The sequence below is a fragment of the Lutra lutra genome, chromosome 11 (genome assembly GCF_902655055.1).
Source record: "Lutra lutra chromosome 11, mLutLut1.2, whole genome shotgun sequence".
Classification (NCBI taxonomy): domain Eukaryota; kingdom Metazoa; phylum Chordata; class Mammalia; order Carnivora; family Mustelidae; genus Lutra; species Lutra lutra.
In genome coordinates this window covers 40,495,542-40,566,237 of record NC_062288.1, presented here as the reverse complement: position 1 = coordinate 40,566,237, position 70,696 = coordinate 40,495,542, and the positions used below count along the sequence as shown (strand labels likewise).

The 70,696-nt window shown below is 46.0% G+C and overlaps 2 protein-coding genes and 1 long non-coding RNA gene across 5 annotated transcripts; 2 read left to right on the top strand and 1 right to left on the bottom strand.

The window, feature by feature from the left end:
• Nucleotides 1-13,989: 13,989 nt before the first annotated feature.
• Nucleotides 13,990-18,346, top strand: DLX5 (distal-less homeobox 5). The gene is given in 4 exon segments (XM_047694920.1): nt 13,990-14,525; nt 16,392-16,576; nt 17,649-17,844; nt 17,847-18,346. Coding segments are annotated over 4 exon segments (867 nt in total). The 5' UTR covers nt 13,990-14,170; the 3' UTR covers nt 17,978-18,346.
• Nucleotides 18,347-26,842: 8,496 nt separating this feature from the next.
• Nucleotides 26,843-68,711, top strand: LOC125080355 (uncharacterized). 2 transcript variants are annotated; one of them, XR_007121341.1, is made up of 3 exons: nt 26,843-27,007; nt 67,288-67,361; nt 67,679-68,711. It is a non-coding gene; the product is annotated as an uncharacterized LOC125080355 (long non-coding RNA). The 2 variants fall into 2 exon arrangements; XR_007121340.1 differs by lacking the exon at nt 26,843-27,007 and adding an exon at nt 34,565-34,686.
• DLX6 (distal-less homeobox 6) lies at nt 27,896-33,019 on the bottom strand. Of its 2 annotated transcripts, XM_047694084.1 has the most exons (4): nt 32,428-33,019; nt 30,971-31,164; nt 28,843-29,090; nt 27,896-28,423 (listed from the first exon to the last, which is right to left on the bottom strand). In XM_047694084.1, the coding sequence occupies exons 1-4, from the start codon at nt 32,852-32,854 to the stop codon at nt 28,294-28,296; spliced, it is 999 nt and encodes a 332-aa protein (XP_047550040.1). In that variant the 5' UTR covers nt 32,855-33,019; the 3' UTR covers nt 27,896-28,293. The 2 variants fall into 2 exon arrangements, with proteins under 2 accessions (XP_047550040.1, XP_047550041.1); XM_047694085.1 differs by lacking the exon at nt 27,896-28,423 and having other exon boundaries at nt 28,735-29,090.
• Nucleotides 68,712-70,696: the final 1,985 nt, after the last annotated feature.

Genomic DNA, 70,696 nt, shown 5'->3' with positions numbered 1-70,696 from the left:
GCCTCAACATAGGGTAGAACGGTCAAAGATGTAGAGGTGAAAAGGTTTATGGTATAACAGGGTGCGAGGAGGAAATCAGCTGGACTGAAGAAATGGGATTGTTTCGGGAGCTTGAGGAGATGGAGGTACATGGGAACAATGGGGTGTGAGCTAGACTCGAGCATTTCATGCCACAATGTGGGGTTCAGACTAGACCTCATAGGAAATGGCTATTATCGGGGAACCAGAATGGGGTGGGGGTTGATGGAATAGAACACAGAGAGCGTGTAAGTAGGAAGACCCACTAGAGGCTATTGCCATAGGAGGGTCTGAGATGAGGAGGGCCCAGAATAAAATTAGAGATCCTGGAAGGAAGAGGGAAAAGTAAACTCAAAGGTACAAGGAAAAAGTGAAGTTGTGGATAAGACATAAAAGAAGCAAAATTCCTGACCTCAGAAGTACATTTGATTAAAAATACGAATTTGCCACAAAATAGATTTTAACTGTAAATAGATCAGTATACATGGGCATAAATGTATAATCCCAGGAGTTAGGACTTTATTCGATTAAAGTGAAAATATATATTCTTTTCCTTTGGTTTCTTCCTTTTATAGGCGGGTAGAGACAGATTTGGTAAAACAGTACTAGCCAAAGTTAGACAAACTGGTTCTGATCCATCTCCAGGCTCCATCTGCTGACACTGCTCCCTTTCACTGCTGAATCACTGCAGAGAGTGTCCAAGGAAAATAATAATCCCTGAGATTCTGGAATGTTGCCCTATCCTGGCAGTGCAGACCTAGCAAGAGAAAGGCCAAGAGTGAAGAAATGTCCCCTGAGAAGTCTTGCTCCCAAGCCGCTGGAGTTTCTGCCCTAGTTCCCAGGCTAGTCAAGGTCTCTCAAGTTAAGAGCGATTGTTCTTCTTTACTGAGAGCCTACTATGCCCAAGCACGGAGCCAGGAGATTTATATCTGGCATCTCATTTCTTTTTAAGATTTTATTTATTCATTTGAGACAGAGAGTGCACGAACAGTGGGAGAGACAGAGGGAGAGGGAGAAGCAGGCTCCCCGCTGAGCAGGGAGCATGACGTGGGGCTTGATCCCAGGACCCCGGGATCATGACCTGAGCTGAAGGCAGAGGCTTAACCATCTGAATGATCCAGATGCCCCTGACATTTCATTATATCATCACGACAATCTTTTACATTAATCACTTTCTTCATAACTACACAAATGAGAAAATGAGGCTCAGAAAGTGTATAAAATTTTTGACTAATTCATATAACCAATGTATACCACCACCTTAAAACTGCAAATGAGGGTGAATTATGGGACTTGGGAAAAGATAACTGGCCCAACGTCTCCTACCCAGATAACATATAAATTCTGATATCTGGGATGTCACTGGTAAGGCATTATCATTATTATTTTATAAAAAAATATGAAGGAACTATTGATAATTTTCCATTATCAAGATTTCTATGGCCCTGGGACGCCTGGGTGGCTCAGTTGGTTAAGCAGCTGCCTTCGGCTCAGGTCATGATCCCAGCGTCCTGGGATCGAGTCCCACATTGGTCTCCTTGCTTGGCGGGGAGCCTGCTTCTCCCTCTGCCTCTGCCTGCCATTCTGTCTGCCTGTGCTTTGCTCTCTCTCCCTCTCTCTCTGACAAATAAATTAAAAAAAAAAAAAAAGATTTCTATGGCCCTAAAGTTGCTTCTATCACATATAAGAAAAATTACTTAATTTTTAATCACATGATATCCTGATTAGTGATGAAAACCTAAGTGATTGTTCTCAGACCAAATCAATGCCATCTTGTTAAATGAAACTTTTAAATAAGCCCAGATTATATATTGACCAATATTCACCAAAACCTAGAAGAGCTGATGCTCATTAATTGCCATGATAATTATGTAAATGAAAGAGAGGAAAAGTGTAATTCCTAAATGAAATGAAATTTTCTTACATGCCTAGCCTTTCAGACAGTGACTAGTTACCATACATCTTTATGTCCCACTTTTTTACACTTAAAAAAGCCAAAGAAGTTGAGAAAAGTTCAGCCACTGCCTGGTCCTGTATAAACTGACGAATGAAAGTCAGTTTCTTTCATTATCCTACTTGGTAAAAAAAAAAAAAAAAAAAAAACAGAATAGTAAGTTTCACTGGATCCCAGGAGTGTTGGGCAGACTAATTAATCGCTATAAAATGCTTTCAAATGCAGAATACTATATCTGTATTGCTAACTTTTTTTTTTCAACGATCATGTTAATACCCTATTCATTTCACTGATAATTGTATAGTGCCCTCACCATAATGTAATGATGTGTGCCAGGCAAAAGTCAGGTGAGATGATCTAATGATGTCAAGATGAAATGCTGTCAGTGTAAGTCTATAAAGATAGTGTAACACTGTCAAAAATGAAAGGAAATCATGGCATTGTAAGTTCTACTACCATTAAAAGATGTTAGAAGGAAAGGGTTCCACAATCTGGGGCAATGTCTGTTATGACAGATGTGCTCAAGCAACTTAAAAGACAAACTGGCATTCCTCATCTAATTTTCTTTATCCAAAGAGTTTTTATTAAGATTCTCTGTTAATTTCCTACATGAATATCTTCAAGCCCAGAATAGGACTCCGATTCTCAAAAGCAATTTGTGTCTGAAACATCCATTGTTCTTTGGGGCTATGGTCCAACATTAATTGCACCAGATCACTATAATTTGCAAGGGCAGGGAGGGCATTTTAAAAGTTTTGTGGAAGGTAACAGTTCTCCAAGTTTCATTTCTTGAAGAGACCTTGGCAGTGAGAGAAATGTCTTTGTTATACATGGCACAACTCACAGAAAAAAAGGAGTATGGCCCCTGGATAAACGGTCAGTTTGGGTATGGCATTTACCCTCTCTATAGACCAGATTTTGAAAAGCCTGAAGAAGGTCCAAGCTGAAAAGAAAACAAAACCTTTCAGTATACTTTTGTGCATTGGGGAGCCTTGGGTTTCAGTTCTCTGAAGTTTTCTATTATGTGAGGGATTCAGATTAAGTGAATTTAAAAATATAGAGGCGTGATTTCTGCCAAAGCTATTAAACAGATAATAATCAAAATGAAATAAGGGATTTAGAGTCAACATGTAGGAAAAGTTAGACAAAGGACTGAACTCTGTTGTACTCAGGGATTCCACCAGTCTATGGAGTGAGTTAGAGTCTAACGAGTTTGTGTAAATTAGAAACAGATGCACTGGGCCCCTGGGTGGCTCAGTGGGTTAACTTGCTGTCTTCGGCTCGGGTCATGATCTCAGGGTCCTGGGATCAAGCCCTGCATCAGGCTCTCTGCTCAGCAGGGAGCCTGCTTCTCTCTCTCTCTCTCTCTCTGCCTCTCTGCCTACTTGTGGTCTCTGTCAAATAAATAAATAAAATCCTTAAAAAATAAATAAATAAGAAAGAAAGAAAGAAAGAAAGAAACTGAAAATTTTGCCAGAATCATCTATAGATGGATGCGTGAGATATCTTTGTGAATGTGGGGTGGGAGAAAGGAATGAACAGAGACAAATGGTGGAACTCTATCTCTGGCTCAGTTTTATGTGGGTTTGTCATTAGTTAGCTCCAGTCACCAATTGCTCACTGACATTTAACATCAATTATGGAATTAAGCTTTCTACTAGAGCAACTTACCCTGAATTTTCTGGCTCCAGTGTTAAAAATTCCCCCTCAGTCCCAGATATACCTCCTATCTCAACTCGATTTCCTAAGTTATAGGTGCTACTATCCAGCAACTGGATCCTAAAGAAAAGTCTGATCCATTAAAGGAAAGGAAATTGTTGACATAAACAAACCATTACAACTAAAAGACTTACTGCTTGTTTCTCTAGAGAAAGAATACAAAGGAAAGTAGAACAGCAACAGAAATGGTATTCCACTAGCTAAAGCCATGATTGCTTGTTTTTATTCTCCATAGAGTGAAGGATTTCTGGTTTTAGAGATTTCCCCATGCAATAAATGTATTAACCGCAGGATCATAAATAAAGGGAGGATAAATTTCTTATCCTCTCCGTCTTACATTCTTCAATACAAATGGGTTAATGAAGGTTGTTGTAGAGATGAAATAAAATAATACACGCAAAGCAGTTAGTACAGAGGTAATGTCTCATGGATGTTATTTTTTATATTAAACTAGTAGCAAATTTGCTTCAGACTATGACCACCTGTGTGTGTGTGTGTGTGTGTGTGCGTGTGTGCACATCTGTGTATACAGATAGCATTTTAAGCATGGGAAATTTTGGCTAGTCCTAGGTAATAGGGCAGTCTTATATGGTGTATGCCAAACACTCAATTAGGAAGTCAGATTCCTCCTGGCCTTACTTTCCTCTCAAGCCTACTATGCAGGTAAATATTAAATTATATGAGAATCCTCTAGTTGTTGTTGTTGTTGTTTTTAAGTTTAAAACCCAAAGCAAATTCAAGTATTATTATTATGAAAGTGGACTCTCTGGGCTTCAGTTTATTAATTTGTCAAATAGATAGTCAAGGAGTACCTTTCATTCAAAATCCATGGATTAATGCAGTGCCCGGGTGGCACAGTAGGTTAAAGCCTCTGCCTTCGGCTCAGGTCTCAATCCCAGGATCCTGGGATCAAGTCTCGAGCACGTCAGGCTCTCTGCTCAGTGGGGAGCCTGTTCCCCCCACCCCACCCCACCCCCACTTGTGATCTCTCTGTCAAATAAATAAATAAAATCTTAAAAAAAAAATCCATGGATTCAATAGTAGTTATTTATTCCTAAAGAGAAAAACAAATATAAGGTCCCTAACCTTCATTCCTGCTGGTGCTCTCTCCCTTTGGCCCAACCACCTGGAGCACAGACAGGTGACGGCTTGTCTTCCACAGGCATGGGAGGTGCCCACCAACCTACAGGGACCTACAGAAACTTAGGCAAACTCAATGCCCACAGTAAGAGTAAGGATTGCAAGGATGGTGGTAAGAGGAAAGAGGCCAGGCAGGGAGGGATGGCAGTCCCCGCCCCGTGCTAGTAATTCGATGCCTGGGTATTCCTAAGCATGGTGTGGCATGAAAGGGACACTTGCTTGGCAGCGTTCCCACCAGCCCTCAAAGGCTAGGTCCTTAACTCCCAACAGTAGTGGCTGGCAGGTAGTGCTACCACCTCGTGGCTCACAACTGACAATAAAGGGAGGGGTAGGAGTGCCAACATGGAATATGAGCACGCTCGAGTTAAATGAAAGGCAAATACATAAAAGTTGAAGACCACCCATAAGAACCTGACAGAGCCACTTCTTTAGGCTACTGTGAAATTAAAGTGAATTATATATGACATCCCTTTGGAAAAAAGCCATTTAAAGGTCCATCAAATTCACAAGACAAGCCAAATGTTCACCGCCATTAACACTAGGAAGAAGAATGGAGCCCAGCAATATATTGGAAAAACTTAGAGAACTTTTTTTCCCCTAAAGTGTGATATTTAGGGCCACATAGGATTTTAATGATCTTACTGAAAGAAAGTCAAAAGAAAAGAATAGTCATTAGCACCTTCTATCTCATATACTCCAATTTCTCTGGGAAGTATTTCCCAAAAGACAACCCTGGGTGGACAAGTGCTTTTTCCTAAATGCCACCCCAGCAATGATTCTATTTCAGAGAGAACAAGGAGGTTCTTAACGCCCAGCTGTTTTGATCTTTTTGCTTTCCATTCTCCCACCTATTTCTCTGCCAATCTTTTACACTGCTCTTTTAAGTTAGAGAAATTTTACCACCTGATTTTAATTACTGAATACTTTTTTCCTCCAGTTTCATGCCTAAATCATGGGCTTCTGATAAAGATACTCTCACTGAGGGCACCTGGCTGGCTCAGTCAGTCAGGCATCTGAAGGCTGATTTCGGCTCAGGTGATGATCTCAGGGTCCTGAGATGGATGCTTCTCTCCCTCTCTCTCTCTCTCCCTCCCTCTGCCCCTCCTCCTATACTCGATCTCTCTCAAACATATAAATAAAATCTCTAAAAAAACACTATCACTGTACAAAGATGATTGGTGCACTTCTTTTTCTCAATGCTAAAACTTTCTCCCTATCCTCTCCAAGTTTACTATGTAGGTTACATACCAGAGACCTAGCACAGTGATTCAATGACACAACCCTGAAAGTGTCTGCAATTCTTAAAAGGCAAGTGTGAAAAAGCTGTAAGACAGGACACCCCTGAAGCCGAGAGAGACTCAAATAACAAAGTGTAAAGAGAGAATCATATATCCATAGGATATCCTCATTTTTCCTACATATGAATGCAGCTACATTCACCTGTATCTGTCCTTTGTGTATTTAATTTGTTGATTTCCATCTTCACTTGGTTTTCCTAGGAGAGGATTTAATATTCTGTGTGCTGAATATTAGCTGGAGTCCAGAGTTTCATAAACAGAATGATCTTTGCCCTCTACAGTTCCAGGGATTCCTGGAACTTATAAGAAAAAAATCCAGCTATCTCTAAACCCCATTTATTTTATTTTTGCTGTTGAGGTATAATTGCCATATAACACTACATTAGTTTCAAGTGTACAACATAATGAACGGATATTTATATATATTGTGAAATGATCACAGTAAGTCTAGTTGACATCTGTCCTCATATATAGTTATAAAGGTTTCCTTCTTTTTATGAGAAGGTAGATATTAAACCTTCTCATGACATGACATGACATGAAGGTGGCTAAGACCTTCTTAGCGACCTTAAAATATGCAATACAACATGATTAACCACAGTCACCCTGCTAAATATCACATCCCCATGACTTACATATTTTATAACTGTAAGCTTGTACCTTTTGATCCCCTTCACCCACTTGGGCTGCCCCCATCCCATTTTAGACTCACCATAGTGTGTGCAGACACATAGTATGTTGCCCGTAAAAAGTTACCACAGCAACAAGAGTGTTCCCTGACTTCCTAAGGAACCAACTGAAATGCACACATCCATCGGTGTTAAAACTGTGAGCGTGCACTCAAACCATGAGTGCACATAGCCACGTACCCAAAACTAAGCCAGGACGGAGCAATAAATTATCTGATGGTACATGATCATATAATACTTGGCTAAATGCACCATCGGAGAGCCTGTTGAGACCGTGTGGAAACAGTGAAATAAAACTGAAGACTTAGGGTTGTGAAAGCAAAATTTGACTTCAGCGCCCATTGACCATAACTGAGGTTCTGGATGGCAGAGTAATGTCTCTTTCCTGCCCACAGTTTTAAAAGTGACTCCATTGCTGTGTCAGCTACACTTCGCTTGGAAAGCTATTGACTTTTCCTTTCTGTTGCCTCAATTTTCTTCTGCAGGAGCACAGAGGGATGCAAGTCCAGGTGGGCACCATGCTTTCGACTGATTACGCCAAGAAACACAGCAGGAAAACCTCTTATCTCAGGTTGGAGCTGCCTGTTTAAGAATCTTTTTCTTTATAAAAGGTATAAGGTAGGGGCGCCTGGGTGGCTCAGTGGGTTAAAGCCTCTGCCTTCGGCTCAGGTCATGATCTCAGGGTCCTGGGATCGAGCCCCACATCGGGCTCTCTGCTCAGCAGGGAGCCTGCTTCCCTTCCTCTCTCTGCCTGCCTCTCTGCCTACTTGTGATCTCTGTCTGTCAAATAAATAAAATCTTTAAAAAAAAAAAGGTATAAGGTAGTAAACACAGCTGTAGATAAAGATTTTTGCATTTTCTTGCTGTTTGTTTTAATCTATTAAAATAATATAATTAAGGGGCGCCTGGGTGGCTCAGTGGGTTAAGCCGCTGCCTTCGGCTCAGGTCATGATCTCAGGGTCCTGGGATCGAGTCCCACATCGGGCTCTCTGCTCAGCAGGAAGCCTGCTTCCCTCTCTCTCTCTCTGCCTGCCTCTCCGTCTACTTGTGATCTCTCTCTGTCAAATAAATAAATAAAATCTTTAAAAAAAAAATAAAATAAAAATAAAATAATATAATTAAGAGAGCACAAAAACGTCTGTAAAATTATACTATCTGCCCATGTGTGTGTATGTTATGCGCCAAGTTTTACCCAGCTCTTGGTGTTTGAATAATCTGAATGGATTTGACTTTAGAAGTGGTTTTTTACATCTTTGCCTATGGTGTTGTCAGATCATAAAAATACAGTGGTTTAGGATCAATGAACTTTAAAATTCTAAATTAATCTTGGAATTAGGATGTTATTAAAGATGACTTAATCTTCACTCTGGCTATTTCCTTGCCAGAGTTGGATCATTGCTCTGAATTCCTGTCTGCCGATTGCTTTTCTTTTAACTCCACTAGGGGTATTTTTTTTAATTGGAATATTTATATATCTTTAAGAAGAATAAAGGTTTTGTAAATAGTATCACAGCCAAACCTTCCTTTCAAGAAGATGAAATCTGAGTTTAGGATGAAGAATATGACTCAATTCAGTTTGCGAAGACATATAATAATATAATCCCATTTACTTCCTACTTAGATGAATTTGAAGTGTTTTCAGCTGTGGTATATTAAATTCGTCTCATAGAGAATAGATTTGAGTGGATACTTAAGGCCTTTTCCGAGCCAGTTATGTTTAAGTTAAATGAATAAACATATTTTAATGTCTTAATTATAAAAATAAAATGTGCAGAAGTCTATGATCTGCACTATCATTTGGAAATAAACTGGAGAAATCCTATTAGGATGGAATTAAGTGGAGAATAGTTTCCCCCTGTGGGGACTTTTAATTTATTCAGAATATTTCTCTAAGTGTTTGCTAGTGAATCCTTTGAGATTACTTTGGAAGAGACACCCTTGAACTCCAAACACATTTTGCTTGAGGACAAAGGGGTGCTGTAATTAATGTCAGCATGGGAGGAATCTGGCTTTCTACTTATCCTTTCCATCACCTCCCTTCCTGGGAGAGTTCACTGTCAATTTATAAAGGCTTCAGGGGTGCCTGGGTGGCTCAGTGGGTTAAAGCCTCTGCCTTCCGCTCAGGTCATGATCTCAGGTTCCTGGGATTGAGCCCCGCATGGGGCTCTCTGCTCAGTGGGGTGCCTGCTTCCTCCTCTCTCTCTGCCTGCCTCTCTGCCTACTTGTGATCTCTCTCTGTGTCAAATAAATAAATAAAAATATTTTATAAGGGCTTCAGAGCATTTTAGCTTGGGCCTGGTTAGTTCAGCCTCATGAATACATGGGAAGAACTTTAAACTTAAACTTTAAACTTGAAGTTTAAACCGAAGTTCTTTATTTAAAGTTCTTTAATTCCCAGGTGAGGAATTAAACAGTTTTGCTAACTCAGACGATGAACCACTTATGAATGTCTGCCCCAAGCCAGTGTGCCCAGCTCTCTGTTGGGAGACACAAAGGCCATTCAGCTGAGTTGCCAAAACCAATGACCAACAACTTGTGATATTTTTGAAAGCCTTCGCCATTTTTGAAACAATCGTTCCTGTCTTTTCACCTCATCCCAGTTCGTAGAAATGTATCTCTTCTAAACAAACATCAACCTAGTATTTCAGGGCTGTTACCTTAAGTTATGAGATGGACTTAGAACCCTACCTCAGAGAAAGCTCTGAAGCTCCATTGTAAATAAAATTAGTCAGATCCATCTCCATGAAATGTATGACATAACTAGCTTCGTTTGTGTTTGAGATTCCTTGGGATTGGAAAGTACTCTAGATGGATCATGATCAATAAGGACGTAATAACAGTGAACTGCTCTGGGAGCATTTTTCACTGGACAGATAAAGAAAAGTAATAAATAAAGCATTGCAAATACAAAGTAAAATAAACCTCAGCCTAATGGGACTTTTAAAAGACAGGTAGTCTGATAAAAATTCCCTAAAGTCAAAAAGCACTGTCTGATTCAAGTTTGCATGTATCGTGCTAGTATCATATTATGGGGTCCTTTATCTACCTGAATTATGTGCATCTGATTGGTGTGCACAGCATTTTAAACAAATGAAAAGATAGTTGCCATGTTAAAAAGACCTAAGTACACAAATTAAATATTTTTGGATGCAATGATTTGTCTGAGCTTGAGCCCAAATGAAAGGATGTTCTGCTTTTCACATGCCTACGAGTAAACAGATTTCCAGATGGGCCAGGGGGAGAAAACTGAGTTTAACATGGCTATTAAAATTATCTTTCCCACTCATTTCCAAGGCACTCCCGCAAACTCAATGGCACTATCTTTCCAGTTCAGTGAGTAGTGAGTGAGTGACTCTCCTGCAGCCTCTCCAGCCACTCATCTAGTTGGAGGGGGGCTTGCTTCTTCAGAAGCGTCCTGGAAATAAGGATCCCCCTCGACTCTTCCCCATCACTCTAGGTCAGCAGATTGAACACAGCCTGTTACTCCCCCCAAATCAGATTTTCATCCTGAATCCCCGGAAAAAATGGGGATCCAGTGAGAGGAGGGGAGGGAGAGTATGAATATATAAGGAGTCAAAGAAAGGAGAAAAAAGGGCGTAGGGTGGAAAGAAAGATCTGCTGGAAGCAGAAAGAAGGACAGCCACGTAGTCCTGTACTCGTGTACTCGAACCCCAAAGACCAGCGGCGTTGTCCAGCCAGTGACTGTGAGTTTCGGAAACGTTTGTTGTTAGCGCGCCTTTCCTTGCGGACACTGGGTGGCGCTCATGGTAAAGACTTGCGCTTCTCTTGGGGTCCTGCCCGCCCCCCCCCCCCCCCCCCCCCCCCCCCCGCCAACGCCCGCCCCTTCTCGCCCGGTGTAAATTTCGGCTACCGGGAGATGAAATTACTCACATTCTTCCTACGTGTCGCAGTGGGGAGAGCACTTCTGGATAATTTTGATGCCATGGGGCTGTTTCTCCACGACTGGGCCTGTCGGTGGGTTTTAAAAGAGGCAACAGCATCCGGCCCGCTGGCCTGAAAATAAAGTTCCAGGCCTTGGTGTTAGAACCAACCACAGTTAAGGCAAATGTTGCTACCCCGACCGAGAGCCGAGATTCCCAGAGCGTGCGCACCCAGAGCGTGGATCCGAAGCAGGGGGCTAGGCCCAGATGTCGTGTTCGTGCACAGAGCCACGATGACTATAGGACTATGAGGGTAAAAGAAATGGGACTAGATTGGGATCAGACTCCTTTCAACGTAGAGCTCCCGTTCCCTCCCGCTGCCTATAAGGAAAGGGTAGGGGGAAATTGGGTCCAGCTAGAAAAGAAGCAGAACAAAATCAAGAAAGTTTAGGCTCTGGGCCTTCAGAGGCACTCCAGATCTGAAGATCTCACACACCAGCAGCCTTTCTTTACACAAGTGACTTCAGTCTGGCCTGAGGACCAACACCACTTTAGGAACTGAAACAAAGACCTTAAACCCTTCCCTTCTTGTCTTGGATAAAATAGGAGATTTTTTTTTTTTTTTTAACAAGGAAAAAGTGAAATTGAACAAGGTCTAAACTAACTTAACATTGTAACACTGAGTTCACAAACAGATCCCTAACTTCTAAACTGTGTCCAAATTCGGCCGTTTCCAACCCCACGCTCGCTGAAATCTGCCTTCCCCCGCAAGGTCTAAGGACATAACCGCCGTGAGCATAGCTGTATTGACCTTATTTCCCTTCCTGTAGTAACTTTTAAATCTGTAACAAATAAAAAGCGGGAGATCTCGGGACCAGCTAAGGCAGCCCTGCTCCCTGCACCACTCGCCTTTTCTAGGAGGTGCTCTGAACCATCCCGGCATTGCTCTAAGGAAGCCGTTCATGTAATTAAATAGCTGGATGTGTGTAAGGTGACTTGATGGGAGCCAAGAGCTTCTCCAGAGCAGAGACTGGAAGCCCGATGGGGTTGGCACTGCTTTCCCAACACCCTGTAGTTTTTCACAATTTAAATCTCTGTGGTGAACAGTGGTGCCTAAATCGACAGCATGAGGCAAGGGTGAGCGGACAACCAAGGCTCTGTTTACCTGGGTGACTATCTCAGAGAAGTTCAGGGCTGTGCAGGCCTAAAGCAGGAGGCTTGGGCTGGGGTGGGGATGGGGGTAGAAGGAGAAGATGGGGGGGACTGGGTGGGGCCTCGTCACACACACCTCCCCTTCCCTGTGCACTCCTGCCCTGAAATTGTCCCCAAAGGGCAGTGCAACAACAGCTGTGGTTTTCCCTGTACCCAGCCCGCAGGGGCAGGCAGTTGGTGGAAGGGTGGTACTCCAATTTCCAGTTCTGAGGCTAGGCTGGCACCCTGCTTTGAGTTCCAGATCCCTAGCTCTCTCTCCCAGGCTGTTTTGGGTAGAGTAGCTCCATGGCCAAGGTAAGGCTAAACTAGCACTAGACGTAACTAATGTAGATACTTTTCTTTGTTGAGAGTGGGTGCTTGAGGGAATGAGAGGCCCCACCAGCCCACCCTAGTTGTTGGTTGGAAATCCCAGGTTCTGGGGCTCAGATTCCCTGGAGGTAGATGCTGGGAGTGCTCAAATCAGGACCCAGCTCCTGCAGATGCCTATTTGAGGGGAATGGGGGGGGGGAGTTTGATTTAAGTTAAATTTCTTTTTTTTTTTTTATTAAAGATTTTATTTATTTATTTGACAGAGAGATCACAAGCAGGTAGAGAGGCAGGCAGAGAGAGAGGAGGAAGCAGGCTCCCTGCTGAGCAGAGAGCCCGATGCGGGGCTCGATCCCAGGACTCTGAGATCATGACCTGAGCCGAAGGCAGCGGCTTAACCCACTGAGCCACCCAGGCGCCCCTTAAGTTAAATTTCTAACGTCCCAGCTGGATCACCACTATGGCAAGAGTGACGTGTCATGAAAAGGAAACCCTGAACCTCGAGTTCCAAGTGTTTGATTACTGAGCCTTTATTCCCTTTGCGTATGAGCTAAGGTGTATTTGCTGCAGGGAAAAAAGGGAAGGAGAATATAGAAACAGGGACTTGAGAAGTGGAAAGGCAGGCCTTCGGGTGCCACATCCATGGAAGCTAGGAGGGCACGATTCATGAGCTTCACACAACTTCCCCAAAGAGTTTTTGTCCCTGTCCACTATCTAGTCTTCTTAGGGTTTCCCCATTCCCACCCGGAGCAATGACAGATCGTAAGTGAACCCTTCACTTCTGCAGGAGTACCTGGCCACTGAACACAGTTTTGGACCCTGGAGTCCAACGGCATCCACACAGCCAAGAATCCTGAACAAAATATGGGGCTGCCAGCTCTTCTTGGGGACCAGCAACTTGGGCACCGTTAAGTTATTTGTGCTGGTGACAATGATATTTTTAAGTGATAGAAGAGGTTTAGGCTTGCAGGAGCTCTCTGCCATTAAAAGCTGGACAGGCAGCGTGAATTCTTGAGCATTCTTATCCAGCCCTTGTCTGAGAAGTACTCATCTCGTGCTAAAGAAGTGCTTGCTGCAAATTTGTGTCATTCCCCAAATCACAAATTTTCAATACGGGTAAGTTACAACTTGGCTCCCAGCACCCCACTAAGAATATTGTTCTCAGTTCCTTCTCGCTTTGGGTCCTACACCCCTGCTCCCTCCTCCCATTCCCTGATTTGATTCCTCATTTCAATATCAATGTTCAGCTCCACACACACAATTCCCCTCACCACCCCCACCCCCACCCCCACTCCCCCCCCCCCCCCCCCCGCAAGCCGCTGGGGGGGGGAAGGTGCAGAACAAGACCGATGCCCACCTCACCCCCCAAATATGTACATTTTCCAAAGCTGCTGATGGGAACACACTGTCTCCAGATATTACTGAGCTGGGTATTGGGGGTTCTGCGTTGTCTTTGGTATTCACTGAAAACAGACTGCCTGAGACCTCCTCCCCCAACAAGCAACAACTACACACATGCGTGCGCGCGCACGCGCGCGCACACACACACACTCACTCGCCCCCCTCCTTTTTTTTATTTTTCCTCTCTCTCTCTTTTTTAAGCAATGCTTTGTTGTGCTAAAACTAGTTGGACGAGTTAGGGTGTTGCTGCTGCTCCCGAAGCCCTGGCCAATGGAACCCGATCCACCCCGCTGTGCGTAAGCGCGCAATTAAGGATTTAACCAAGGCTGTGCTGCGCCTCAGCCATCAGTCAGCCTGCCGGAGACAGAGCCTCCACGACTCCCAGCCTCCTCCTCGCCGCCGCCGCCGCCTCCTCCTCCTTCTCTCCTCCTCCTCCTCTTCCTCCTCCTCCCTCGCTCCCACAGCCATGTCTGCTTAGACGAGAACAGCCCCACAGCCAACTCGGGCAGCAGCCGCCGCCACAGCAGCAAGGACAGCCGCCGCCGGTGAGCGATGACAGGAGTGTTTGACAGAAGGGTCCCCAGCATCCGATCCGGCGACTTCCAAGCTCCGTTCCAGACGTCCGCAGCCATGCACCATCCGTCTCAGGAATCGCCAACTTTGCCCGAGTCGTCGGCCACCGATTCCGACTACTACAGTCCCACGGGGGGAGCCCCACACGGCTACTGCTCTCCTACCTCGGCTTCCTATGGCAAAGCGCTCAACCCCTACCAATACCAGTACCATGGCGTGAATGGCTCGGCCGGCAGCTACCCCGCCAAAGCTTACGCCGACTACAGCTACGCCAGCCCCTACCACCAGTACGGCGGCGCCTACAACCGCGTCCCGAGCGCCGCCAGCCAGCCAGGTAAGGCGGGGGCGGGGGCAGATGCAGGGGGAGCCCGGATTCTGGAGGGGCGAGGTGGGGTGGGAGATTGGGGACCCGCGCCAACCACTACAGTGGGGGCGCACCCGGCAGAAAGGAGGGGGGCCTGGACTCTGCAACCGAGAGACGTTCTCTACGGCCAGCATTTTAGAGACTCTAGGAAGAATTCTCCCCTCGGGCACCTGGGGGGTGGGGGGCTCTTGAGTCTCTGGATTCCCTAGTTGCCTGGTCTAAAAGCCAACTAGTCTGAAAAGGGGGTAGGGATGGAAAGAAGAAAGACTCAGGCAGTCTGAGTGGCGTTTGCGTAATAAAGGGGAGGTTAGTTGGAATTTTTGGTGAGCGTGCTCCGCTGGTGCGAGTGGGAGTGGAAGGCTGCCTCAAAGACGCTGTCGGGATTAGTCTAAGAGCAGCCACGAGCCAGGGTGGTGTTCCTGTCCCGGGAGCCTAAGGCGGGGGTGGAGGGCTGGGGGGCTGGAGCCCACCCGAGAAAGAAGCCTCGGAGAGTCTTGTGGTTTATCCAGGGCATTTCCAGAAACAAACAGCCATTTAAGGGTGGAGGAGGGCTGCTGAGGGGTGCCCAAAATTTGTCTTCCTCTTCCCCACCTCCTCTCTTTTCGCCTTCCTTGAAACTTAGTTGGAGAGTTTAAGAGGGTAGTGAGCTTGGGCAGTGAGAGAGAGGCATGAGGTCTCCTTGGAGAGGTTTTGCTGGTCAGGTTTGATCTCTTCCCACTAGCACATTAATAATCCTGCTAATATTAGCATCCCCTTCTTTGGCAGAATAGAGACCACAGCCCTCATTCTCCACCCTTCCTCTCCCAGGAGCTCGCCACACGCGAGCGCGTGCACACACACACACACACACACACACCACTCTACCCCTTCCAGAGATGGGTAGTTTTGATAAGGTGGTACTTTTCAGAAAGGGGACTTATGGCCCCAGGGTATGTTTGTAAAGCCAGTGTTCAGAAAGTTCTTTTCCCTGCCTATATTCACAACTTGGAGAAATTCGTCCTGATCTGCCGCCCCTTTCCTACGAAAACTCCCTACCAATGAATCCTTTTCAATGTGTGACTCTTGCTAAATTTTAAAAGAGAACCTAGGGGGTGATATGTCTTCATTCCTTTCAGTGTCTCTGTATTTCGTGCGTAAGTGAAAGATTTTTTTTTTCTTTTGGCCAAGAACTTATTAAGTCTATTTGTAAAAGAAACCAGACACATCTGTGCCCTCGCAGATCTGCAGGGAGATTATGGGGGCTGCATAATCGGCCCTCTGTCTGCAGCGGCCTGGACCTCTTGCTGCTGAATTGAAGGAACATAGTTTGCTTGTGGGTCTTTGAACTTTGGAGACCTCGGTTAGCGTCTTCCCTGCCCCAGCGTCTGGTCTCTGCGGGCGCCCGAACAGACGCCGACAGTGGGGGCGGGAGGGGGGTGTCACGGCCCAGAGCCTCCCCCATTGAAGCCCCAGGAGGGGCCGGCCAAGCTCGCCCCAGAAACGGGGGTGAGCGCAGGGTGGGCGTAAAAACAAGCCAGGGTGAAGCAGGAACCGCTCGCTGCAAGGGCTAAATCCCAGACGCCAAGAAAGGAGCCGTGCTGTACAAAGAGCTTTGCACAAGCCCACAAGAACCTGAATGAACTGAGTAGGGAATTAATCAAACTACCTGGCTTTTGCATGACTTGGGGGAGGGGCGTATTTCTCTGGGTCTTGCTAAGCCAAGGAGGTGATATGGGGGAAGAGACTGAAGACTGTGTGAGTAAAACAAAACAAAACAAAACTCAAGGACTGTATTTGAGGGTTCTGCAAAAGAAACGTCTGCGGACAAACTCTAACCGGTCTATTTTGATTATTTAGAGAAAGAAGTGGCCGAGCCCGAGGTGAGGATGGTGAATGGCAAACCAAAGAAAGTTCGTAAACCCAGGACTATTTATTCCAGCTTTCAGCTGGCCGCGTTGCAGAGAAGGTTTCAGAAGACTCAGTACCTCGCCCTGCCCGAACGCGCCGAACTGGCCGCCTCGCTGGGACTGACGCAAACACAGGTAAATCCGGCAGCGGTGGGGCCCGAGCCCCGCCTCGGCTGCAAGGCTGGCTGGGCCGCGCGGTTCCATCCCGACCCGCGGCAACCGATTCCATAGCACCGCGAGAAACTCACAGACAGAAAGACGCGGACCCCGCGCCCTTACCTCCATGACTCCATGAGTCAGGCTGGGTGTTGCCGCCGTGCGAAGGTGGGGATGGGATGGAGACGCCGTTCATCCTCCCGCTTCGGGCTTCCAGGGGCGAGGGGCCAATTTCCTAGATTGGAAACAAGGGGAGGGCCATTTCGAGGACACTCTCGAAGCCTGGAGAAGTTGGTTCTCTGAACAATGCAGAGCCTTTCGGGGAGAGCAGGGCCCGGCGGCCTCGCGGTGGTCTCTGGCGCGAAGGTCGCCTCGGGCTGGAAGGTTGAAGGGTCACGCCCTGCTCCAGCGGAGCTCTAGGCCGTGGCAGCCTGAGGGTCGCAAAGTGGGGGGCGCTGTTGTGCGGGGAAATCATCCTGGGTCGTCCCATTCCCTTCACTCCCTCTTCAGACCTGATGGGGCCCATAACAAACAAACAAACAAAACAATAATAATGTTTGAATCTCCACCCAGAGCTGCAGGCGCCTTCTGACCTTTGGAAGCTGAGGAGGGAGTGGGGGGGAGTTGGGCGGGAGATTGGGACACTGCTCCTTTCCCCCACGCTGGCGCGAGCACAGCAAGCCCCAAGCCCTCGCGCGCGGCTCTCGGGCCATTGTTTTGGGGACGCTCGCTGCGTCGTGTTCCGTGCGCGCTGCGCAGGCCCACACGTGAGCGCACGCCGCCCGGGACACTTGCGCCCCCCCTCCCCCAGCCCAAACAGAAACTAAAGCCTCGGAGTCCTGCCCTCGCAGGGGCCGGTGAGCATCTGGCCGGTCAGGTTGTCCTCCGGGATCCCAGATCCAGGCTTGGCCTCAGGCCGGGCCCGCTGACCTTAGGCCGCAAACTGCGGGGAGAGGCCAGGTCCGTGCCACCTGGGGGCCCAAGATGCTTCCTCCAGGCGCGGGCGGCCTCTGAGTGACCCGGTAACGTGTGCCTTTGTTCCCCCACCCAGGTGAAAATCTGGTTTCAGAACAAAAGATCCAAGATCAAGAAGATCATGAAAAACGGGGAGATGCCCCCGGAGCACAGCCCCAGCTCCAGCGACCCTATGGCGTGTAACTCGCCGCAGTCTCCGGCGGTGTGGGAGCCCCAGGGCTCGTCCCGCTCGCTCAGCCACCACCCTCATGCCCACCCTCCGACCTCCAACCAGTCCCCGCATCCAGCTACCTGGAGAACTCGACTTCCTGGTACCCGAGCGCAGCCAGCTCAATCAATTCCCACCTGCCGCCGCCCGGCTCCTTACAGCACCCGCTGGCGCTGGCCTCCGGGACACTCTATTAGACAGGCGGCTTTCTCTTGCTCTCTTTTTTGGGACTGCTGTGTTTTGCTGTTTTAGAAAATCATAAAGAAAGGAATTCATTTGGGGAAGTTTGGAAAACGGAAACAAAAAAGATTCATGTGTAAAGCTTTTTTGCATGTAAGTTATTGCATTTCAGAGGACCCTCGTCCCCCCTTTTTTTACAGACGAACTTTTTTTGCGCAACTGTGGACACTATCAATGGTGCCTTGAAATCTATGACCTCAACTTTTCAAAAGACTTTTTTTCAATGTTATTTTAACCATGTAAATAAGTGTAGATAGAGGAATTAAACTGTATATTCTGGATAAATAAAATTATTTCGACCATGAAAGCCAAATGTTTCTAAAAAATACTCCTTTTGCCCTCCTTATACTGGGCTAGTGACGTTTTATGCAGGCAATTAAAGGAAGACATGCTCTGCAGAGATCCAATAAGGCAAAAAGGAAAACAGAAATTGGGGCTGCATGGAGGCAAAACTGTACCCGTGTGTCGGATGCTGTGCTTTATGTGTCTATATACATATGTGGCCTGTTTAGAGTACTGCCATAAAATATATATAGGGTTGGTTTTTTTTTTTTTTTTGGCCTAACCACAAAAACATTTAGATAATTTTAAGTTTAACCCAGATTGTTTCAGGTAGAAAGTAATGCTTGAATCTAAATCTGGTCCTCCCACCCTGTGTGTGAGTAAAAAAGCTGCAGAAATCCATCAATAACCACTCCAAATTCGAAACTCAAAGCAATTATCATGCACAACTCCCCCTCCCAACAATCTCTGCGTATTGGCAGAGCAATTAGACAAATTACACTCCCTTCAGATGGGCGCTTCCAGAGATGAGGAAAAGAAGAGGAAGAAGAGGAAGAAGAAAAAGAAGAAAATTTTCCTTCCTATTACATTTTTTAAAAAACCTGAAATGTTTGCAGCGTGGCAAATGGTAGTGTCTCAGACTCCTTGGTAAAGGATTATAAATTTTATTTGGGCTCTTTTCGGAGAAAGGGAAGGGTCACAGGACCTGAGAAGGATGATAAACATCAATCAGTAGGGCAAGCAGAGCATGATGGGTAGGGAGCATTCCTTCTCCTGCCAAGAGAAGGAATTGTGGGGTGAAGGACAGGAATGACAGCATCTGGGCTCGGTTTTGATTTCATCTTGTGTGAGATAATATTGTATATTTTCCCCCCTCCATCCTCTTTACCACTGTGGTTTTTTCAGAAAAGGGGTCTTTCTGCTTTGCTTTTACCTAAAACAGTGGCATAGTGGTCCCAAAGGATGGGAAATTGAATATTTGTAGGGATCTCTCCTTTGTGAAGCAGTGTTTGGGGCAGAGAGGAAGGACTTGCCGCAACCTTGGCCTATGTCTCATCCTTCTTGGGCCACTGTACATAGATATCAACACTGTGACCACGGCTACAGCCTGGTCAGGGTTTGCTCTCTGGCCTGGCTTGTGGGTATCTCTTTGATTGTCGTTTAGTGTGCCTGACTTTGTTTCCTTGGGACACCAAGGGAAATCCTATGTTGGAAATTACAAAATGCGTAGATATATTTTACAGCTAGGAAATCGGCAGCAATAAATGTGACAAGAGTCTTTTTAAGTGTGTGTGTTGGGGGGGGGGATTAGAGATTAGCACATAAAAAATTACCTCCTGTCATCTGAGGATTTCTGAGAAGGTTCTTCCAGGGTTGGGAAACTAGACCTGAAAAGGCACGCTGCGTGCCCGGAAGGGAATTTACCACTGTGTTCGCTCTTTCCCCTCTCTCCTTTCCCCTCCTCCCCATTTCCCCAATTCCCTCCCTTTCTAGCCTGCCCGTTTCGGTAAGGGCTAGGGCCTGGGGGTAGGAGTTCTCTGGTCCCAGGCGCCCCCGGCCAGGCCCCGGGGCAGCACGCGGCAGGGCTTGGGCTGTGGACTCCTCCTCCTCCCCCACCCCAAATCCCAAGCGGCCGCTTCTCTGGTAGCAGTTTTCCTCCTGTCGGTTCTCCTCCAGCCCCTCCTTTCTCCCAAGAAGTTCCGGAGGGCGAACTCGCTCCGGGACAGGCCGTGCGAACCCCCACTTTGTTTTCTGCACTAGCAGAGAATGGGAGGACGGCAGGGAAGAAGTGGAGGGATCTACTTTCTGCTCTTTTCTTCGCTTGTAAAGATTTAGGGAGTTTCCTTTACACCGAAGCGAGCGCTTCATATCCGGGGAATCCAGCTTTGAGAAAGCCTGCGCGGGCGGTTTGGGAGCTCCACCTTTCCCCTGCGCCCCCGGGTGCGCGTTTGGAGAGGCTGGCGGGGGCACACCCACTGCACACCTCTAACATTTCCCATCCACTGGCCGCCTGAGAGTGGCAGGAATGTGCTTAGAACATGCTCTTTACCTTTCTGCACAGGGAGAGGGCAGATATTTTTCCAGCCGTCCCTCTCATCTCCGCCCTCCCTTCCTGGCTTACGAAAAGGGGATCCCTTCTCTACCATCCCCAGTCACCGGACGCGGTCAAGCTGAAGGACGGGCGACTTAGAATTGTTTGCGGGGAAAGAAGGGAAACTCTTCTTTCCTGACCTCCCTTCCTGATCACCCAGCCTTGACGCTGCCTGGTGTTAAGGACACTAGTCTCCTTGCGATGCCGGCAGGCATCACGCCGCGCAGACAGACTCGGTTTCAGGATTCCTTTGCTTGTGCTAACCTCACTTCTTCCACTCGCAATGGTCTCTTCTCTCGCGGGGTTTTGTTCTTTTTTTTTTTTAAGTTGGTCTGAGAGCCATGGACAAAAATATTCTGGCAAACCATTCTGCAGCGGGTTTTCCCTGGCACCATGGGGATTCTCCCAGGAGAATTTAACTCCCTGCAGTCCTGCGCCCAAGGATGTAAAATAACAAATCTCCAGCGAAGTCTAAAATTATCTGTGTGGTGTTTCTCTCCCTTGCCCTTCCTCCCACCTTCCCTCTTTCTCTCCATTGTTTATTCTTGTATCTAATAGAAACGTACTATTCCCCTAGCATAGCTGCAGTCTGTCTGACACCACTCTCCTGGGGTCTCCGTGTGCCCCTTCCGGTCCCGATTTGCCTAGCTTTCAATCTAGGTCTCCCAAGATGTTAAGCCCAACCCAAAATTTAATTTTCTTTACCGTGGGCCTCTTCACCATCCCCACCATACTCCCAAGCCTCTACCCCTATTTTCAGACCTCCTCACAAAGCCCAGGAGGTCCCGGGCTTGCCGGCAGGGCAAACGCGATTCCTTGGTGCCCTGCCCGCCTCCTGGGCCCTCCGGTAAAAGATCAGATAAATTGGTCTTTGTTTGAAGCTCGTGTTGGGTTAGGCGGATTTCTGCCTTTTTTCCCCCGTTTTCCTGGCGGCCACCTCCTTGTGGAATAGGGGGCGGCCTGGGGAGCCGAGAGAAAGCCGCATTCCTGTGGGGTGCCAGGCGGCTCCAGTGCTGAGCCACAGGGCCTGAGACACACACACAGAGGAACCCGCAGACCTCGCTGTCCTTGATCTCTCTCTCTCTCGCTCTCTCTCGCTCTCGCTCTCTCCCTCTTTCCCTCCCTCCCATTGGGGAACCCACCCTGGAGGCTGTCAACCCACACACAGATCCACCCAGGTCTCGGCCTCGGGCAGGAGCGTGTTGACCCGCACAGCAAACACACGCACACACCCCCTCCTGGGGACAGCGGCCAGGCCAGGATCTCCCCGCCCATGCCAATCCTTTCTCTCCCGCCCCTTATCCCACAATCCCAGACGCGCCGGCTGGCCTCCTTTGGCTCCTTTGATCCCACCGGACGCCCCACGGCTCGCGGCGTCCTGGCCGCGCCAGCCCGGGAGTCGCCCACAGCGCGCCAAGGCCTGGCGGTGCTCGCCTCCTCCCGGCGCGCCCAACTGCTTACTCCGGCCTGACACCACTGGGTCTCCCGAGTTCCCCCGCCCTGAGCGCAAGGGATGCCTCCTGGAGCACTGCCCCCTGACCCCCCGCCCTCCGTCAGCGCTTCCTTTTATTCGAGGAGAGGACCTTTAGGGCTACCCAACCACCACCCTCCCCGCCTCATCCCCGCAAGCCCTTGGATCGCGCGCCTCCCACTGGTCGCTGGGATCTCGCCAACCCCGAGCGCTCCAGCCCTCTCCAGAGGCACGCCCTGAGGACAGACGCCCTCCGGCACCTCTGGGAAGCGCGCCACGACGGCGGATCCGCCTGCGGTCACCCCTCTCCTCCCTCCAGCGCCCCCCTCCCACAGAGGCTGGGTGGAGGCTTCCGCCTCGCGTGAGGTTGGGGAGGGGGCGCCGCGGCTCGCTCCCGCCCTCCGCTCGCGTTCCCAGGTGGCCTGCGGTCCTTGCATACTGTACTCTGTTTTTTCAGACTCACAGCGAAACTCTGGGCCTCGAAAACAGCCCAAATAGCGGTAGCACGTGTGGGATTGGCTAAATATTTTTCTACGTAGCCTTGCCGCCACCCCCCCCCTTCCGCATTTTCTTTTGCATCTGACAAGCTTTCGGTTCCCCTGTTGTACAGGGCACAAAGTATACATCGCATCTACTGCGGAGGGGCGTGGGTCAGGGGGAGCCTTCCCCTTCAATCACTCAGGGCTGCCAGCGGAAATGCAATAACCTGTTTTATAGGTCGAGCTCTAACAGTGAAGATAGGAACCAGGGGAATTTACGTGCATCTGTCTTTAAAGGAGATGAGAGTCTTGTTTTGAAGCAATTAATGTTTCTGTTCTTTTGTTCGTTGGGACTTCGTATTTACTTCTGATTTATGGGGGTCTGTAGGAGTCTTTGCCAAAAGTGCATGAATTATTGAGTCTGTTCCACATCCTAAACCAAGATTTATATAAAACCGTGAAATACCACACGTTACGACCTTTCCCACAGGAAGGGAAAAAATGGCTTCATAACACCATTCTACACACGCGCGCGCGCACACACACACACACACACACACCTCCTCCAAGTTTCAGTAATGATTCTATCTCCACCATACACAGTCTAGTGTGTGTGTGTGTGTGTGTGTGTTTTGTTTTGTTTTGCTTTGTTTTTTGAAGAAGTGGGTGGGGGTGAAGGGCGATAAACAGTTCCCAAGCTATGATTTTTTTTTAACTTTTTTTTTCTTGCAAAGGTGAGAAGACAGAAATCTGCCACTGGAAACTTATTGTCATCCAAGGACTATTTCTGCCACTTACCACTTGAAAGGTGGGATATAGTGGTAGGGGAGGAGGCAGGATATGGACTCAACTTTCATCTATAAGTAGGGGTCACTAAACAGGGAACATTTCATTATTGCCTTTAAATTCATAGGACCCAGGAAGCCTGCTTGTCACCTTGGGGGCTGGCCCTGGTTGGGCAGCTCCCAGGTCTGTGAGGTGTTGGGAGGAGGAAGAATAATCACGTATGTTCTAGAGCCTGGCAAAGATGCCCAGGAAATTCTCTGTAGTCAAGGTGGAAAATTGAGGTCCTAGTGATATAAGGGTTTTAGGTATCTGACCAGGACATCCTCCCCATCCCCATCCCCCAACCAGGAACCAGAACTAGGCTCCAGAAGTTGCAGCCAGGGCAGGGCTTAGCCTCTTTGTAAGCAACAGCTAGAACCGAGTCACCTCAGTCTGGGACAGCCGAGTACCCCAGTCTCCCTCCAGACACTCTTGCTCTAACTCTGACTCCCTCTCTCTAGAGTCCCTCCTGTTTTAAGAGACTGATCTTGCTTTTTTACAACCATGTATGGGAGCAGGAACAATCCTTTATCAAAAATATTCGACTTTCTAGAATCTAGAAAGAAACACATCAGTGACTTAGAGCAATAGAAGCTAGTTTATATGCAGGGTGTTAATTAATAAAAGTTAATGATAGGATTAAAACAAATAGTCAGCCTAGCCAAGTGGAGGAGACAGCTTCCCAGCCGGCTTTATTTAATTAGCAGCAATTAATACGTTTTCTGCTAATATCCTTTAGGACTATCAATGACTTTTTCTCTGTAAAAGAGAATGGAGATGGAGCTCAGGAACACTTACAAGCACACAAGGCATTTTGCTCTGATGACAAGAGAGATTGCAAATTCATTTAAGCAAATGTTCATAAACAAGTGACAGGCACACTCTGAGGCAGCCTTGGTGGAAACAATCGTGAAACTGACAAATGTTCTTTGCTTGGGGGAAGGGCATTTTTCTTTTTTAAGCAAGGAAATGCTTTAGCAGAGAGGGAAAACAAAGACAGGAGGCAGAGAGAGGTAAGAAAGAAAGGAAAAAAGAAAGGAAGAGAAAAATTATTCCAGACTCCAGGCAGAAGCACATGCAGCAGCCCTTGCAAACACATCAACCCTACACATATTGAAGATTTGTACACGTAATGCTTCAGACCACTGATTTGCTATTTTCTTAATTCCCGCTCTTCTTTTTCCATATGAATCAAACAGTCTTTTGTCCTTCAGGGTTTGATTTGATCGCTACCGTTCACATTTCACTTTTGTATTTTCCTCTTCCTATACCATTACTCATTGAGTGCCCTGTGAAATTACAATCGTACATTTTCAACTCAGCAACCCATTTGCAGTGCAAAAATAGGGTCTAAATAATGGCTGAATTAGCCCTACTGGACAGTTTCAGATGTAACACTCTGTAATAATTATATTGCAGGCTGGATTAGGATGCTATTATCATAATCTGGACGTTTACAATTATCTGTAATTTGCAAAGATGCGCCAGGTCTTGATTACAGCAGTTTTTTTTTTTTTTTTTGTATCACGCTAACCATCACTAAACAGTGACAGTAATAACAGCTAATTTTGCTGGCAATATAAGAGGTGCTGGGGTGTGCAAACAATTTCACACCTGGATGTGCTCACTCAACCAAGAATATAGAGAAAGAGCTTCTGCCCTGAGACTCAGACAAATATTCTCCTCTGCTTCTGTTCAGTATAGATTTCTAGACCCTGATCATTGCTTAAGAGATTTTCACTGGTGGTAAGTTTTTATTTCTTCCATACTTAAGGGACCGTTCATGTTTCTCGTCTCACACTTTCCAAGCTCTATGCGTTGCTGTTGTGATTTATTATAGACTGCAACTTTGCTTTATAGATTTTTCAGTTCTGACCTTTTATCCCCCTTTAACAGTGAAAGGGTTGTTCTGGTGAGGAAAAGCATTCGGGTGAGATTGGGATCCTTAAGAACTCGGTATGTCTTTTTTGCTTTCTGTGCTATTTATTGATGTATGTGGTGCAGCTTGTGACTGGAGACTGCGAAAAAGACCAGGTTTCTGTAAGGTGTGAAGGGAGTCGGCTGGAGATTCCAAGCTGAAATCTATTTGGAAATTGTTACTCAAAGCTAGCCCTAGGCGAATTTAAGATCTTTACCTGTGCCGGTGATTTTAAGTTTGGGGGCATCGAGAGAGCCAACGGCGCTCCCCACAATGCTCCTTCAGTATCACAGGTACGGGGACATTTGCAATGGCAGGTGTAGCCTGCATCTCTCGACCGCAGAGCCCCTTCGACATTTTCCTCCACTTGGGAGAAAGTTTCCGGAATAACTGGCCCCTGAAACCCTTCAGGGCTCTTTTGCAAGGCCTGTGCCTCCAGCCGATGGGGGGTGGGGTGGGGAGGCGGGGGAGGGGCGGGATGCGGTGCGTACAGCTATAGCCCTCGGGGCCCGAACGCTGCGACCTTGGGGTTGGAGGGGAATGATTGGCTGAGACCCAGAACCGAGCTGTGGAGCCCAGGAACCAGTCGGATGTAGGAATGCACCGAGGAAGACTCTCGCAAGAAGCGGTGCTGTTCTATCTATAGATGACGCTGTTTCCTGACCCTGTAGACACTGGAAGCAGCTAGAGATGTTAAGTGCAGGATCCTGAGAAGTCTTTGGCTCCCTCACCCCTGTACAGAAAGGCCTTTCTCTGGCGGCGGGAATCTTTGGGCTAAATTGTGTCAAAAGATAATGAGATGCTTACTGGCGCCGAGAAGAAATTTCCCCCTTCCCCTCACCCCCGCAGCCATTGTTCTCTCGTTCTTTTTTTACCTGGAAGAACGAGGCTCTAGAACGCCAACTCCGGGGAAATTCGAACGTGGGGAGGCGTTGTAGGCACCGCAACTGGGCGATGCCTTTTACCCACGCCCCTCCTACCGGTCTGGTCTCTGTCCTCTCTCAATCTTTCTCTCTCTCATCAGTTTACTATGGGGTCAATACTTTCTAAAGAGCGAAAATATTAACCCTTTAGGTTCAGAGGACCCGGAGGAAGCACAATCCCAAGGATAGTTCTTGGGAGGACCCCTTCGCAGAATTTCTTGTTTAATTAAACTCAAGTTGAGAGATAGACCGTTGCAGGCGTATCATGACAGCACCTCCAATGTGTTAAAAATGCATTTGCTGGGTTTCAGAATTCCATGCACTCACAGTGGTTTGGCATACGTCTGGTAGTTTTTTTTTTTTTTTTTTTTTTTAAGAAAAATTAGTGTTGGTTTCGATGTATGGTAGCTTTTTCTCTAACGTAATTTGAATAATTCAGCAAAGCCCCACTACCAGCTGTACTTCTGCAGCCTCTTCCATTCTTTTCAGCATTATAATTTTGGTTAATTTTCAATTTTAGGTCCTACGTCTCTGCAATTTGTGTATGAATAACAGAATAATTTCCCTCTTTTGTTTCGCCTTTCCTGTTCCTGAATCTAAATAAAGATGGCTTTTTAGTATTAAAGTGGAAGAAAATTACAGGTAATTATCTTTGACGGTAAAAACGCTGTAATCAGCGGGCTACATGAAAAATTACTCTAATTATGGCTGCATTTAAGAGAATGGAAAAAAACCTTCTTGTGGATAAAAACCTTAAATTGTCCCCAATGTCTGCTTCAAATTGGATGGCACTGCAGCTGGAGGCTTTGTTCAGAATTGATCCTGGGGAGCTACGAACCCAAAGTTTCACAGTAGGAAGGGGGAAAAAAGAAAAGAAAACATTTTTCCTAATGTAACAATGCGAATGCTAGAAAATGACAAGACTGATCGGTTTTAAACCATTCTGAGACTGACTGAGCGTGGAAGTTGCTCAACAAAAAAAGGAACGGGTATATTGGTAAGTAGTCTTTGCTTTGTGTGTAATTATAGTGACTGTCCTTTTGCACGACTGTATGTCGCTGTCATTATATGGAGCACTCTGAGTATCTCTATTGACTTCTGATAAATGGCTCAGTGGTTTCAAGGTTCATAATTTGAAGGATGCCCAGGTCTGTAGCCATTAATTCTCGCAGTATGGGGCTTCCTGCTTGTATGACGAAAGGGCTTTTCATTTTCATTATTTCTGTGCTTTCCACAAGATCGGAAGGATGTATTTCATCCAGGATCATGCATTTTCCTACCTAGCTAGCTTGCAAAGGGTGTAAACATTAAGTACTTATAATTGTGCGTTTACTTTTTTTTTTTTTCTGTATTCTTTGCTCTTGTTTTTTAAAAAAAAAAAAACTGCTTCCAAACAAAGACAAGTACAGCTATATTATTTTGGCCATGGAAAGGAAAAGGAGAGCATTCGGTTTCTGTACTGGGAACTACTGGATGTCTAGAAGTTAACCTGGGAGAGATCATTCCAATGTTGTGTTGTTGTTGTTTTTAAATAAATGTGTAGAAAAATTACAATAAAAATATAATATATAGAGGAAGCTGAGAAAACATCCACGTTTAATGTTAAAGTACTTAAGGCAAAGGCTAGTGCTGCAAACTGACATCTTTGCAGGCACTTGATGTTTATGTATAGGGCTTCCCTTATTAGGAAATAGGAATTCTTTTAAGAGTGATAGAAAATATACGGGAAGGGTAGGAGGATGGGGTGGTGAGATAGAGACACACAGAGAGAAATATACAGGACACTCCCAGCGTTTTGTGGCTTTTACTCCATATATGAAAGAAGACAAAACCATACAAAGTATATGTACAACTAAAATTCAACAATATATACAGAAATGTTTCTCAATATAAACGTCCCTATTAGCTTAGTGAATGCCACCAATTCACCTAGTAAAGGTATCAAAGCAATAGAATGGTGATTTTGGTTGTTTCTTCTGTCTTTCCTGATTCCAGTTCAGGGTTCGGGGGTGGGGTGGGGAAAGAGTGGTTCTGTTTTGTTGTTGCTCTTGTTGTTTTTCAACATCATCATTCTTGCTCATTGCATTTTGATAAAACATGCAGCGTTTCCTTTGTGGCAATGTTCTAATCTTACAGCTGATTTTTCCTTTTTCTTTAGAGAAGTGCTGTTATGTGAGGGTTTTTTCTTTTGCTTGCTTTCTCTTTTCTTTTTCTTGTTTTTTTCTTCTTTTTCTTCCTTCCTTCCTTCCTTCTTCTTCTTCTTCTTCTTTTTTTTTTTTTTTGTCAGTCTGGGATTGGTAAATAAAAATGCAGGAGCCTGAAATGCTTCTTTTTCATCATGTAATGTCTTAAGCTCATTAAACAAGTAAAAACGCTGCCATGTTTGCGCAGATTCTTCTGGTGGGGGAAATGTCTGTAAAAAAAAAAGTCGTTTTGATGGATACTCCCAAAGAGAAGAGGAGGCTCAGAGCCTGGATCCCAAAGGGTAAGGGAAAATGTCCTTGCAGTGAGGGATTTCAGGAGCACTGGCATAGAAACCAGTCTCTCCCTCTCTCTCTCCCTAAAATGCAAGATCAGTTACTGAGGCTGCTCAAAGGAAAAAGCAGATGAGGAAAGGAAAGGAAAAAAAAAAAAAGAAAAGAAAGGAGAGAAGAGAAACAGAGAGAGAGAGAGAGCAAGAGAGCGAGCAAGCGCCCAGACTGTCTTGCTACACAGAAGAGTTCTCCCGAGCCTGCTCCTTTGGCTGGGTTTGGCAGATGCAAGCAGGTCCTGGATCCTCCTTGCCTTGTTCAGACGTTTCCCTAGGGTATCAATTTCCCTCCGACAACTCACATCATCTGTGGTCTCTGCATCGTGTCCTGGTGTGGAGAGGAGTACCAGTGCGAGTAGCCGGGCATGTAGCTGTTGGCGGGCATACTGACGCCCTTGGCTGAGGCAGAAACGTCCCACACCGGAGGCAGCGCCGGCGAGCGCGGTGACAGGGCCGCTGAGCCAGGGAGAGGGTCGCTCTCATGCGGGTTACTGCCCTGCTTCAGCAGTTTCTTAAACTTGGAGCGTTTGTTCTGAAACCATATCTTCACCTGGAACGAAATTCGGTAGTGATCATTAGGCATGGAAAAACATCAAACCGGTGCCTCCATTCGAGGCTTTGGAAGCAATATCCAAAAAACAAAACAAACAAAACCGCAAATGCCAAGTCCCCGCCTTCCTCCACCTCTTTCTAGCCGTCTCTCCCCCATCCCGCCCCAATTTACCAGGTATCTTGTCTGGATACCTGAAGTCATTGTAACTCTTTCTTCAGCTGGATGCAAGCCCAGGTTTAAAACAGCAGCATAAATAAGAACGAAGGTGAAGAAGATGGTCAGGTTTAAAGTCTAAAGGAGGCTTTTTAAATGGAGAAGTTTTCAGATGAAAGCCAGTTGAACACACTTCCTCTGGTAGTCTGTTTTTGAATTTACTAACCCCCAAACCTGGCATCTCCATGCATGGACAGTGAGCAAATGACTGAACAAAGAAATGCCTGTATATTTATAACCAAATACCTCGAATATAGCCTGCATACATTGCACATGACATGCATGGAGCATCTGTCTCTTGAAGTAAATGTATCCTCATAATCCTGGAGGGAATAGGGATGGTACCTCCCTAGTTCCCTACTTTGTATGTTGCTCAGTCAGATTGTGGTCAATAATCATGACATGATTGTCAGTGCAGTCGCTAAAAGTCAAAGGCCCCCTGAAAATTAAATGTGAATCAGGATTCTGGGATGGTAGCATATCTAAGTTAACACTCCAGATCTACTTTATTTGAAGAAGGAAATTCTCTGGGGCTGCTTCTTTGACCTTTAAAATTCCTTAGCCATAGGAATCGGCTTTTCCAAGAAGAATACAAGTTACTGAGTAGCAGCAATCCGTCCACATCAAACCCCAAATATTTCCAGTGGCAATATGGCAAGAGAAAGCAGCTGAATTGAAAAGAAAAGCTTAAGGGGCATCAGTTCTAAGACACCACACACAATCACTTACCAGCAAGAGTCCCATAAACCCCTGAGTCCCCATGCTGAAGATCAAAATTGCCCACCTCACATGAGGCCTACCAACCCATTCAGCTAAGTTAATTGACAAGGACAAAAACCACAGGTGATTGCAGCCTGGCTTTATGACCAGGGTCCTAATATACCTACTTAAGCCCCTTCCTGTGAAGTCTAAAATGCCCCATATGTCTTTCAAATTAGTAGGACAGGAGAACTTCAGCAACTGTACTTAGGTGAGGCTTCACCTGCTGTAATTTGGTGAGCATTCCTCTTTGATCTCCAACTCTGCCATTGCTCCCAAGTCCTGTGCTCCAGGGAGGTACCCCAGCCTGCAGCAGCCAGTCACCCAGGGTGATTTAAAACACTGAGCTCAGGGCAATCTTCAGAAAAACCCACCTCGCCTATCCTATGACGGATAGTTTGTGCCTTGGTCCTTTTACTAAGTCTTCTTGGAGCCTATACCCATCTGGTTCCCGCCGCCCCCCCCCCCCAGTTTCATTTCATCATTCTATGTCCATGAGTTGAAATCCTTATTAAGTCCCAGGACCCACAAATGGATCCTTAAGAAACATAGGTCTTATTCTGCCTCCTGGCCTGAACATCTTTTCCTCCTACATGTTTGTTCTCTTTCTTGTTGTTCTGCTCTGGAATAGGCCTCGATTAATTTGGTTTGGTCACCAAAGGACACTAGGCTGGGGTGGGGTCGCCGAGAGTTGGGAGGATGTGCAAATCCAATCCAGCATTGAATACCAGGTCATTTATTGAAAACTGTGTTGTCCCGGAAAGTGTGTAATGGAGCAAAGGCATTTGTTATTAAGCTCCTTCCATCCTTAGTTGACTAGGCCCGGAATTCCTCCTGATGCGCTCCCTGACCGATCTGTAAGCAGGGTCAGCATTTCAGGGACACCTGGGCTTCTCGGGAATTACCTGTGTTTGTGTCAGTCCTAAGGAAGCTGCCAGTTCAGCTCTCTCAGGCAGGGCCAGGTACTGAGTTTGCTGAAAGCGATGGTTTAAAGCCTGGAGCTGCAGGCTGGAATAAATGGTCCGAGGCTTCCGAATCTTTTTCCCTTTTCCATTGAACCGGATTTCCCCGTTTTCAATCACTGTGGTTTTTTGTTGATCTGCAAGCAAAAAATACAGAGGAGCGGTCACCCGTGAGGCCACGGCTGCAGCCTCCCTGAGCTTGGCCTGGCCTATGCCGGGTCTCCCCAAAGCCCAGAAAGGATTTCTTCAAAGCGTCCCCACGCCACCCTAACCTCTCGGGGTTCACAGTGCCCGGGTGCTTCCTGAGGGTGCGAAAGCTTCTTCCCGACCCTAACTCCGGCCCTAATAAAGTGCGGGGACTGGACCGCGGGAGCGCCCTCGACCCTGGGGTGAAGAGCCTCGCTCTGCCGCAGCAGAGGCGGCGCCGGCCGTTCTCGGTGGCGTGCGACGCCGCAGGGCGGCTGCTCTCACCGCGGAACTGCCCCCCCACCCGGCCTGGCATTACTGGAACCACCCTGATGTTTATGCGGCCAGTTGACTTTATGTCACTAGCTCCAAGCCCGGTGCATCAAGACCCTCGGCGTGTTCGAAACGATGCTGCTGAGAGGGACCGAAACACCAAACAAAACGCAACCGGCCGCTCAGACCAGCTCCGGAACCGGCTGAGCAACGCCTGGCAACTTTGAACCCCTCGGGGGCTGAGAACCGTCCGCCCGAGGCCCTCTGCTTCGCCTCTCGGAACAAAGGCGCAGCCAGCATTGTATCGAAAACCCAGAGGGAGGGGGGCCTGAGCAGGCGTTGGTGGGGGGAGGAGTGGGGGACATCTAAAAGCCCGCAGCAAAGAGCCCAGTTGTCGCCAGCTTAACCAGAGCTAGAGGCAACGTCAGCTTCCCTTCGGGTCACCGAAGCGCACCGGGCGCCACCCGCAAAGTAGGCCACTGGCTGCCCAAATTGCATTCGGGAGCAAAACACGCTCCTCAGTTCCGGCCCAGAAATGTCCCTAGTCCTGCCAAACACCGGTCACAGCCGGGAGGGGAGGAGGGAGGCAAAGGGCGCACAGACCCAGCGAGCTGGAGCGCGCCGCGCGGACCAACTCGTAGAGCGAAGCCAGCGCGGAGTCGGAGGCGCGCGGCTCGAGCCACGCGCGGGAGACCAGGGAGCAAGGCGGACGGCGCGGCGAGGAAGCGGAGGGTCCGCGGCAGCGAGCAGGGGCCCGGCTGGGCGGAGGCCGGCAGGCAGGCGCCAGGCGAGCGGGCGCGCACGAGGCCTGGCCGGGGGCGCGCCGGGCCGCCTGGGGGAGGGGGCCGGCGGAGGCCCGGGCGTTGAGGAAGTGAGCGGGGCGGGCGGGGTGGGGGGCAGCCGGGAGGCGGGAGAAGCGAACTGCCCCGGCGGCCTCTCACCTGTGTCGTCCCCTCGCGTCTGGGCGGCCGCGCTGCTGTTGTGGTAGGACTGGAGGTAAGGGCTGTGCTGCGAGTGGCTCATGTAGGGGTAGGCGGCGAGCGAGCGGTGGTTGTAGGAGTTGCCGCCGCCCGACGCGTAGGGCGAACCGTGGTGGTGGTGCTGGTGGTGGTGGTGGTGCGAGCCGGCCGCCGCCGCCGCCGCCGCCGCCGAGTGCAGGCAGTGCAGAGGGTAATGCGCGCCTGCCATGGCCGGGGAGCTCTGCTGCGAGTGCGGCTGTGGCGGCGGCGGCGGCGGCGGCTGCTGTTGCTGCTGCTGCTGCTGCTGCTGCTGCTGTTGCTGCTGCTGTTGCTGCCCGAACTCCATGAAGGCGGATTTGGACGAGTCCTGGCCTTCCAAGCCGTCAGCCATCGTAGTCATGGTCATCATCAAAACTTTGGGGGCTGGAGAAAGCCTTCTCCCGGGTTTCCTCCACCCTCCCCCCACTTGGCTCGCGCCGCTCTCCCCTCTGCAGCCACCTTAGCTCTTGGGATTCTTGCAAAAAAAATAAAAAATAAAAAAAAATTAAAAAGAGGGGGTGGAGGTGGTTCTCCCTCTCCCTCGCTCTTCTCTAATATATATATTTTTTAATATAAAGAGATATAGTGAGCAGGGCCTTGTTAACTCAAAGGGAGGAGGAAGGGGGAGGGATGGGAGAGGAGAGGGGGGAGGGGGGAATCTGCTCTCCCCCCCTTCTTTCCCCCCTTGGATTTTTTGGGGGCTGGTGCAGTTTAAGGCAGAGATTTTAAGGTGGATTCTGCGAAAGTTGCGCGTCTGCTTTCAGACTTGATGCAGACGCCACGAGTCGAATGGTTTGTCTCCAAAGGGCAGCGCCTCCCCATTGGTCAGTCGCCCCCTGACGTCACAGGCGCACGGCTTCTACTGGTGTGTGCGCCGCTCGCCGAGTTCTTCGCCTACCTTCGGCAACTCCAATCCCAGCTTGGAGCTGCAGCCGGGGGCCGCGCGGCTCGGCGCGCAGAGCTGCCGGGGAGGGAGGTGCCTCCGCCCGGCGGGCCGCCGACACCTCCCGCCGCAGCTCGCGCCCCCAAACCCGGAGCCTCAGTTCCCAGTACCGCAGCCCTGAAACAGCCGGGCCGGAGGCCGCTCTCTCTCAGTCCCCTCGCACCCCAGCAGGCTGCCTGTTTTCAGAAGCAGTGCCCTCTGCATTTAAAGCGAGGCCCCCTCCCTTGACCTCCTCTGCACAGCCCCCCTCCCTCAGTCCCACTGTAGTCCCGCGGGAGCGCCCTGTCACCGTGTATTTCTCTAGACGTACTTTATTGAAACCACAGAGGGAAGAAGACCCCCACACCTGGGCCCCATTCTTTGGTTGGGGGGTGGTAAAGAAAAAGAAAAATCAGACCCTGTTTTGGCGAGGTTCCTGCCGTTTCAGGCCGTAGTTCCTATATATTGGACAAGAAAGGGGGAGAATATTTTTTCCCCCAGAACGCAGCAGCCTGTTCTGAAAGCGAATCGTTGGACGACTGACAGTAATGCATTTTTTCCTATTGAAAACAGAAGCTACTGTAATGCTTTCAAATATATGCAAATGATACATGCGGTTAGTGGTTTGGCAAATCTTGATTACAATATAAACTACCCAAGTAAAAGTGCCTTCTTCCTAAATTTGTCTCTCGATTACAATTCCAATTGATTTTATTTTATTGTCAACATTGTTAATGATAAAAATAGAGTCGTTTTACAGTTATTTTTACTTTCTGGAAGGAGGCAATTAGAGTTCTAATCAGGAATACACAAAAATCTCCCATGATTAACTGCAGTACTTTGTTCAAATTGCTGCTATAAAATTCAGAACAATTTGCCTGTAATGATTATGGACTGGGTTTATTTTGGGAGGTGGAATAAAAGTGGATATAGCATAAATTATCCTCTAATTATACACCAGTGTCGCCTCAATTATCCTCTTATCAAAATGGTTGTCTAACTGCCGCATTTAGTTTCAATTCTCTCCTTTTTTTCTATAAAAAGAACTTCATACCTTGTTATTATTAATCCATTTATTATTTGCAAGGGGATTTATATCCGCACATCCAGGTGGTAGAACCACTTCTCTTTCAAAGATGGACTGGGAAAAGACATTAAGTTCAGAGCAGCCCAGGACTGCGGATCTAGCCTTTCTCCCTCTAGTCTCCAGACCCACTCAGCTCCAGGCAGCGGAGCGGAGACATTGGAGTCCTGGAGCGCCACTCAGGCCGGGCCACCAGGTAGGAGAGCCGAACCCGGGACCAGGAGCTGAAGAGGGCAGGCCGGGGCCGCGCCAGGATTCTGGTCCTGGGACTGCGGGGAGGCGCAGGAAGTCTGCACTGTCAGTGGGTCGGGACTGGGTGGGCACGACATACAGACCCCCATAGGCTCCGCGCCAGCGTTCAGTCCGCGACTAGAGCGAAGCCGCGAGCCTTTGACCACAAGGAGAAAGGTACAATCTAACATCTCCAGGTCAACGTGTCTAGAGGTTCGAGGGACGAGTCTGGGTCTTTCTTTGGGAAAACTACTGGGGCTTGTATGCACCCTATACGCTTGGACTCCGTAAGTTATGCGACCTAAAGAACCCGAGAAATTGGCAATTTATTGATTCCGCTCGCCCCGTAACTCCAGGAAAGGTGGCTGCAGAAGAAGCAGCTTGGACCCTATTTACATACTGTGCGTAGCTCTGCAGCAGCGGCTTATGCTAATTGATTTACTCAGCTCCCAGCCCGGGGTCTCCAGGCGTCGCCATGCTAGTTTGCCTTTTTCTTTTTCTTTCCTTCCTCCCTCCCTCCATTTTATCACATAACCTGAAGCTCGCTGCCCGTGGGTTTTCTCCAAGGTTCTCAGGGCAGCAGCGTTTACTCTCCTCTGCCCTCCCTTCCCAGCCCGCCGCGCTTAACTTCTTGAGCCTCGGGAGCCGGTTCAGTAACTCTGAATTCATTTTTAAGTGGCGTGCCTTGTTCCCCTTCTTTTAACAAGAGGTGCACTTTAACACGCGAACCAGTAACCCGATCCACGCGTTTACAAATCGTCAGTGAATTAAAACAACAACAAAAAAAGCTTCAAGGAAAATGAAAGGTGGGCTGGGTAAGGGGGAGATGTGTGTAGGGTATGTGTATGGGGGGGCAGGGGGAAGGTCAGAAAAAGAAAAGCCCCCCCTCCCCGTTCCCCGGCGGGCTCTCGGTGCACCCGGGCTTCGCGCCGAGCTTGTTTGTAATGTCCTCAAAGCTAGCAGGTAGATGTGGCAGTTTTATTGCTTTATACCCTGCAGCTTGCTGTTAATACGGTGAAGGCGTTTCTCTCCCCCCGCCCCCCAATCCCGTGCATGTCTCTGTTTCTCTCTTTATGCTCGCAGGTGCACCGCTTTCCTTGCTGGCTTCCCCAACTCTAGCCGCACCCAGAGCGGGTCGGGTCGTGGCGGGACCGAAGAAGGTCCCCTCACTGAACACCAGATCCAGGGCTCAGCAGCCCCTATTTGCAATGGGTTTTTTCTCCCCTTGTTAATTCCCAAGGAAGCCTGGAGGGCTGAACTTGTCGGCGATGTAGCTGCAGGACTGTCATCCCACTCCCGTTAGAGGATAGACCCCCGGCACTGTGTTCCAGAGGAACAAGTGTGCAGCTACACCGAAGTAGCTGTAGTCGCCAGTGGGAAAGGTCCTGCTGAGCACCAGATTGAGCTCAGTCAGTCGGGCTGGGGAGCGGAGCGGGTGAGGGGTCTCTCCCGCCTCGGCTGAGGTGAGGTCTCAGTGCGACGGACTGGATAGAATACCCCACTGCTTGAGCGTCCAGTTTTCTGGCCGGTCCCGGGAATAGCTGGCCAGTGAGCGAGTCCGGCCCCTCACAGTGTGCCAAGGTGGCGCGCAGCTAGTGACTGCCACGTGTGGCTTCTGCCACCAGCCTCCCCTCGAGGAGTTCGGTGCACAGTGGCTGGCTGCCGCAGGGGCCGCTCCCCTCACGCGTTTCTCCCCCAGGGCACCCTGCATCTCGGCTGCCGAGTCCTTCGTCCCGTGTCGTGGGCAGCGGTCATGAGCCAAGGCGAGTCACCCTTAGTTTGCTCTAGTCCAGCGCGCACCTTCCGCTCTTCGGAGAAACCAGAACTCTCGGATTCTTAAGGGCCTCTCAGCGAAGCGCACGCTTCAGGGGCTCCAACCGCCCGCCGGGCCCTGGCTTCTACCTCTTTGTCTTTCCGGCTGGGGATTCCTGGCCAGCCCTTGTGGGAGGAGGTGAGCAGGCGAGTCCTGCGAGATCTTTATCATTCAAAATAGAGGTAAAGCAGGCAATCTGGAAGAGTAGAAGGCCAAAGGCTCTTTTAGATCCTGTAATAGGTGAGGGTCCTATTCACCAAGAAGTTTTAAAGAAGGCGGACTTTGAGGCCTAAGCTGCTTTTTGCTTTTAAGGGTGTCGAGGTCTGGGGGTTTGTATTCTAGGTGTCAGTGTTATTTAGAGAAAAATAACGACTGTCAATATAAGACCGCGTGGGTCAAAGAGCCCAAGGCCACTGTGGGAGGGCTGGGATCTCTGCGCCGGAAATTTCCCTGCTGTTTTTAGCTCTGGAGAGGTGTTTGCCCGCTCCCTTTGGCCAGGGAATGGGTTGGGTGCTGCGGAGGGTTCGCAGCCTCTGCGCCCTGCGGAGGTGCATTCAACCCGGGCAGGGCCCGGTTGGGTTTGGTTGCTAAGTTGGGCTCAGTTATCACGTTAATTCTAAGGAAATTAGACCCCAATAAATAGCCTTTGAATTCAAAGAAATAACTCGGTATTGATTTACATAGCCATGCTAAGAACCCCCTTCTCAAGCGGAGACATTGGTGGAAAAAAAATTCCTGCTAGTCTTTTCCCCATTCAATGTAAAATTCTGTTTGTGTACTTGTGTAGGGAAAGGGTGCTTGATATCCTGGAAACCCGGGCACTCTTTTCCCCTCCCCCACCACACACACCTGGGAAAGCTTGGGAGTGGAACAAGAGAGCTGCCTCTTTCCCTTTCTTAGCCCAAGTCAGTGATGTTATGTTCAGGGGTAGGCAAAAGTATCAGAGGGTGCAAGAAAGCACTAAGAGTGTGGCATTATTTCCTCCAGTTACAAAACATAATGCCCATATTCACACCCTCCCCTGCCAGGCTCCCCAAAATCCAGCTAAAAACTGGGACCTGTTTACTCCACACCCAGAAAGAAGCTCATTAAAGTCTGGAAATAGCATCTCCCTCATCTCTCCAGTCCAGAGTCCCAAGAACAGGTAGCTCGGAGGCTCCAACATGGATGGCACTGGTCCACCAAGGTCAGTGATGCCCACTGGGAGCTTCACAGACTTTTTCTAGACTGTTCAATTTGAAGAATATTAATTAAGCATGTTCTAGCCTAGAGGCTCCTGTTCTAGTTCTTTTCAAACCTGGGATCCAGGGAAGTTATAAAAGCAAAGCCAACCAGGTCCTCCAATTCAGCACCTTTGCCTCTCCCTGACCCCGTTCCCAGATTGTGCTCTCATAATCCACATCGAGAGCTTTCCTTAGGGAGGGAGCCAATATGCTGGGCCTACAACATATTCAAGAGGGAAAACATGTTTCTAGCACCCCCAGTTTGGGGATTGTATACAGAAGTCTTCCCGCTCTCCCTCTCCCTCCCTTCTTTCCTTCCCTCCTTCCCACTCTCTCCCCATCCCTCTCTCTTTCTTCTTCTTTTATCAAGCATAGGACCCCACTCCCTAATACACGGATACACAGGGGAGGAAAAAAAAAAAGAACTCAATAATGTTTAAACATTTAGATGAACACAAAAATAAGTAGTGTTATTTATCTTTTTAACCTGTTGGATAAACCAAGGCCGAGCCCCCCTCCCCTCCCCCACCACCCATATTTGCCCTGCTGGGAAATGCAGCAGGGCAAAAGGGGAAGGGATAGGGTGTTAGAAGTCAGCTTTAATCAAGCCAGTCTTTGGAAACTAGGACCTCCTGACCATTGGAGGATCAATGAAGCCCTGGAGCAGCAGGGAAGAGCAGCAACAGGAAATGGGAGACTATTTTTAGGATAATAAGGAGTTAATATAGCTGGCCAAGCCTCTTCCTAAATGCCTCGAAGCCTCCTCTGTTTTAATTTCTTCATCCCTTCATCAGCAGTAGCAAAGTCACAAAGTCACAGCAAAGGCCTCAACATGAAGGGGGAGCCAGGCTTAGGACAGCTCTTGAGGAAAACCCGGGGTGGAAAACATCCTCTTGCTATCATGTGAACTCTTAGATGCTTCTCTTGTTACAACAGAAAAAAAATCAAAGCATTAGAGAGAGGGAATTGTACCTGAACTACCCTTGTGATAGAAATGCTCTGGTGATTTTCATATTCATGCCTATTTATAGGCACTTCGTAGCCCCTTTATTTCATAACATCCTAATAAAGGGAAAGGTCATTTATTAGATTTTTAGCAAAACTTTCCTTAGGGGACAACGTATTGCAAAGCTGAGGGGGTTGTTTATTTGTTTGTTTGAACACATTCTCTCACCTGTGCCCTTTCTCTTTTCTTTTGTTCAGAGCAAATCCATTCTTACACAACTCTAGGAGGAAGAAAGCCCCCTTTCCATCCTACCCAGGGGAATGAAATAGTATTCTTCTTTAGGTTTCAGTAATTTTGTGCAGAGAGTCCCCCCTAACTCTGCCAAGGGAGGCTCCCCGCCCCACAGAGCTTAAAGCCTTTGCTTCTTTAAATACTCACTGAGAGTTGGGTCCATTTGAATACATGTTTGGGTTCATATCTGAGTGCCAATTTTTCTTCCCATGTGCTTTGTGGAAGGGGATACTGAGAGAATAGAGAAGTAGGGAACCTAAAAAGGGAGTTGAAGAGAGATACAAGAGAGTGAACAAGTGAGAATGAGTGTGAATCTGCTTCATTTGGAGAGTACCATTCTTGTCATCTTCTCCATCAGATTCTTTAGAGATCGCTGTCCCACAATATTAGTTGCACAGCTAATAAGCCCAAGTCTGACACAAGCAGCCTGCTTTGCTGTGGGGGCTGGGGGATAGCTAGACTCAAATCCCTAGTGCCCACCCTTAGTGTTCTCTGCCAGACTTTTCTCCCCATCTCCTCCCCACCCCTTAGCCTGCTTTCCCCTCAAACACCTAGCGCTTCCCGCTGCTCCCTCTAACAGCTGCAAAGTCGAGGGGGAAGACCCTTTAAAAATTACAAAGGAGGTCACCCTCCCGCGACAAATGAACCCTTTTAAGAAGGAGCCTCTGAAGGCTCAAAGGTCTTGGGCCCAAGAGTTAAAAAGCAAGCGTAGTGTTTCAGGATTTCGGTGCAGCAGTCCCAAACAGACAGGCAGGCGTCCAGGGCTCTCTTTGGGGCTGGGGTGAAATAAAGGACGGGGGAGGGCAGGAGCCGGGAGGGCGGGCAGAAACAGAGGGCGACAGGAACGCCCGCGTCCGCAGCTGGCTCCCACGCGCCGCTGTCTGCGGGGAACGGGGGGCCGATAATGGAATTCAGGAGGCAGAGATCCTCCAAGAGCCAGCCACTGTCTTGTACAGATTTGTAGAGAAACCCTCACTGTAATTAAAACCGTACAGTCAGATTAATTCAATGTGTTGCTCGGGAGCGTTTTTAATAGTAAAAATCCGCTTTAAAATTGAATTAGGGTCGAAGAAAATTTCTGCGAGACTCGCTGGATTTGCCAGCTTTCATTGAAGCCAGCCCGAGCTGGACTTTGGCGGGGGCTGCACCGTGTCGCCCCCCTCCCCCTTCCGAAGCCCGAGATTGGGGTGGGATGGGGGCGGGGAGGTAGGGGGGCGGGGGGCGCTGATCAACAAGGGGTACCAATTTGGACTGGATTCCGGGAGGCCCGAGCCAGGCCCAGATGGAGCTCAGGGCCTGCAGTTATTTCTCTGAGGCTCCGCAGACTTTTGGCACCCAGGACTCCTCCCCACCCTTTCGCTATGTTCGCTGCTCAGGTAGGGTCCCGGGAAAGAAGAGAGCCCTGCTGTATCTTGAAACAATTTCCCACTGTGGGTTCCCGCGTGTGGCAGAGGTTGGAGCCCTCCCTGTTTGGATGCTGGAGTGACAGGAGAAAGTTGTGGTTCTTTCCACTCATCCCCATCCCCCTTTCACTTCTTGAAAGTCTTCCAAAAATTAAGAGTAATATTTCAAGCGCGCTGTCAAAATGTCTCCCAAGCTTTGATATGGCTTCCCGCCCCCCCTTTTCTCCCTTCCCACCCCTTATCCTTTGCGTCTCCGGGGTTGTGAAATGCACGTTGTATTATTAAGCTTTTCCCCTTTAAGGTTAGACACCTCAGAGTTGAAAACTTGCTCCAAAGTTCCTAGAAGAGGTGGCGGCAAAGTGCTAATCGAAAGGCTCTCACGTCAGACCTGCTGCAGTGCGGGTGGGGGGATGGGGAGGTGGGAGGGTGGAGGGGGAAGGGCTGAGGGAGCTGGACCCCGCACTTTTCCGAGAACAACCCGGTTTTCAGAGGCGCAGAAATGGTCCCAGTTTCCTCCTTCCCTCAAGTACTTGCCTTTGCGCGCGCGTACACACACACACACACACACACACACACAACCTGGGACAAAAATTCCCTAACGAGTTAGTCACATCATCAGGCCTGAGAAAACAAAAACCGCTGTGGGTCCCTGCTCCTCCGGCAACATGCACAGACGCTTTAATTGCCGCAAATTGTCACTCTGTCCCCTTTTCATTTTCTCGCTCCTTCGTTTATTTTTAGTACACTTCAAATGCCTACACACATCCCTAGTAAGGAGAGAGCGGAGCAATTATTGCCTTTGCCTTCGGGGCCTGCTTTGCCAATCATTGAATAGGGATGGAGTAAACAGGGCGAAAAGCGAGGCGCGTTATTGGTCTTATTTCAGGTGGAGGGCGGTAAATAACTCTCGCAACCGCGCCACCCCCTCCTCGTTTCTCGGGTCCCAATTATCTAGAAGAAAGGAGATGCGGCTCCCTCCCTCCTCCTCCCCATTACACCCCACCCCATGTGAGCCAACTTTTACTAGAATCCTGCAAATCCCGCCAGAATTGGCGGGTTCCTCGGAGAACAGTTAGGGAAAGAGAATTCCGCAGGGACCTAGCTCTTAATTCTGTATTGAATAGAAAGACGCAGCGTGCGCAGGTACCTTCCCCGCCCCCATGCAGGGAAACAGGGTCCTTTTTTCTCTGAGGGTTACGCCAGTGATAGATGCCCCCAGGTAGGTTATAGAGAACCCTCCGGGGGTCCTTCCCTATCTAGAGAGGCTTTGAGGTTGGATTGGAGCAGTTTTGGACAGTCTGTTAGGGTAGCTATCGATCGACATTGCTGTTGTTCTAAATATTAGCCAGGAATTCTTAGAGATGAACTTTAAATTTTGAGATGAAGTGTTGAACGCAGTTGAACGCTGCTAAGGCCACTCTGCACCCAGAACCTTTTCACTGACTTTCCCAGGACCCGCATAGCGGCGCGGGGTGGGGAGGGAGGCAGGTGTCTGTAGCAGCAGCCGAAGGGGGGTATCTGGCGTCCTGCAGAGGGATCCGAAACAAATCAGTGCGGGATTAACTCGTCTGTCTGCTGAATTGTCTCCAACTGCAAAAACTGCGCGGGCCGCGCCTGCCCCGGCGGGTTCGGGTTACTCGCCCGTCCCGGGCGCGCTGTCTCCTCGGTGTCCCGGCCGGGGTTGGCAGGCCGTCCCGGGACCTGTCGGGCGCCTGGCCGGCTTGGCAGGACGTTTTAAAAGAACGCAGCGAGTATGAACTTCTCCATTCTCACACACACCCCCTTCCTATTTCTTTTTTATGAAAACATTTACAAGAAATCTAATTTCAGATTGTGGAAGTAAATTTCATGCTAGGATATATTTTACAAAACATGTAATCTTTCGGGGCCGAGGACGTTTAATTAAAACCATACTTTGACAAGTTGAGTTTCAAAGCGAATTCACACGAGCGCAGAAGGCTAATTCATATTCAAGATGCAACCTGTAATCCTGTTGTTTGAAAACGCCAGCCAGGGCAACACGCGCTGGATCTGCTCGATACCTGCCCAAGGGCCCCCAGGACTCGAAAGTCCCGCGCTTGGTCTAAAGCCTCCCACGCTAAGACACTCTCCTGCGGACCGGCTTGGTGTGGCTGCCAGGTCTTGAGGAGATAGAGGAAAGCTTCCTGGAGCACTTTTAGTGTCCTTAGAATAACTCCTGAGGGATGGTGGGGGTGGGGGTTGTAGGGTGGGAGTGGTGGGAGACCCCGCACACTAATCCGGAGGTAGGCAGGGAAGACCTGGAATCCGGGCACCGCAAGAAGTCTCAGTGGGATTGAGAGTTGCAAGCCCTCAGCCTACTTCTTGCTCCCTGACTGACCTGCTAGAGAAAAAGGATCCTCCCCCGTCCAACCCCGCCAAATCTCCATTTCTGGTGATTCAAAAAAGGTGGGTTTTGTCCTGCTCCAGCTGATCTATGGGACATCTCCCTCAGAGTTCTCATGGAAGAGGTAGTTAGTGTTGGCTCCTGAAGCATTCACAGTGTCACTTGTTTTTTTTTTTTTTTTTTTTTTTTGTAGTCTCAATAATCTTCCTCCTTACCTTCCTTTGCCATTTCCCTATAAATTGACCAGCCCCAACTTAATTAAGGGTGGTACTGCCCCACATGGGAAGGACATGCTCCCAGTTCAGCTGGTTTACCAGCAAGCCCTACTGGCTAACGGCCAACTGTATCTGTTGGGAGGGCGGGAGCCGGTAGGTACCCTAAGGTGCACACTGATGGGAGAGAAAGTGACTATAAGATAGTCTGGGTTAGAGTTGAGGGTGCCTGTAAACTGCAACTCCAGAGGCTGAAGCTGTGGCCCAGGCAGGGTTCCAGGTCATTATCTTGGGTCTATAACTCCGTGTTCCCCTCCTGACCTCCAGCCTGCTGGTCTTTTCTTTTGTTAGAGGTAACTGTGAGTTGTCATTAAAGTTAGACTCATGGCTGATCTGAAACCTCCCTCAAAAAAGAAGCTGGGACATGAATTTGAGACTTATGTTGGTTCAATTTTACTCAACATGCTCAAAAGAAAAACCTTTTATAGCAGCCACTCCCAAGGCAGGGAAGGAGGATTTTGCTTCAACTGGGGACAGTGAAAATTACTGATTGGCTGATCACTTTTTTTTAGGCCTATAGTTCCTTTCAGATGCACCCTTATTTTCCATAAAGCACAAAGATAAGTCAATTATAAGAAAAAGCCTAAAATCTAATGCTCAAGATGGACTTTAAACAACATGGCTATCCCATCTTGAAACCTCTTGATTTTATGGGGTCAGCTTAGGAGAAAGCTTCATTTTTGCAAAGACAACCCCCCCTACACACAATTGTGGTAAAGTTTTTTTTTTTTTTTTTTTGCTCTTTACAGAGACTGCCAACTGGCATTTCTGGTTTCAGTGAGTACCTCAGAAAATAGACATGGATGCGGGCAGCTAAATGCTTAACAGTATGCTAACTTAATACTTACTGGTCAAATAATATTGATCTTAGGTGAACAAATAAGACCTTGAAGTCACTCTAGCACCTTGCATTTGGGAGGGTTGGCTGGGGTGGGACTCTGGTTCACCCTCTTAAAAAAAAAAAAAAAAAAAGGTTATGTGATGATTGTAGGCCTGGAGGGTGAGAAAGAAAGACCTAGGAGACAAACAGAGGCACTGCTGGAATGGTTTTACCATTGTTTGAGCTGAGCACTAAAAAGTATGTATCTGACCGAGTGCATTTGAAGCCTAATCCCATGTTGGAGACTTGTGAATTACACAAAAGGGGAGAGGAACTGCACATAATAATCCCCACCTGTTTTATTTCAGTGATAGGAACAAGCAGTTTTCCTGTCACAGAAAGGAGAGCTCTCAGGGGTGTTGGAGGTCCATTTGTGGGCAGTAATTCTGGCAGGGATATAAGGTGGGAAGACTACGGGGTGGTTGGTACCTGTCAGGAGGGTGCTGCAGAGAGGGCAGGCAGCAGTGTTGGTATGCAGAAGGGGCAAGATAGGTAATATTTCCCAGCTGGCCCACCCCTTCTGCAGCCCCAGAGAATCAACCTCATCATTTCCAGCCTCAGAGCTTGGAAAGAGGTGAAAGAGGCCCATACAGGCAGGAGATTTATGTCACTTCTTTACCTTTCTAGTTCCTTCTGCCCTTCTATAATTAGCCCCACTTCCTAGATGTGGGAGCTAACACATGGACCTCAGTGCATAGACCACTTTGGTGTCTGGGAAAGGGAGAAGGATGGAATGTAGGTGTTCTAGCTTCCCATCTCCCAGGCAACTGTGGGGGCTGGTCATGGGAGTGGAGAAAGAGTTGGGCTTGGGGTTGTTTTCCCAAGCCAGGCTTGTACATGGTAATGTCTCTACTTCTGAGGCTCCTTCGGTCAATGAAGTAGGTGGGATTTTCATGTGACTTGAAAAGGTTTGAGAGATTCAACATTGGGCAAAATCTCAGGACTCTGAAGGCAGCAGTCCCAGGATTTCTTCACTTCCTGCCCCATTCTTTGAACAGACTCCTTTCTCCTGTCTTCTTTCTCTTAAATTCTGAATACTTTAACCCTTGCTTGTAGTAAATGTATTTGTACTTCTAAAATGTGTCTTTTTCCCACAGAAATCTAGCGTGCCAAGGCGAGAATCGATACCAAAATACCCTTTTTATTTTTAAAGTGGGTGTTAAAGGCCTATTGTGGGGGAACCAAGATGTCAATGTGACCCGGAGACGCAATTGAGATAGGGATTCTATTGGCTGCCACGGCAGGGCCCAGGCTCTGCACAGTTGGCTCACGTGTGAGCCTCATCATGCAAAGCCAAAGGCTGAGGCATGCGCACTGCATGGGGGGTTGGGGGGTGGCCGGGAGTACCGCCTTCTTCTCTTACTTAGGACCAAGACTTCCAGATGCGCAATAATTAGGTTTCCTCATTAAACAAAGGTTTCCCCATCATTCCCCTCCTCCCACCGTTCTCAGCTGGGAGAGATCCTTACAAACCAAGCTGATTATCCACCCCTCCACCCCTCCCCACCCTGCACGCCCCAATCTCTGATATCCAGACTATAGCTTTTACTTCTTAGGGTCTCCCGGCATTTTAGGGTCCTTTACATACCTCTCTATTATTCTTTTTCTTTGCAAAGGCCAACTTTAAAGGATATTAAGATGTGATTCTCTCTTCATTTGAGGTCCCTTCCCTCATCTCTCCCTCTCAACGAGATAAAAAATTCCCTAGCGATTGGTCTGACAGGAAGAGTGTCAACATCGCTGCTCCCCCGTTCCTCCCAGTCAAGCTGGACCGCACACCCCCAGGCACCAGACCCGGCGGCTAAGAAGCTCAAGGCCAGCACCTGCGAGCCGGCCTGCGCGCCTGTGGGCTGCTGCTCTGAGATTCCGAGCCCCCACCTCTTGCGAGAAGCGCGTGACTCGGGGAACGCCTGCAGGGGAGTCCTCTAAACCTCTCCAAGACCCCCTATGCGGATACGGGGACCCCAGGGATCCATCTCCTTGGAACAGAATGGCCTTTTCTGGAAAGGGATCTCAGTGGGCGAGAAATAGCCACCATTACGTTCAAAGCCTCCCGCGGGAAAGCCCCGTGTCTCTGCTCAGAGCTCTGGCAGACCCGCGTGCGGCGTCGCGCGGAGGACCGCGCCCACACGCGCTCCCGGAATCGCAGTCAGCTCATTCTCCCTGACAGAAACCCGCATCGCTCCTCTGGCTTTCAATTACTCTTAGCTTACCTGCAGGGCGAACAGCTTTGTATTTTTCCACCAAAAAAACCTCTTGCCCTGGCTTCCCCCAGATTTCCCCTTCCCCCTTATCCGACCTCAGCCCAAAGAAGGGCGAGGTAGCAGTTTGATTCTTTGATATGACACAAATAATTGTTGCATCATGTAACTTCCTGCATCTTGGTTTTAATTTGCAGTGAACCAAACAAAGATATTTGCAATTTTAAAATAAGCACTCGATTTAATAAATGGGAACATTGTGCAGGGAAGACTATGCCCCCCCCACCCCCTTGAGAAGACGTTATTAGCTCTGACAGCATGCCGCTCAGGTTTGCGGAGAGGATTTTGTAAAGGGATGACAGACAGGAAGGCCAGCAATCATGGGCTCCTCGGGCTGAAGCTTTTTTTCTTTCTTTCTTTCTTTCTTTTTTTTTTTTTATCAGAATGTTCTGTTCGATGCCATTTATCCTTGATGATAGAAAATTGCGCTGTTGCCAGGACGCTGCTGCTTGCCGCTGAAATAGAGGGCAGGAGCCACATTTCCATTTTCCGGCTTGAAAGCTATTCAAATGAATTTGTGGGGGGGGGGACGTCTAGCATAAACAAATGAGGATAAATCGAGTTCCCCTTTCCATTCTTTCCTTTAAATGGGAAGCTGTTCATTTCTGAGATAAAGATTTTTGTTCATCAGTGTTTGGGAATACCTGGGAGATAGTGTAAGCCAACGTACAATTTATTTTGATGTTCTTAAAGTGACTAACCACATAAACATTTAAAAAGAATCCATGTCTAAACATATATAAAGTATAAGAATTATATATACATAGATCCCGTACATACATACCTTCACACAATTCCAAAATACAGTGGGAGATACACTCTTTAAGCAGAGTTTCAAGCGAATGTAATTTGCAAGCAATGCTGGCTGTTGGTAGTTATGGCCTTCTTACTCGTGTAGATATAGGAATTGTTAGATGGGTAATTTTTTAAAGCCCTCCCCCATGTTATATATTTCAGACTGCTATACAGTTTAATTGCCCCTGTAGATCTTAACTGATTTAAACACCCTCCCCTCCCCCCAAAGTGATAAAAGTCACCCTTTGTTACCAGTTTCTCTCAAGTTAATTTTCCAAATTTACTTTTAAAGTTATCTAAGCAAATAGAAGTCAGAAGAGTTGGTGCACCAGTCTTCTACTCGATGTGAAGAGGTTGGAGCCTGCACTTTCCTTCCTTAGAATTTCGATTTTCTGTTAGCTTAAAAAGATCACATATTAATAGGAACTTAAGGAATCATGTTCAAAATATAAAATTTTAAAAATGAGAATTTAAAAAATACAGCCCATGAGAATATGTATATTAACATTAGCAGTGTCTTGGCAGAAACTATAAAACTTGTAGGGCTCCCACTGCATCTTAATAACTGAATAATAACTTTTACTGAATTCTAACTCTGTTTTGTTTCAAAGTCAGATACCGGCGATTAGAAAATTTTCAGCAATACTTGAGATTTCAGCTGGTATTTTAAGCTTGGGGGGAAAAAACCCTTGCAATATTTTAAAACTTAAAAGTTTTTTAAATGAATCGTGGGTCTCTAACTACTGTCCTTTTAAGCTACAGGATGGTTTCCGAGTGCTAGACGACCGCTGTGCAAACCAGGGCTGCAGAGAGAATAATACTGTAAAAACAGAGTGAGAGGCAGAGGGTGAGTTGATACTGATGTTCCGAACTTTTCCAATAGCATTTTCGGGCAACTCCCTCAGCCAGCCAGGGTTCCTAGTTACCGATTCCTGAACAGTCCTTACTCAACTGAAAATTTCCTTGTTAACAAATTAGCATGATAATGAGAAAACAATTATCAACGCCATCAGATCTAGCTAAAAATAAAGCAAGGAAACGGCCTAGGAAAGTCCAATTTGCTAGTGTTTGTTGTGATTAAAACAACTGGAGGTGAGTGTAGCGTGTTTAGGCACTGAAGAAGAGTCCTCCCCTTCCTTATCTTGGTCCTGGGAATTGTGTTCTGGACAAAAAGCTTCACCAGCAGGCTGCTTTTCCAGTTGAGGCAATTCACCAGGTTCCTTATTGAATTCCCCCTACAGGTAGGCGCTTGGGGGCGGGCAGCGGGAGTCCGGCGCCTCCAGGACGCAGAGGCGAAGGCTGGAGCGCTCGGGCGGGGCTGCGGCAACTGTGGCAGAGGGGACCTCCCAGCCCCGCACCCCTGGCCCTGGAAGGAGCCTGACTTCAAGCCCCCCACTGTGCGGCACCGGCACCGGACGGGCGCGTAATGGATGTTACGCAAAAGGAGGTGGAACCTCGTTGGGTGTCAGGGCGGGGATACACACGCGGGAAGGACCCCCTTCCCCGGCGTCGGGTCCTATCTAGACCTTTATCCGGCTCTATTCTGCCGAATCTTCTTTTCCAACCAGTTCCTGGGCTTTGGCCACGTAGCGTGCGTGGGTTTGGAGGGTAAAGGGAAGTGGTGAAAGGAAAGTGGTGAAAGGAAAAAAAAGGTCTTCGAGCGCTGACCTAATGGAACTTGGAAGAGCGAACAAGACTAAGGTGCGCTTAGGAAAAAGCAGGGCTCAGCTGGGTGAATGGGCGTCGGGATCGGGACTTCTTGTGTGGATGTCTCTGTGTGGCTAGGCGTGCAGAGTTGCGGAAAAGGTGAGTTTGGGGTAGAATTGTGTAAACCAAGAGTGGAGACCGTGGGATCACATACGGGACGGAGAGAACGCCCGCCCCCCGCCCCCCGCAGTTCGGTTCTCCCTGGCAGTCCCTAAAGCAGGTTGAGCTACACTCTGGCGCGCCCTGTTCTAGGTAATGGAGCCGAAATCACAGTCAAGTTTGGTGGAGGGGAGCTTTTTCTACCCCTCCAAGAGGTGTATACACTAAGCCTTAAAAATAGAAGTGATTTTTCCTTCACATTCTGAGATCCTAGGAATATACGACTTGCTTTTTTTCCTCGACAAAAGAACAAGCACCTCTGAAAGGCTGCAGAAACACTCACTCTTTAGGGGTTCCAGCATCCAGGAATGTCACACGCGGTGAAAATACAGAAGCTCAACATTTTGATATTTTAGAAGATTTTCTCTTCTTTTAAATCCTCCGCGTAAATGCCTGGTTGTAACGTGAAAGTGCTTTCGTGTGAAAACATGCTGCAGGGTTCCCCCCTCCTTTTCTTTATGTGTATTTGCAGCTGCAAAACATTCCAAATGAGCTAGAAGGTCATTGTGGAGACTTATTAATCAACAGCCAAAAGCCTCACCCCAGAAAATTAGAAAAGAGAAAGCCAAGATGCTTAAAAATACCAGGTACTTTAAATTCTGCATTGCCTCTCAAATCCCAAATAACTTTTCATAGTTAGCCTTTGGACTGTTAACCCATCACATTCATATTCCATTTCCCCTGTGTCCCAGGGCTGCGTTTGTAGCTATTTCTTACATCTCTGGACCTTTGAGATGCACAGTGCAAACAGTAAAGAATCACATTAATCCTGCTTTGATCTCCAAAGGGAGATCATAGCACAAATCAGGTCACCACACAGATAGATGCTGCTGTGAGAAGGAGCCCCCTCTCCTTCTTTTCTTTTTTTGCTTTTCTCTGTGTGTGTACGTATGTGTGTGTGTGTGTGTGTTTCTTCAAGATATCTTTCTTGGCTTCAGGATATTCGTTGCCAGTTGGCAAACTGGAAAATGTTGGTATGAACTATAAATAACCTTTTATTTAAAAGCTGGAGGATGAAATATCTTAGATGAAACCTTTTTTTTTTTTTTTTTTTTTTTTTTTTTGTCTTACAGATGTAGATACCGGGGTTTATGTCCTCATCTTTCTACCCGGTTATTTGCATAATACATTGGACCATTTTCCAAATACATGCCCCAAACACAACCTCCACAGGAACTTAACTGCCTGGAGAAAAGTTTTATTTCCTCTGTCTTTCTTTACTCCTTTGTCCTGTAGGCATAGGATAATAGTAGTTAATCTGCTTAGATAATTTAAGACTTAAAGATTAGAAGGCCTATATTGACAATTTCAAAATTCAAGTCTGAGCGCTTTGGCTAAGCAAAGCTTAGGAGATGACAGATGTGAAAAAAGAACTGCCAAAAACTAGACTTTATTAAAACTAAAAAGTGTGATGTTTTTGTGGTTTTGAAAGAAATGATTGTTACAATGCTCACTCAATCCAAATGTGTCCCTAAACAAACAACTGTAGAGTATTTTATTTTATACTACCTGATATTTATACACACAATACAGTATTTCACTCTGCTTGCGTACACACACACAGATTCTACAGTGCTTTTCAAGCCACCCACCCCCCGTATGCATAAATACAGTTAATCAGGTAGTGTAGTTAGTATAGTTGAGCTACAAACTACACACAAGTGATGTGTACATGATCATAAACATTCGCGCTGTGTACACATCCTTCCCCTCATTTCTCAATTTTCTGCCAGTGCATCAACATTATATTGCAAGAAGCTGCTTGGGAAGCTATAGCTGCCACCACCTTGTTTCAGAACTTGCTGAATGGGAGGAATACATGCAGATATCAGAATTTGTTTTTAAAAATGCTCTTCTGCTTCACTTCATCCCTATCAAAGTTGATTTTCATTTAATCTCAGTGGGCCAGCCTCCATGACAGCCCAATTCACACTGACACTGAGGCTACCCAAATGCTTCTACATGTTGGACAAAGTACATTAAGCTGCTTTGGACCAAACATATCCTTTTAAAGTGATTTTAGATGAATTTGGGAGCACAGCCTGGAAGGCAGACTACCATGGAAAGAGCATACAGGAAGGAAGGGAGCAAAGAGAGAAGGCAGGTGAAGGGAGAAAACCCCATAAGTGAAAACTTAGGCAGAGAGATCTTTCGTGGCCATAGATCTTATCCTGTGAATTTCTGAAGTTATTTTCAGACTCAGTGTCTGTTCTTACCTTAGTGCTCTCCTTTTTCCCCAATCCATTCCCCTAAATATGCTACCATTAAAATCTTCTTCTGGAGACTTTATAGAGGAAGCTGCCAAAATATTTCTTTATAGGCTGTTGTGGATATTTTAATGGATTTAGATACATAAATCATTGGATTAAGCCTCTTAGAAATTCCCATTTTGGGGATATTTAACGGAAAAACATTATTGTCACATTCATATGAGCTGATTTGTGTGTTGTCTTACTTGTGACTTAACCTGCTTCTACAGTTCATTTTATAAGCTGACTTTAAACTTATTTTGAAGTTAAAAAAAAAAATTCTCTCTAGAAAAGCAACAAATGGGGCACCTGGGTGGCACAGTGGGTTAAAGCCTCTGCCTTCAACTCAGGTCATGATCCCAGGGTCCTGGGCTGGAGCCCCACATTGGGCTCTTTGCTCAGTGGGGAACCTGCTTCCCCACCCCCCACCTGCCTCTCTGCCTACTTGTGATCTCTGTCTGTCAAATAAATAAATAAAATCTTAAAAAAGAAAAAAAAGCAACAAATGTTGGATACTTGTTGGTCCTTAACGATGGAAATAAGCATCACATCGTAATTAGCTTTAGAGTTTTGCTAAAAATTCTAATCTCTTCAATCTGCTCTTTTCCTTTTGCCAGGATCCCAAGAGCCTGGTATGTCGCATATGTGTAAGGAGAGAGAATAGGCATCCTTGTCTTTTTAATTAAAGTTTATGCAGCTTGTAGAAAGTAGTAATTTTCTAGAAAATTAGATCATTTTAGATCACTATAGTTCCACTCAACTATCTTAACCATGGTTCTAAGCAAATCTTGCCCTTTAAAAACCATCAATTATAAAGCAAAGAATACCGAAAAAGTATTCTGAATTTAAAGTATTCAGATTTCACAATACGACTCTGTCTCTATGAGAGTAGGTATGAATGAAGGATTCTACCATGTATGCATGGTGTGACAACCCGCATTGGTTTCTTTATGGCTTATCAGAGTGACAGACAGAAGTTCCTATCTCTTTGTCATTGTTCTCTGTCCCCCTACTTAGACAATAAGCTGTCCTAAGTGACATGTAATATTTATCTTTATTTCTCGGAACTTACAAATACTCAATATATGTATGCTAGATAGATAAATATTTGGTGTGTCTGTTTTATTTACACTTATAAATAAGTTGTAATTACATGGATTCTTCTACATTTAGTTTTCTCTACTTACTATGCCTCAAAGAGAGTACTCAAAGGGACCTATCTGCCCCATAAGCAATGTTATGAAGAGTTTTGATTGTGGGCTCTGTAAGGAATTGTTGGTATTTTCAGGACAAAATATCTTCTGCGAGTTTCCCAATTTAATTGAAGAACTCATGAACAAGGTGGGTTACCTGTCAAATCTGTAGATATTTGGCCATACTATTCAACATATGGCTTATGCATATTCTTTGGATAGTGATTTAGATTATCTACACGAATGTTAATAGGTAGGTTTCAGGGACGCCTGGGTGGCTCAGTAGGTTAGGCAGCTTCCTTCAGCTCGGGTCACAATCCCAGAGTCCTGGGATCGAGCCCTGCATCAGGCTCCTTCCTCAGTGGGGAGCCTGCTTCTCCCTCTCCCTCTGCCTACCTCTCTGCCTACTTGTGCTCTCTGTCTGTCAAATAAGTAAATAAAATCTTTAAAAAAATTAGTTAGGTTTCAACTATTCCAGTGTGCTGGCCAGGTGGATTGCCAACTAATCCAATTATGTCCCTGGTTTAAAGGACATATGTATATGAAAAGTCATTAACAGAGATTGCATGGATCCTAAGTATCTTCAAGACCAGTTAGGCTTGTTTCACTGGCTTCTTGGATTCATACAACTCTGGAACAGAAGTACAGGGAAACCTTCATAGGGCTGGCTAATTTTAGGGAAGAACAATATAAACCAAGGTATGTCAGAATTATAGAATATTATACGTAACCTGCCATATAGAAAATATTTACATAAACCAGGGACAAATACTCTGTGGCCAAGACCTCATAACGGGGTCTCCTTTAATGAGTAGACCAGGATTCTTTGCAATCGTTTCATTAATTGTCAGAAACAGTTATTACTGGAGTGTTTGAAAGCAGTTTGTTTTCTTAAGATTAATCACCCCCTGCAAAGCTCACTTAATTAGATTTGTAAACTCTCACTTCCACCAAAGGAAAAGTTAAGCCAGTTCTCCATCTTGGAATTATCAAATGTTTCAAAGGTACAAGGTCCAAATCAACTATATTTTCCTGGAACAACTTAATAAATATATGAGTTAAGAGATAATAACAATGATTCCTACTGTTCTGCTCCTGTAAACCATAACTGATTTTGTAATCTTTTCTCTAGTCCCCTTGAAAATAAAACAGAGCTATACAAAATTTAAAAAATTCCACTTCAGGGATGCCTGGGTGGCTCAGTTGGTTGGACGACTGCCTTCGGCTCAGGTCATGATCCTGGAGTCCCGGGATCGAGTCCCGCATCGGGCTCCCGGCTCCACGGGGAGTCTGTTTCTCTCTCTGACCTTCTCCTAGCTCATGCTCTCTCTCACTGTCTCTCTCTCAAATAAATAAATAAAATCTTTAAAAAAAAAAATTCCACTTCATTGTGGGAACAATAGAATTTCCATCGATGATGGAGAAATACTATGTTCTTTGACTTAAAGAGTGAAGTAAATATTTCTATTTGGTTGCAAGTCCAGAGAACGGGCCTCACAGAAGCTGCAAGACGATCTTAGGAAAGGTCATGGAGTCCCTTTTCTTGTACCTAGGCAGAGCACTTCCATGCTATCACAGAATCAACATTATTCAAAACCCAGTACAGCTCTAACCCAGCACTTACAGGCTCCCGTGAGGCATTTCGTTGCCCCACTAAGACAAAGGAGGTCAAGGAAAGGGAAGGAATGGAGAGATAGGAATTTGTATTTTGCAACTGGCATAAGACAATACGGAGTGAGTATGGGATCCAAAGATTAGGAAACGGTAAATATCTAGTAAGGGAAGTGGTAAAGTTTGCTGTGCAAAAGGATCTTTCCATTTCTGCCACTACTTTTGTGGCTCTTCCTATTCATGTACGCCCCACATCTTTCCATGAAGGCTTTGAAGTGGCGTTAATATCAGACATGTAAAACAAAATGAATTCTTTTACTTCTCTTATTCTCACTCCAGACCCCAGCTATGGAGTTGCTCACAGCAAGACATTTCTGGCAGTGGAACTAATCTTTTACTAGTTTTATGATTAACACAATAACACACATAAAAATCCCTTGCTTTCTTTTTCCTATGTAGATAATATTGGTCCAGAAAAAGACAGCCCTTTTTCCCTCTCTCCAAATATCAAAATCAGTTTTTGCCACATAAATATGGCCTAACTGGTCCACCTATCAACCATATTTAAACAATATTCAAACATGAGTCTACAACTTCTGTTGGAAGCCTATTCCTTGTGGTTGCTGAAAGGATAGTGTGAAAACTTTTTATTGTTTTAGATCGGACCTCCCAAGCCTGACTGTGAATTTTTATGCCTGAGTACCTAAAATATTCCAAGAAAAACATAGCTCAAACCACCACATTTTGCTTGCTTTCAGGTTCAAACCCTATAAAACCACCACATTTTGTATGGTTTCCACCCCAAACCATAAGTTGGCATGGGATTCCACTAGATGCTCTGTTCAGGTCTAATTGAGATGTTTACCAACTTTGACAACATTTTTGGCTAACTGGTCACTAATTTGGAATGCAGGTGAAGCAAGCTGAGTTCTCAGCAATAATTTCTTCATTTGGATCTCTTTACTTGACAACCTCCCCCGCCCCCACCACCCAACTGGGGGCCCAGAGCTATAGCATTGTCCTGGATCAGTCATTGTTACTTCCTCTGTGACATTCTACTCATGTTTGCCTTGCCTCAGACCTTACTCTTCCCTTCAGAACTTATTTCTGTGTATTATTCCCTCAGGTTGTGCACTTTGCAGCTAATTGGTTAAATCCATTTTTGCTAAGGTGTTCATAGATTGAAAAATTCTTAGGGAATGCATACAGCACTAGATTGTAAGGTCCTTCTGGGCAGGCATGGTCTTGCTGACTGTTTAGAGTTGCCAGATCACATACAAGATTTTAATTTGCTAAATCTGGCAACCCTATGACTGTTGTATTTCCATCTTCTAGAAACCCCCACACAGCAGATGCTCAATAAATAATGGTTGACTGAATGACTGAATGAAAGTAGTTTGGGGTATATATCTTGGAATCTTTTGATTTGCTCTAAATTATATCGCATAGGAAGTTGGCTTACCATATAGGCCTGGAGCTGTTTTCTATGATCTCAGACCTCTGTGTTTTTGATGGAGATTGAGGTAGGCCAATTCTGCATTTTGTGTGTCCATTTTCTTAGAAGGACATCCTTCTTTCTTGGAAGAGCTGGTGGGATAGAAGGGGGTGAGGCAGGACACCTGGGTGGTCCAGATGGTTAAAGTGTCTGCCTTTGGCTCAGGTCATGATCTCCAAGGTCCTGGGATTGACCCAATGTCAGGCTCCCAGCTCAGTGGGGAGTCTGCTTCTCCCTCTCCCTCTGCTTCTCCCCCTGCTTGTCACTCTCTGTAATTCTCTCTCAAATGAATAAATCTTTTTAAAAGGGGGGTGCGGTGAGGAAAGGAACACCTGCTGTTAGCTCCTAGTTCACTATGAAAGAGCAATCCCAAACAATTGAGTTGGAAAGACTTGAGGGAGTATGGAATCTTCTTGCTGTCATTCTTTCCTTACCAGAAGTGGGATCTCCCTTGATAGCCACAAATATACAAATAGGAACCTCCTGGGAGTTCACAGGTACTGGGAGGGGAAGTAATAATAGCAGTTTGGACTGACTAGAATCTTTTATAAATAGTCCTAGTGCGTCCAGAGTCATCATCATGAGAATTCTTAAGGCCTCTGTGGAAGGGGAAATACTATCTCAACATACTTATTTTATAATTATATTAAATTATCAATTACGTTTTTTGCTGAAACTGCTGTAAAATCATAAGGGTGCTCTTTAAGAGTGAGGGGCCATTGGATATAAAGGCAGTGTTGACCTTTTTTCTTCCTTTATTGCATCTACTGTTTCTTCAGGAAGTTTCTAGAACACTCCCAGCACTTTATTAAGCTTCTCCTTGGTATTGGTCAGTCAGTATCTCTCTGAAAAATGTGGCTTGGAAGGTTAAGAAATTGTGAGTAAAGTGCTTGCTCTTCAAGGTTCCTGAATCCATCAGGTATTAGCAATGTTGCCTATTAATTTAGAGCCGTGACTAAAGCTCATGGCAAATCTGTCTTTCTGTATTAGCCGTTGCCGAAAGACAACGGAAATACTTTAACTTTGAGACAAATCAACTCTGAGCCAGACTGAGCCCAGAATTCACATTTCCACCCACATTTTCTTCTGTTTTGTGAGTGAATTATCTCTGATGCTCGTTTATCTGATTTCTAGAATCTACTACTGTCCTCAGGCGCATTGTCAGATAGAGGAAAACTATGTGCTGTCTGGCTACTGAAATCCGTTCCTCTAACAAAACAAGGTCAAAATGACTTAAAAGTCTCATCTAAGAAGAATGCTCTCAAAGCTGTAGAATTTTGGTTTTCTATGCTTGATGGTTAAAAATGTGGGTTTCTCAAATGAATAAACGAACAAACAACAGCAGAAACAGACCGATAAATAACAGAGAACAAACTGGATAGGACAAAATGGGTGAAGCGGAGTGGGAGGTATAGACTTCCAGTTCCGGAGTGAGTAAGTCAGGGGGATGAAAGGCATAGGGAATATTGTCAATGTAATGTAATAGGGTTGTATGGTGACAAATGGTAATTATACTGGTGGTAGGCATAGTATAGCACATAGAATTGTGGACTCACTATGTTGTACACCTGAAAGTAATGTAACATTATGTGTCAACTATAGTTCAACAACAACAACAAAAAGAAAAAACAAGGAAAAGAAAATGATGGGATATTTTTTTAAATGTGGGTTTTGGAGTCCAAGCTACCTCAGATGGAATCCTGGATCTGTCTCTTCAGTAGCTTGAATCAAGTTGCTCTACTCTTCTAAATTCTCGTTTCCTAGTATGGAAAAGGAAGATAATTATAGTATCTACTGCATAAGATGATTAGAATTAAATGATCTATTACACGGAGAGTTAGCCCGTACATAGTAAGCGCTCAACAAATGACAGCCATTATTATTCAAAGTCTGGAACAGAAGATTTTCTTTTTAAATAGAATCTCAGAATGTTTCTGTTCAACAAACACACCCGTGTGGCCTGGATTCTGCTTGTGGGCCCTGATGGAAACTGTGGCGGTAATGTCCCCACACCTGGCCAGCCACATTCCTGGCTCTTCCCCTGAATGTCCAGCTTCTGGTTTAACTGGAAGTTAGGACACAGGGTCAGGATATGCTTGCACCCTCTTTCATAGCCAAGACTAGAGCCCAGCAGAAGGGTGGGTGAGCCCTGTTGCCAATCCCAGTCGCTTCTGAAATTCCTGGTTGCTTCTCTTTACCTGTCTTTCAGGGGGTGGGTGTTTTGGGGACAGTACATTCCCAGCACTGTAGAGGTGGCAGCTGAGCCCACTGCCTGGGGCTGTGCTGGGTTTCGGCCCTGCCCCCAAACTTCCAGTGCTCTTCTGGCTCACCCAGAAGTTCAGGTGTGGGGTGGCGGGTGGTGTGTGTTGGCCTGGGAGAGTGGGTGGGGTGCAGTGGAAAATACTTGAGCAATGAGTCTAGAGGCCCTGGGGAATTTTTTTTTTCTTTTTTGGTTTTGTTTTGGGTTTTGGTTTTTACGTGGAATTTTACTTTATGCCATTTTTCCCTTCTACTTCTTCAGAGCTTCCCAAGGGTTCCATCCCACCAGGCTTGTAAAGGTCACCGCAGGGGACTTGTGAAAAGAGATTAGAAGAAGGGAGAAGTTGAAATGAGTCAGTCCTCCCTTCAGCAGACTCTCTTCTAGCATCTCTCTGATGTTCTCTCTCCCTAGTATTTTTGCCCTTTTTACTCTTTTCACTTCTAGCTATCTACAGAAATAGAACCTGAGGTTAAAAAGCTGAGGGAACCTCAAAATTCTTGTTTTTTTTTTTTTAATCTTTGTTCACGCTTCTAGTCCTGTCTTCCATTCTCTATGCTATTCTTCTTTTTTAGAACATAGGACAAGGGAGTTTTTCAGAAGAGATCAGAAAAAACAGAGGGAAATCAGGTGGTAAAGTAAGGAAGATAGAGAGGAGAAGGAAGGGGGTGGTGAGTTCCTCAATCCCAAGTTAACAGGAAATGGTCCTGAGTTAATATGGAGCTGGCAAGGCTTTCTGTCTTATTTAAACTAGAGAAAGGAATTTGCTGAAATTTGATAAAATTGGAAAGAAAAATCCAAGAGGGGAACCCCCCCTACAAGACTAGTGTTGATATTAAATCACTCAGCATGTTGAGGAAGTCTGGCCATATGGCTGCAGATGACCTATCCAGATAGACTCAAAGGATTAAAATTATCTCCTGATATTGGGGTATGTGTATGTGTGTGTATGTGTGTGTGTGTGTGTGTGTGGTGATAGCTATGTGTATTTTATATATAAGGTAGGAAATATGAAAAAGCCAACCTTAATCATAATGAGTATGGGGGAAATACAGAAAGGTAATAAAAGGGTATAAACGTCCAGCGATAAGACTAGTAGGTTCTGAGGAGTTAATGTATAACATGGTGACTACAGTTGATAACACTGTATTGTATAATTAAACATAAATTCTGAGCAAAAAAAAAAGATAAATATGTGAGGTGATGAATGTGTTAGTTAAGGAGATGGGGGATCCTTTCATCATGTACATGTATAGCAAATCACCGTAATGTACACTTTAACTGTCTTACAATTTTATTTTGTAAATTATACCTCAATATATTATTGAGCTAAAAAATTACTAAGAAGAATAAATGTGGGACACCAGGGTGGCTCAGTGGGTTAAACCTCTGCCTTCAGCTCAGGTCATGATCTCAGGGTCCTGGGATCAAGTTCCACATCGGGCTCTCTGCTCAGCGGGGAGCCTGCTTCCCCCTCTCTCTTTTTCTGCCTCTCGGCCTACTTGTGATCTCTCTCTCTCTGTCAAATAAATAAAATCTTTAAAAAAGAAGAGTAAATGTTTTCCTTTCACAGGAATATATATATATATATATAAAAGATTTTATTTATTTATTTATTTGACGGAGAGAGGGAGAGAGAACAAGCAGGGGGAGCGGCAGGCAGAGGGAGAGGGAGAAGCAGGCTCCCCGCTGAGCAGGGAGCCCATGTGGAGCTCAATCCCAGGACCCTGAGATCATGGCCTGAGTCATACAGATGCTTAACTGACTGAGCCACCCAGACCTCCCTGAAGGGGAAGTTCTAGGGAAAAGTTATTTACTTATTTTAGCATCCTTATTGTCTTGGTGGTGATCTGATTTAGAAATCCACTCCCATTTGTCTCTTGAAACTAAACTCCCAGAATATTCTAATTAGGACGATTCTTTTGGTCCCCATTTACTGAGCACTTCTTCTGGTCAGGCCTTTAGCTATGCCAGGGCTCCGTACTTGTCACAGGTGATACCACTTAATGCTTACACGGCCCAGAGATGTGGGGACCATGACTGTTGTGTACAGCAGCCTGCTCGTTGCCAGGACTCGTACATCTTCAACAACAGCAGCAACAGCTGCGAGAGGAATCCAAGGACCAATTTGTTGGAATAAAGCAGAACAGGGCTGTCCCATATGGCAGATAGATCTCAGATGGCTTTATTAGATGTAGGATGATTTTTCTTGTAGCCTAAGGGCTTTCTGGAGAGAATCTGAAATCTTTTCACTACGCCCACATCATTGCCAGATGTGGATATAGGGAAATAAAACTTCTCCTCCGTGTGTGTGCGCGCGCGCGCGTGTGCGCGTGCATGCGCGCACATGTGTGTGTAAAAGTGGCAAATCCTGGTTCCCATAACAAGTTTCAGTTCATGGCACTTTCACTTTCTTAGGAAAAAATTTCTTCTTGAGCCTTTCAAATATGTTATGGGTCAGATCATGTTCACCAAAATGTAAAACCAGTGGCAGTAAAATAATGATAAAACATGGTAATTTCATAAAGGGCCTGTTAGTCTTGTGTTCTAATAGTAGGATGTAATGGAGTGTTCCATTGAAACTTAAAAATTCATAATGATTACTGATACCATTAATCAGAATGCCATGCGAACAGCTCAGGGATCTGTTGTATTAAGCTGTCATGTGGTTGCAATCATACCTTTTTAACCGCCATCAGAGGTAACTGTCAGCAACACCATGTCTTCTCTGCAGTCTGTTGCAGCGTGAGGTCCCCAGGGTTCCATCCTGAGTCCAAGGTGATTTGTACGGTACGCTAATGACCTGCTGATTGTCTGCACAAAAGCGTAATCGTACACTGTTCAGGCAACACTGTGATTCCACACAAAAGCAAAGGACTGTCTGGTGTCAAAATAGTACCATAGTCTAACTTTGATAAAGGTTTTTTAACTGACTACAGGTACTATTTGGTGCTAAAGCATGTGGCAGAAATAATGTTTATTCAAATAACTAACAAGTTGGCAGCAGGGGAAATTTCAGGAGTGAGTGTGTGTGTGTGTGTGTGTGTGTGTGAAAAGGATGCTATTTGATAGCTGTTTCTGGCTCGACTTTTGGTTCTAATTTTGAAAGGCATAGAAACTAGCAAATATCTTTGTTTCAGCTAGATATTTATTCATGTTGGTAATTACTAATGCACATTTTAAGTAATGTCACTGAAGGGTTTTCTTCCTAGGGAGCGAAAATACGTGGTGAACATTATATTGATCTATTTTCCTATTATCTTTTGACCTACCTCTCCGGGCTGTTTCAGGGAGCAAATTTGGGGCTGTAGGGAGCCAGGCACAGCCATCTCAATACTCTTTCATGGGTGTAACTCTCCCAGGGTATCTCCCCTCTAAACCTGAGGACAGAGAAGAGAAGTGATGGAACAGAGTCCAGTGATGGAAAAAAGGAAAACCATTGAAAATCGTAGCCTGCTCCTCTCTTTGCCTGCCCCCCTGCTCCGCTGGCTGCAGTCTGGCCAATACGTGTGGCTTGCTCTTTCCTACGGGGACTTGTCGCCAAGTCATTTATCTGTTTGGTGATGGAGGAGAATTCCTGCTGAGACTTTGACCCGGATTCCAAAGCTAGATTCCAAGACTTGACTTGTTTGTTTGTTTCTTCATTCATTTGTTTCTTCTTTCACCCATTTAATGACTGTTTTAAACGTGTCGTTATATACCAGGCACTATGCTAACCATCAGGATGATAATGATGAGTAAGATTTGGCTTCAGCTCTCATGCCCCTTGTTGTCCTGTAGGAGTCAACTGGCCATAACCAAATGCTAAGAGACTGTCAAGGAGCCCTTGTCAGCTCTGTTCTGAGAGAGATTAAAGAGAATGTGAGTTGCAAGTGTTGACAAAATGAAAGCTCTTCCACTAGACTGTAAGCTTGTTTAGGGCAAGAAGCAAGTCTCGTCCTTGGAATTATTTATAGCTGTGAGTTCAGGAAGGACACAGAGCCTATGTTCTATAAAACGTTGTTGAACTTTTTGGAATTTTGGAATTGGAATTGAATTTTGGAATTTGGAAAAGAATCTTCAGCAATGGACAGTAAGTTGCAGATGCCAAGAGTAGAGACTTTGGGGTCAGCTAGGCGTTTGGTCTCTACTCAGTAACCAGTAATGGCTCTCACCCCATCAAATTTATTTGTCCATTTCAAAACATATGTGTTTAACACCTGCGATGTGTCAGTGCAGGTGCTCGGTGTTGTGGATTCAAGAGTGAAGAAAACGGAAATAGGATCTTTCCTCATATAGCTCATGGTAGTAGGGATATGGGGATCTCAGAACAGATAAAAGAGATTTCCAATAAGGCATGTTAATTTTTGTGAGAAAGGAGTCCTACTGTTGCCCAGGAGTCATTCTTGGTGATTGCCAAGGGGAGGGGTTCAATGGTCAGGGAGATGAGTGCTGTAGCCCATATGGATAATGTGTCAAGCCCTGGAGATGAAAATGATCATGGTGCATTCCAAGGACTTAAATATATATTCAGTCACTGAATTGTCACCTACAAAGAGAGGAGCTTGAGATGAAGCTGGGGAGGTGAGTGGGGCCAGACCCTGAATAGCCTTGTAGGGAGTGCTAAGTGGTCTGGATGCCACTGAAGACTAAAGGGAATTTTTTGAAGGGATTGGAACGGGCAGTGCCACAATGAAATTTGCATTTTGGATCTAGTTCTTGGGCTACGTAGCAGCTGGAGGATGGTGGAGGTGAGAGACATACTAGTTAGGAAGACTTCTGCAGAAATCCAGGTGGAAGATGGTCCATAGTGACTTAGGTTTTGTGGAAAATGCTTAAGCTTGAGAATCCAGTAAGACTTGGCTCTAAAATTTAACTATCTTTGTGACAATTTACCAAGTAATTATTTTACATAAGTCCCACACTTTCTTCTGCAAAATGGAATAATTTTGCCTATCTGTTGAGGAACTTAAGTGGGATACTGTAACTAAGTTGCCAGATATTACACAACACACATTTCTTGTCCTGTAATAGTCCTCCTTCCTCTTCACTTGTATTTCTTCTCCTTATAATGTCCAACTGGGTGCTTATATTTTTTTATTTTTTTCAAGATTTTATTTTTAAGAACTCTCTACACCCAATGTGGGGCTTGAACTCACAATCCCCAACATCAAGCATTGCAAGCTTCACTGACTGACCCAGCCAGGCTCTCCCAACTTTGTCCTTTTAAATAGGATCTTTTGTTACTGTTTTTGGTCCTCTTTGTTCCTGGACCATGTGTATGGAGAAAGGCACTCCTTTTCCTTCTGCCTTTGTGAATATTGTAGTTCTCCCAGAGTGTTCTGGGCCATCACAAGGTTACCTCTGAAGTTGCTTCCATGGAACACTTCATTCTGGTCTGTGTGTTGTTACAACCAATGAAAACCAAGCTTGGTAAAGATGAAAATCCTTGCTCCCTTCCCTTCTGGAACTTTCTGGTAACTGCATTCTCCTCCTCATACCCTCGGAATGCAGCTTTGGTATTATCTTTGGCTGTCCTTGGGGCTGCTTCTTAAGCACTTGTGGAGAGAGAACTTTGTATTTTTCGCAGAATAGACCTTATTTTCACTTGGAGAATATTCCAAAATCCTGTCATATTTTCCCTTCTGACATCTCTAAAACTCATCTTTTCCCACTGGTCTCCAGTAGCTAAAATCCTTTCCCATATTTTGGACCTCTTTTTCTTCTTCTCCTTACAAATACCTCCATTGTGGTCTCTATTCTTAAGTTCTGTCTCTGTTAAAGCAATCTCTTTGGTGCCTTCATTACAACATCTTTTTAAAATGCTCTTTTCAGTTTCTCTCATCTGCATTAAATCTGGACTTTAGGGAAGCGCACTGCTCTTCCTTGCCTGATTTTTCCCCTTCCTGGTTTTTATATTTCTTCTTAATTTCTTAATACCTGACCTCCTTATATGTGTTCATTTTATTTTTCTCATTCACTTTTTTGTTTTCTTAGGCAGCTTTCAAGGTGTGTCCTCCCTAGCCAAGGACATTTTCTTTTCCTTTTTACATGCCAAACCCAGCCTCAAACAAGTCGTATCCCAAAACTCCTCTCTTGTTCTTCTCATAGCTTTCTTCTTCATTTGCTAATGTCTCCCTCTTCATGATGTTGGCCTTTTCTTTATCAAGTGATGTCATTTCTACATAATCGAGTGTATCTATGCTCTTTTCATATAAGCAGATCTATCACTTTCTAAGGAAAGTCTCTGCTATTAATTGACTTAGGTCTTTTCTCTCACTTCCAATGCGACTACCTTGAAGTTGACAGTTACCTGCCATTTCATCTCACCGCCTCAGCTCACTCTCCCAGCTATTCTGCCCTTACCATCATTCTCAGGATGTCCTTCTGATCCGATGTCTTTCTTTTCTTAAACAAAACAGAACAAAACAACAAAGCTCCTGGCTTTCCCTAGCCTGCAGAATAAGATTTACTTTCCTTAGGTGTGCATCAAGAATCTTCATACCTTGGTCCCTCCTCACCATTCCACATTCTGCCCGTTACTTTTTACCCCAAATCCTAAATTCCAGTCACATGGAACAGCTTGAGGAAGCAATTTACTATATACATAGGTTGAGAGTGAACTGTGACAGACCAAATTCAGATTCAGAATTCTTTCCAATTTTTAAAAAAAGAATTGAGTGGGACTAATAATAGCTACCTTTTAAAAAATGTTCTCCTTTTTTCTCTCAAAGAATTTATTTATTGATTTATTTGAGAGAGAGATAGAAAGAGAGAGAGAGAGAGAATGCATGGCAGTGGGGGGAGGGGCAACGGGTGAGGGAGAGGCAGAGAATTCCAAGCAGACTCTGAGCGCAGAGTCAAACATAGGACCTGATCCTGAGACCATGACCCTGAGCTGAAAACAAGAGTCAGACGCTCAACTGACTGAGTCACCCAGGTGCCCCATTTTGCCTTTTTTTTTTTTTTTTTACACCAAAAGATTTCACATAAAAATCTTTCTTTCTGGTTTCTTTCAGAAACTATGGCTGTACTGCATCATATTCCCACCGGCAGCAGAGGGTTGGAGTTGAATGGTGGCTGCCCTTTTAGGTGAAAAAAGGCTTTTCTCTAATTTGCGAGTTTCTGTCACTCTGTTTTGTATCAACATTGAGGCAAAGTGTCATTTATCATTGCTCTTGTGTTTTGTTTGCCTTATAGTATTACGAGAAAATTATACCACATCTCTACAGATAAGTAAGAGATGGGCAGATCCTATTTTGTATTTCAAGAAACACATGGGGCCTCCTTTACTCTTTCATCCTCCTGGCCCCAGCAGACAATCTGAATTTGGCTCTCTATCAAAGTGGCTTAGCAGTAGGGTCTGTGTTCAATCCTCGTCCCATTGCTTGTTAGCTGTGTGGCTTTGGACATGTTACATAAGCATTCTCTGCCTAACCTTCCACCATGGTCATATGTATCTCACAGAGTTTTTGTGAAGATTATGTGAGATAATCTATGTAGAGAGTTTAGCAGAAAGATTAGAACACGGAAAGAATAAATCTTAGCTACGTTGTTGTTGTTGTTGTTGTTATTCTGTTTTCCCAAAATCTAATAATGGGACTAACAGAATCATGAAGGGCTGATGATTTGATTTGGGGTAGATTCTTTTGGTGCCTACTTGGCCACGTCTTTCTAGCTATTATTTTTGTCACTTACTGGCTATGGGCCTGGTCAAGTTAACATCACTATACCTCCATTTTGTCATCTGTAAAATGTTAACAAGAACAGTGTGATAATGGTATCCACATCATTGGTTATGATGTATCATTTGAGATAACCATGTGCTGTGTATCGCAGGCGTCTGCCACATAAGAAGTATGCAGCAAATGGTAGCCATTATAGTCATTGGCTTCCCTGGCCACATTTTGCCTCTGTTGCCCAAGGGAAGTGGTCCAGTAGTGGTGAGGATGCAGGGAGCCTGGTGATCCACCTGCATGTGATATGTGGTACCACACATCTATCTGGGCTTCTCAAGAATTGAAGTAGAATTTGCATATCATAAAATTCACTCTCTTAAAATGCATAATCAAGGTTGCTTTAGGTTGTATAATCATCACAACTAATTCCAGAATGTTTTCATCAACCCGATAACCATTAGCTATCATCCCTCAAGCTTCACCCCTAGCCCTTGGCAATCACTAATACACTTTCTGTTTCCATGGATTTACTGGTGTCTGTCTTCAGGACTCTGACTTGTGCCCTAATTGTCAAGAGCCCTTTGATATCTGAGCTTGCGAGGATGTCCTAAGAGCAGCTTTTTAGGGGGGCCTTCCAGCAGGCTCCATGGTGCTAATATGCAGAGGGGTGATAAGCACAGCAGAGGGGTGGTTTCAGCTCCCAACAAATCAGGCTCCCCCGGGGAACCACTTAACATTCCTGTACCTCCCTTGGACTTACTGAACCAGACTTTTGTCCAGGAAGGGGAAATTACTATTCAGGTATTACCCAAATACTTCTTTGGAGTTTGAAGAACACAATACTCCTGTCTAGAACAAAGACAATGTGTTGTGCTAAGGAAGCTTTACTTGGGCTGGGCTGTGAACTGGGACTTAAGCTCAGTCTCAGCCCTGCCTTCAGTCAGTCTCTTTGTGACACTAGATAAACCACTCATCTTTTAGTTTACTTCTTTGTCAAGTGAGGGGTTTGGAGGAGGGCAGATACCTGGAATGCAGACATGGTCATTGGTATCTGGAGGAGGCTTCTCTATAGGCATAAACATCAGTTCTGAAGAATCCTCTTCATGTGTTCTGAGTAAAACTGCTTACTCATTCTGGGCTTAGCAGCTGTCCACCGCGTTTGGCACGGAGGCAAAGTTGCTGAAGCCCACTGTTTGGAGTTTTGGTGGTCAGTGTGGAGTCGTGTTGAGATTAAACCAGAAGTATGGGAAGCCCCTCCTCTTTCCTTGCTCACCTTCCCTTCTCTCTTCTTCCCATATTCCAATAATTAAGATTGCAAGTAATTTTAAATTGCAAACAGCCCATGGGAATGTTAAAGCCACCAGGTATTAATACTCTAGTATGAAATACTCAGATCTAACAATTGAAGACCTTAGGTTTAAGCTAGTCTCTGTCATATTAAGGACATTTGGGTTCCTGGAGCCTGAGGAAGGGGACAGAGTGGTACATCAAAGGAGAATGTTAGTCGGGGTGCATGGGTGGCTTAGTGGGTTAAAGCTTCTGCCTTCAGTTCTGGTCATGATCCCAGGATCCTGGGATTGAGCCCCGTGTCGGGCTCTCTCCTCAGTGGGGAGCCTGCTTCCCCCTCTCTCTCTCTGCCTGCCTCTCTGCCTACTTGTGATCTCTGTCAAATAAAAAAAAAAAAAATCTTTAAAAATGAGAATGTTAGTCAAAGACAATTCCTGATGTGAGTTTTGCCCAGTACCTGGGCAGTGGCACTCTAATACATCTCCTGTGATGTTTTTAGTGGAGATGCCCTAAGCTAGTGCTGCTTCATCTAGACTGTCTTTGTGTTAGCTTCTTATCATTATGTCTTATCTTGTTAATGACTCAGAATCAGTCATTTTGGATGCCAGGAACTGAGTAAAGCTTGGGTGACTGTGCTTCTAATTTTTCATAGGGTCTTAAATCTTTTGTAGCCAAATATCATTTATTCATCTCTCTCTTAGGTCACAGAATCACAACTCCATTCAGGTCGGCTCTGCGAAATGCTGTGAAGAAGCAGCAGCTGTTCTTGGATTCTGTGAGCTCTCTTTCCTTTTTCCCTTGTATGTCCCTCCCAAGCCCACTCATTCTCCATGCTTTCTGCAAGCAGATTCACTCGTATTTAACTGCAATTACATTTTTCCACCTTCTTTGTTAAAGCAAAATAAATGAAGAAATAGAGACTCAGGCATACTTTGTGTGTCCCCATAGTCTATGCCTCATTGTTTGGAAAACCACAGACTTCATCTAGATGCCAATGCATCCATCATCGGGATTTGGTTAAGTGGTATATTTACCAAGATCTTCACTTGAGCAGTGGCTTAACTTTTAAATCTTTGATTTATAATTTTACAGTTGCTGAGACAGAAGGAAACGCACTTCTTTAGAGGAGGATGACATTTTCTACGTCGCTTCCTATCCCTGTCACTGAACTTCCTGAATCCTGGCTCCAGACACCATCAAGAGGACCTTCTGGATGGCCTACCTATCCCCTGAGAGAGGAGGAACATCAACTGTGGTTTCTAACTAGACTGCCTTCTTCATTTCAAGTAATGGCTGCCATCAGGGTCAGATTAAAGACAGACCAGTTGGACCACTGCTTGGAGGACTAACCTATAAGGGCACCAAAATGACCACAGAGTGCTAAAACATCCACAGAAATATACAGAGAGGAAAACAATACTAGCACTTATTTTAGTGAGAATTCTGTGTGGAATTGAAAGGAATGGTTTGATAAATTCCTTAGGGGTAGAAAGTAAGGCATAATCAAATATAGAGGAGCATGGGGTTGTTTTACTACAGGGCTCCTATTTTGTCCTACTCAGATATATAATTTGGGTGCCCCATCTGGATTGTTTGTGACCATGGAGGGTAGGCAGACACCCCCACTGGTCCTCCTGCTTGGTTCTTCCCACACAGAGCTCAGCTTGTCCTTGAATAAAGATCTGGCAAGTAGTGGTTTGAAGGAAACACCAATTTATTTATTAGCCTACATGTCTCGACATTCTAGGGCTTGAAAATGAAAACATAATCAGACTATCTTCCAGTTCTAGGATGTTAGCCCTTAGTATGTCTTCATTCACTTGAGGGCAAAGATGAACCAACACAGTAGATCAAGTCAAATGGAGCCTGAATTCCCTGCTTATGGGCTGGGTGATCAGCCTCTGTGTCAAGTTAATTTGATCAGTGGAGACACTAGGTAGAGTTGAGATCTTTAAAAATATTTGGCTGAAGGGTGACATTATTGATTATTCATAGATGAAGATGTCAAGGAACATTCATAGAATCATGAAATATGGAACTGCTGGTCACATTAAAAAAATTCAACAAATAGTTAAGTATCTACTGGGCACTGGAGATAGGTGTAAGATAGATATGGTTCCAGGGCATCTGGTTTAGCATCCAACTCTTGATTTTGGCTCAGGTCATGATCTCAAGGTTGTGAAATCAAACCCTGCATTGGGCTCTGCACTGAGCTTGGAGCCTGCTTGGGATTCTCTCTCTTCCTCTCCCTCTGCCCCTACTTGGCTCTCTAAATAAATGAATGAATGAATAAGATAAACATGTTTCTTACATCCTAGCTTTCTCTTGGATGTGAAGAGCAGTGGCCACAGCAAACAAGTGGACACAATGATATTCCCGAGTCAAGGATTACAGTTGGTATAGCAATTCTTATTGCCTTAATCCAGCCTAGTGAGCACCCGTTTGTAAGACCTGTAAGTCTGCATTCTGTAATTGCTCTGTGAACCTGCCTAGACTGTTTCTCTAGCAAGCTGTATAAAATCCCATGGTACCAGAGGAAGGGGTTAGGTTTAGTTAGGGCTTCTGGGGGAGAGAGATATCAAGTGATATGGGTCAGGAAATATGAAGGGATAGAATTCAGGAAGCAGCTATTGCTTCTATCTGATGTGGAGAAATTGCATGATGAAAAATGCTAGACTGGGAACTCTGAGACCCAGATCTTTATTTTAATATCAATGAGCCATGTGCTGTGGGCAAGTCATATCACATTCCATTTGGAGGCCTCTTAGGTGATCCAAGACCCCTTCCAGCTCTAAAAATGCTAACATCAGGTCCCAGTCTACTGGACAACTGCCCAGTTTCTAACTCAACTTTTCTTAAGCTGATAGGTCAAGTAAATCTGCAATATCACTTGACTGGGTTGGGTTTTTTTGTTTTTGTTTTTGTTTTTTTTTGGAGGAGTATTTATCAACCTTATAGAATACAATGAATCTGGGGTGCCTGGGTGGCTCAGATGGCTGGGTGGCTCATCTACCTTTGGCTCAGGTCATGATCTCTGGGTCCTGGGATAGAGCCCCACATCTGGCTCCCTGCTTACCAGGGAGCCTGCTTCCCACCTCCACCTCTCCCCCTGCTTGTACTCTCTGTCTCTCTGTGCCTCTCTCTCTCTCTCTCTCTCTCAGATGAGTATATAAAATCTTAAAAAAAAAGAAAAAAGAATACAATGAGTCTGCTTAGGAGTTGAGTAGGTTCTAGAAACATTCCCTGTAGAGCTCACAGATGCTATACCCTCCTCTACTCTTTCTCCCATCTGTGCCTTTCTCCCTCTCTTTTCCTTGATCACACTTCCACTGAGCATATACCATGTGGAACATACCAGGTGTATGCTAGGTTTGGAGATACAAGCTAAACCTGACAGTTTCCCCCACTCCAGAAGCGTTCACAGGAGAGGGTACAAAACCCTCCTTCCTATCATCTGCTGGCTTTTCTTTTGGTGAGGATCACCCATGTCTTAAGGGAGTGGACTGGAGGTCCCACCAACATAACCAGTTACAGGCAGATGACCCATGCTTCTCAGGCAATTCTGAGGTGCCTTGACATCCACCTCTATGTAATCACTTAGGCCCAGGGTTACCATGAAAAGATCTATGTTCAGATATAAGGAAGAGACAATCATTTACTTCTTGGAATAAATCTGTAGAGGGACAGCCCTCCATACAGTGAGGGCCACTGTCTGCAACCATCTCTGCTCAGATGGGGAGAATCCAGGTGACTATGTACTAAACTTTAAAAAAACCTTCTTTCAATAAATAGACATCTTTCATCTATACTGTTCTTCATATATTCATTATAGCTGGTGACCTCTTTAAATACATATAGTTTCTCTCTCTCAAGATCAGAGGGCTGATAGGACTTTGAAGAGGAACAAAGCGCTCGGTAACCCGCATAAGTGGAAAGTTGACCCGCAATAATTGACAGCATATTCAAATATTTCAGTGAGCATTACTCCCATTAAGCAAAAGCGGTATCAGTAAATTTACATGACTCTAAACATTCTAATGAAAAAGGCACATTCTTTTTCTGCCTTATGTGCTAAAGAAACTGTAGTAGAAAAGGAAATATTCTGTGGGC

What these genes read in the sequence shown, in the direction of transcription:
- DLX6 (XM_047694084.1), bottom strand. Translation starts at nt 32,854, where the DNA reads ATGATGACCATGACTACGATGGCTGACGGCTTGGAAGGCCAGGACTCG. An exon ending in TAGGACTGACACAAACACAG is followed by an intron (nt 29,091 to 30,970) that starts GTAATTCCCGAG and finishes ATTTCGTTCCAG; the next exon opens with GTGAAGATATGGTTTCAGAA. An exon ending in ATGCAGAGACCACAGATGAT is followed by an intron (nt 28,424 to 28,842) that starts GTGAGTTGTCGG and finishes TTTTTTTTACAG; the next exon opens with ACATTTCCCCCACCAGAAGA.